Below are 72,089 nucleotides of genomic sequence, written 5' to 3'. Positions count from 1 at the left end.
AACCATGATTTTATCAAATGGAGGAATAGGTTCAAAAGGCTAAATAGCTTAAACCTACTCCTAACTTTCTGTTCCAATATTCATATGATCTTGTGGTGTTATTTCCCATTAGTACTTTAGTCTGCAGGGGAAGGGAGTCAGATGAGACCTATACTTCTTAATGTTTGCCCTTCTGCTTTAAGTGTGTCGGCATGGCAGCATAGTGGCTCAGTGGCTAGCACTACTGTACGACAGTGCTAGAGACCTGGGTTCAATTCCATCCTTGGTTGACTGTCTGTGTGGAGTTTGCACATTCCCCCTGTGTTTGTGTGGGTTTCCTGTCACAGTCCAGAGATGTGCAGGATAGGTGGATTGGCCATGCTAAATTGACCCTTAGTGTTACTTACAGACACTTGCTAACAACAATTACTTGTCTATGATACTGTCATGGGATTTTTCTACTAAACGCAGTCAACTCCTAACCTAAAACTGAAATCCCAAACTCTCATCTTTTGAATATCTGAAATCCCAAATTTATTGTGTTATATCTTGCTGCAAATTTGAAATGTACCTTTAAGGAACATGTTCAGGCTATCATCACCATACCATGGCATGTGATCTATTGGTATAAAGCTCAGTCTCCAACTTACTGAGCTCTGCCCTCTGGCAGCATGACATACTGAGGGATGTGTGTTGCAGTGCATCAAATTGCTCAGCTTGAACACAGACTTGCAAATACCTGAGATTGTAAATATCTGGAGGTGTAATTAAAATTCTTTGAATTCTTCAGTACTGCATGACCCACATCTCATAGTTGTTATCGGAGCAAACTAAATATTACAGTGCAATAATTGCAGATCATCAGTATATCTTGCCACTTCCGTCATAACTCTTGCCTTATTAAACAGCTGAATTCCCAGACTTGATCTCCCAAAATTCCACCTTTTTAAACTGCTGGAATCCCGAAATTGAAATCCCAAAATCTTGTCTTTTTAAACTGCAGAAATCTTGAAATCTCACCGTGTTAAACTGATGAAATCCTAAGCTCGAAATTCCGACATATCGCCGTTTTAAACTGCAGAAATCCTGGACTTGTTGCCTGATGGATCCTCATCACAGTCATTTCAGTGAAGGACGTGCCAGGTTAATTTGTTGCCGCCATCCTTTTATTAGGCTGCGATCTAAAATCCAATGTAATAGAGAAAAATCACCTGTTAGTCTAACAAGAAGAGGCATTTGTCTTAAACAAAATGTAGCTTATTGCACAGCAACAATTAGGTACAAGTTACATTGGTGTGATAAACAATATTCCTATGAGGGAGACCAAGGTGCTATGTCTATATCCTCTGAGGTCCACAGCTGTTCTCCTGCCTGAGCCCATATGAGATTATTCTATTGGCCATAAGCCCTCTCAAACCCTAACATCTTTGTACAGTAGAGACACCAGTTGATCCTGTTGCTGTTGAATGTGTTAACAGTGGTCTTGTTTCTGCTTTTGCTCCTTACCTTGTTTATCAGATGCTCTACTTCAACGCCACCTGCAGCCTCTCTTTAACATGGTATGAGATGCCTTTACGCAGTGCAGGCTGTAACCTTAAATGAGGTAGGGCCTTTTCAAACTTTCACACCCAAGCCACTCAGCTTGCTTAGTACTGAGCTGCAGGCAAATATTATTTAACTAAGCAGGCAGCATGATATTTGTGTGTATCACGATTAACGGGTGTGGCTTGGTCATGCATCACAATATACATTCCTGTTTGTGAGCCTTAACTAATATCTCCACCAGTCATTGCTTTACCAACTCCATATCCCGCAGACTCTCTGTTAGTTCAGAGTCTCTAGTGGATTTTCACCCTCTGGCTACTTAATACCTATGAATGTGTCATGTCTCTGGGCACTTTTTTAACTCTCATCTTGACCTGAGATACTGCATTCTTCTTGCTAGTGTTAAACCTACGGGCCCGGTCGAAATGGAGCAAAATTGCCTCAGCTCAATAACATTTCAATACATTTTTCTTGAATAATTATTTCATTATTTCTACAATTAATACAGCAATCCTTCTCTGTAACCTCTGCTGCAACCGTCTGAAATTGTTGTATTGGTCCAATGCTCACTCTCAATACATCACCCACAATCTTCAACTCACTGTAAGGTGGCTAAACCTTCCTTGTCTCATCCCTGAAATTCCTACCCAGTCTCTCTCGACTTCACTTTCCACCTTTTCAACATTCCTTAGAAACCCGCCAATGGGCCTAGCTTTGGCCATCAGTCTGATTATCTCCTTGTGCAGTTCAGTGTCTCACGTGAACCACCAAAGGAGGCTTGTGTTTTCCATTAAAGTGCTACAAAAGTTTTGTTGTTGGTGCTGAACTGCATCAATGTAAATCTCGAGCTACATCGTGGTTCATTCGAATGTGAATGCAGCTCCTGCACATTCTGCAAATGCAAACAAATGGTGGATGATCCATTCTCTGTGGCCTATTTTGTTGCAAATATCTCCGATAGCCATCATTCGACGGTGTGAATTGTCATTACACGTCACCCTTGCAGTTCCTTTTCCTTTTCCTGCTCTTCCCCTTCTTAATTATTTTAGTTTTTTTTAACTTAGCTCGTGGAGAGAGCAGCAGTGGTGGCATCAGAGTGTTGCAGCAGCTTGAGACCCTGGCCAGGAGCAGACTGCCAGTGGTTGGTGGGCCATGGAATGGAGCAGCCGGTGGGCTGGAGGCCTGAAACAGGGTGCTGGCCAGACCGGGGCCTGGTGTAGTCAGCCTGGCGCAGATGGCGATCAGCAGTTAGCAAGCGTGGCTGGGGTCAGCCCAGTGTAAGGGAGAACGAGACCACTTCTAGAAAATCCCCAGCATGGCTACAGAAGGACTGTAATATTTATCTTCTAACTTTATTTCCCCAATTTATACTATGAAGAACTGTAATGTAGAACTTTCAGCACTTTTCTTTACTTGTTGATTTCTGTACCTGATCTATGTTAGTACCTAAGATTTCTAACTAGGTGCCTTTGTGCCAAAGATGTTGCTGTGTTTGCTGATATTGTAAACTTTTCACTGGCCTTCTGTACTCTTGTAGTTGAGTACACGTGACAATAAAATCTAAATCTAATTCTAGTCCTCAGTCTAATTCTCGGTTTGTCGAATTCATTTGTGGGACCTGGGTGTTGCTGGCATGGCCAACATTTATTCCACGTCCCCAGTTGCCCTCAAGAAGGTGGCATTGAGCTGCAGCGCACACTGCTGCGGTCCGCAGAGCTGGGCATTCCCACAAACCACCCCACACAGGCAACTGTTGGTTGGGAAAGGATCGGAAGACAAGGAGTCAATTATGGGAAAGCCACTTCATAAAACGCCCACGCAGATTGCATGGCCTGGACTCTAGCCCCCACTGACAGGCAGGCAGTATGCCAGCCCCAGAGCATCATCCCACACCCAGGGCATTTTCCCAGAGGCAGAATGGGGGTGTTGGGGCATGGAAAATGGCCGTGTTACTCACATGCAAGTGGCAGTAAGGTCTAGCTCAGAGGCCAATTCCGAACCAGTCAGGGCGCAGGTCCCCAGAGGGGGAAAAGATTAGCTGGTGACTGCTCAGGGACCCAGTGTTTGAGGCAGGTCTAAAGGTTGTCCCTGCCTGTCTAGGATCAGTAACAGCCGCAGGCTGGTCTGTGGAGGCGCTCTACGTCACCCCACACCCATCTGCCCAGACCCCCACCCCTGTGCTGTCCACCATGATGGCCCTGCTACAAAGGCCTTTTTTCACTTCAGGTTTAAAAAGTTGGGGAGAGGGCATCTGCAAGGTGCGTTGTCCCCACCATCTCTCTCTCTCTCTCACTTAACTGGAATGGTATCCTGCTTCTGTTCTTAAGCTGGATGTTGTCCAAATCAGCCCTACAGCTACAAACACCCATTCCAAACTGGACAGAGACCCCACCATCTGGCCATCAATTGGCCAATTTGAGAAAGAAAATAAGGAGGACCTGTTTGGCACAACAGAACAGGCATCTGGCCCCTAGACAGCTGCAAGAAATTCCTGCGTTAAGTCTTAAGTCTACCAAAGAAAAGACCATGACTGTTTGTACCTAATAAGGCTCATTAAAGAGACTTGTTTGAAGCTAATGGCGCAGATGGTCAAAGCATGAAGCTCAGTGCACCCTGTACCCAAAGCTGTAGGCCAGGCACCAAAACCTGCAACAAAGCCATCCTGGCAAACATTTAACATCTGGTTAAAAAGCAGAGGACTGAAGATATTTGAACACCTTGATTGAGTCCAAAAGCCGAGGAGGCAACGGCCTAGTGGTATTATCACTGGGCTATTATTCAGTAGACCCAGAAAATGTGCTGGGGACCTGTGTCTGATTTCCGCCACGGCAGATGGTAGAATTCAATAATTGAATTCAATTGAATTCAATAAATATCTGGAATTAAAAGTCTAATGGTGGCCATAAATGGATTGTTGAAAAAGCCCATATTGTTCACTAATGCCCTAAAGGGAAGGAAACTGCCATCCTTACCTGGTCTGGCCTACATGTGACTCCAGACCCAAAGCATTGTGGTTGACTCTTTTTAACTGCCTTCTGGGCAATTATGGATGGGCAATAAATGCTGCCTGGCCAGCGACACCTCCCATCTTGTAAATGAATAAGGGGTGTGAGGGGGGAAGCATAATTCCAAACTTCCAGAGTCCTGTCATTCTGATTATGTACACCCTTAAAGGAAAAGCCAGTAAAGCTTGTGAATAACGCATACTGGTCCAACTGGTTTTGTATATCTTAGCACAGTGCTCCGTTATAAGCAGTACTTTCATTTCCAAGTAGTATTACTGTGTTTTTTTTCCTTATGGATTCTGGGTAATCCAAGATGATTGACTAATCCAAGATGGAGGATGGGAAAAATTTGCGGCTATAAGAGCTGCTCCTTTTTTGAGATATCTTTTCAGCGTTGGAGCTGATTTTCTTGAATTCCAGGAGCACTAATTACTGTTTTATATGCTGTTGTCTTGTTTTGGGAAAGAAAGATCAAAACAATATCACTTTAAAAAGGAGGAAGACAGAAAAAGGACAGTGACCACATGGGCAGCGATTCAAATGAGAAAGAAAGCTATGCCGCTGTCTAATCCAGCAGTAACCTGCACTGCTCCTGCCATTGTATCAGAGATAATAGGAACTGCAGATGCTGGAGAATCTGAGATAACAAGGTATGGAGCTGGATGAACACAGCAGGCCAAACAGCATCTTATGAGCAGGAAAGCTGACGTTTCGGGCCGAGACCCTTCATGAAGCCTTCATGTTATGTCAGTCACTGCCTTTGCTGCCTGTTTTCAAGTATCTCTGGACATCAGAGTTGTTTACAATGGCAACATTTAAAAGGCATCTGGCTGGGTATATGAATAGGAAGGGTTTAGAGGAATATGGGCCAAATGCTGGCAAAGGGATTAGATTCATTTACTCAGCGTGCATGAGTTGAGTTGAGGGTTCTTCTTCTGTGCTGTATATCTCTATGACTCTGTAACCCTGGGCAATCGCTCTCACTCTGTCATCTCCATCCTCAGCCTGCTGCACTATTCCAATGAGGCTCAATGTGAGTTTAAGGAACTGCAGCTCATCTTCCAGTTAAGCATTTTACAGCCTTCCAGACTCGACATTGAGTTCAACAATTTCAGAATGTAATCTCTTTCCCAGCTTTTTTCGCTTCTTTCCTTGTTTCAGTAATTCTTTCTTCCAGACAGCAGTATTATTTTGTATGCCCCATTTCTGTTCCCTTTAACCTGGAAAACTAACTCCTTTGCCATTCCACCTTTCTTGTATTCCACTGCACCACAGATTTTCCTTTTGTCATTGTCTCTCACCCAATGCTTGCCCCAACAAGTCTAACTTTTACAGCTTCTGAGGGGATGGTCACAGAGCTGAAACATTAGCTCGGTTTCTGTCGCACCACTAAGGCACTGCTGATTATTTCCAGCCTTTTGTGTTTTTACTTAAAACCTAATCTTGGAAAGAAGTCTCGTCGTAGAAATCTGAAGGGAACAAACGTTAGTTAAAAAGCAGCTGCCAGAACTCGCCTCAAAAAAAACTTCGAGATAAGTGGCCAGTTTATAAAAAAGCAATAAATCAGCAATGGGCAGTTTTGCATTAGTAAAGGTGTAAAAGGAATTGGAACCGCAAATTGCCACAATTCAAGCTATAGCCTTCCCAGTGAAGCCTTTTCAGAGACACAGTTCTTCAAAGAACTCTTCATCGGGTCAGCACTGAAACATGACACAAACATTACAGCGGGTAATTACAGGGAGGGCAGAGCTTCTATCTCACTGATCTTTCCAAGAAAAAGCTGTAAAGAAACCACCAGCTTCATTGTCACAATTACAGGTATTATGCCTCTAAAACAGCTCATGTTTAACAGCAGACTATTTGGCAATTGTTCTCACACCAAGCAGTCACCCACATAATTACTTAAGGCATGTATCTATCTGTATGTTAAAGTCTGGCATTTTATATTTTTAATCTCAAACCTCAAGCCCTGTAATACTATAATTTGGCTCACTTCAGTCATGTCCCGTAAACACTTCCTGCAAACCGTTTACTAAGGGGATCAATTATTGCTAATTTGAGGCTCTTCACGCAGGCCATCACCCCCACCAAACCCAAACTTGGCTCTGCTCCTAAGAGTTTCACGGTTACACCCATGAATCTAATCCTGAGTGCCACCTGAACACTCAGCCTGGAGTCCTGGTGGCCATAGGCCCGGAGCCTGGACTCCTGATGGTGTTGGCGAGGCAGTGGCAACAGCAGAGCCAGGGACTCCTGGGGCATTGGCCTTGTTGTTGCTGTTCCCAGAGAGGGATCCATTAGGGAGCCTTCCAGCTCAGCGAGCAAACTTACATCCAGAACGTCAACCTGAGCTACAAATCTTCTCAAAACTCGCTAGGGGTCCCTTAAGGACCAGAACGTCTTGCAGAGAACTTGAGAAGCCCTGAAGCTGTGCTTGAGACCCAAGTTTGAACAGAAGGTGAATTCTTACTCAAGTAATTTCTTTTTATCATTATTGCAACTCAAAGTGTTCCGAACTGTGGCAACAAAACAATTTTCACTGTATCTTCAAGATATATGTGACAATAAATCATTCATAAATAATTCATAACCTTAAAAATTTTTTAGAGGAAGTACTCAGTTAATATAGCAAGTGAGGGAAGATCACCAAATATATAAACACAGGAAGAGAATAAGGCTATTCAGCCCGACAAATTTTTTTCTGCAATTTAGTCAAGATGTTGATTGTTGTCACTCTGCCCTTGGAAGGATGTTTTTAAACTGGAAACGATGCAAAAAAGATTCATAAGGATGTTACCGTGACTGGGGTTTTCAGTTATAAGGATAAGCTGGGACCTTTTTCTCTGGAGCATAGGAGGCTGAGGACTGATCTTACAGCGGTTTGTGAAATCATGGGGGGCATGGACAGGGTGAATAGTCAAGGTCTTTTGCCCACAGGAGAGGAGTCTCAGCTGGAAAATGTAGGTTTGAGGCAAGAGGAGAAAGATTTAAAAGGGAGCTGACGGGCAACTTTTTCATGCAGAGGGTGGTGTGTACATGGAAAGAGCTGCCAGAGGAAGTGGTGGAGGCGATCACAATTGCAACTTTCAAAAGGCAACTGGAAGGTACAAATTGGAAGGGTTTGGAGGGGTTTGGGCCAAATGCAGGCCAATGGGGCTAGTTCAGTTTCGGTAACATGGATGAGTTGGACCAAAGGGTCTGTTTCCAATGTTGTATGACTATATGACTATATATCAACTACCTGCCTTAATTCTATCTCCTTTTATACCTTCACTAACACAAACCTATCCATTGCTGTTTTGAAATTTTCAATTAATCCCTCAAATTTAACAGTATATTTTTCGGGTCAGAGATTTCCACATTTCTACCCTTCTTCATGGGAAGGAATTCCCCCTGATGTCGGCCCTATATGGTCTATTTTTAAGGTTCTGCCCCCTTGTTCTCCACTGCCAGAAGAAACAAGGTCCCTCTCTCTCTTCATACTATCTGATCTTTAAGCACTTCGATGAAGCTAACTCCTTATCTCCTACACTCTGCTTTCATTACCCAATGCCGTCCTTCAGAGATGCAGGGTTTTGGTGTGTCGGTGTGGAAACTTATCACCAATCAGCACATCCTGGGGTTCCAACCATTCTTGGCCACCCAACTATGCAATTTCATCAGAAACTACCAATTGCATTGTGGCTGCCTCTTGAAGCATCATCCAGTTAAAGACAGAGGATGGGACAGGCACGCAGCTGGATCAACCATTAAAAATGAATAGTAGCTTCATCACTGTGGACCTGAAATAGAAGCCAGCCGCGAGTTGGAGTTTTAAGTACTGGGAGCCTGCTAGCCTTTCCCTACAGGGTGGGAGGTCAGACTGATAAAATCCCAACGCTATCCCCGTTATGCCCCCAAGTTTCTCCACATCCAGTTGATCCAGGTATCTCAGTATTCTGTAAGTTTCAATGAAATCCCTCCTCATCCTTCTAAGCTCCATTGAGTACAGACCTAAAGTCCTCAACCATTCCTCATATGACAAGCCCTTCATCTCCGGAATCATTCTTGAAAACCTCATCTGGATCCCTGCTAAAGCCAGCATATGCTTCCCTAGGTATTGGGCCCAAAACTGCTCACAATATTCCAAATGCAGTCTGACCAGAGCCTTGTACAGTCTCAGCAGTACATCTCTGCTTTTGTATTCTAGCCCTCCTAAAATGAATGAATGCTAACTTTACCTTCCCAACTGCTGACTGAACCTGTATGTTAACCTTAAGAGAATGCTGAATGAGGACTCCTAAGCCTCTTTGCACTTCAGATGTCCAAAGCCTTTCCCTGTTAGAAAATAGTCCATATCATAAACTCTTAAGCTGAACAGGTCACCACTGTCGCGCTGCATAGCCAGGGGTACCGTCTTTTGGATGGGATGTTACACCAAGGCCTCGTCTGTCCTCTTAGTTGGGCACAAAAACCATTTGTATTATTTCAATGAAAAGCTGAGGAGCTCCCCCAGGTATCCTGTTCAATAAATATTCAATATGACCAAAAAAGATCAAGATCTCAGGCCACTATTAGGACAGTGTGCATGCAGCCTTGCTCTAAGCAAACTGATTTCAGTGTTTTCCATCACTGCAGTGACTTCAGTTCATACGTTGTGAGGTGCTTTAAGGTACATGAATTAACACTCCTTATCAATTCAGGGGCATGAATGTCACCATTGAGTTGGCACCTATCGACATGTCTGAGCGATTCACTGCAGGTATTCGCAAGTTATGTATCTTAGCCCCACCCCAAGAATCCAATTCTGGATCCTGGTAAGGCAGAAAGTAGCCTGTAATTTTATACAATTACACAGTGTCTGATGCTAATCAACCACAGACGTTCCTCCTCATTTCACTGTCCTGAAAGACTCAGAGCCAATTCCAATGTCAATCCAGCCAGTGAAAATGAAGGGTGTTTAGATTTGTAGTAGATCAATGTCAAAAGAACCAGATGGCACAGTGCAGATGTTGGGAATGGGCTGCATGCAAATTTGTAGTAATTATTAATGCAATAAAAGCCAAGTACAATACCTGCCACATCATAAATCACAGGCATCTTCAACCCACACACAAGCTCTTTATCTACCAGGTCTTTACCTTTTCTTAATCCAGGCCCGATTATAATAATTCCCTCCCTCCTGCCTCAGATTTAATTCTACAACTGCTGCTGGTTCTCCAGTACTTCTTGTCAGATGGTATGATACAAAATAATTCAGCACATGATTCTCCACCCGTCAGGCTACAATGCAAAGATTCTTCTGAGTGGGAGCTATTGAATAACAATGATGGACGCGTCCACTAGCTAGAGAACTGCCATCTCCCACCCACTCCTACTTCCCAGCTCAAAAGGCAATCAGATCAATCCTAGCATCCCTGCTCCCAGGAGTGACTAGCTCCATGCATGCTGGGAATCATACCCAAGGTTACCTGACCTGTCTGGGCTCATTAGGTAGTAAATTGGGAGGAGGCTGGCCAGATGATTGCATTGTGGTAATCTCACTGGAATAGTCTTTCATAGGCACAGTTTAATGCCCTATGATCAACGGTTAAAATCCTATCACAATAACTGGAATTTAAATCCAATGGATAAATATGGAGTTGGAAGCTAGTCTTATTAATGGTGGCTGTGACAGCTCATTGATGGTCATAAGGGCTTTCTCCGGGTGCTCCAGTTTCCTCCCATAGTCCAAAGATGTGCAGCTTAGGTGGGTTGGCCATGCTAAATGGCCCATAGTGTTCAGGGATGTGAAGATTAGGTGGGTTATAGGGGGATGGGTCTGGGTGGGATGCTCCAAGGGTCGGTGTGGACTGGTTGGGCCGAGGGGCTGTTCCCACACTGTGGGAATTCTTTAAAATAAAAAAAATTGATAAGACCCATCCAGTTCACTAATGTCCTTTAGGGAAGGGAATCTGCCATCCTTACCCTGTCTGGGCTAACTGTGACTCCAAACCCACAGCAATGTTGTTGGTCCTTGACTACACTCTGAAATGGCCCAACAAGCCATTCTGTTCAAAGGCAATTTGGCATGTACAATAAATGCCAGCCTTGCCAGTGATGCCTACATCACATGAAAGTATAAATAAAAAGGAACTTTAGACACTAAGACATTAGGCAACAACGTAATTTAAAAGGGATTCTGTGTATCTGTAACCTTGCAAACCACAGTTTATATTTTCAGAAATCATTCGCTGAGGCTTCAGTAGTCCCGCCAGATTGACAAGTTAAAATCTTTTGGCAGATGGCTATGTGAGATGGCTTGAGCCACTCTGTGCCTCAACACCAGAAAGCATTAGTCTTTTTTTAAATAACTGCACAGAGACCGATATCCCATCACCAAGTCACCCTCCATTTACATGCGCACAGTACATGGGCTCTGTCCAGCCAGTGAGGAATGAAGAGACCTTCTGAACCTCCTGCTTGTATCTGCCAGCCAGGGCTCCCTGATTGTCTCAGGGTTAGCAACCCCAATCAAGGATCTTATCAATGAGATCCACCTGGCCATGGTTCCAATCACTATGTCTTTATATTCAGAGAATACGAACTTGTATCACTTTACGCTTTCTTCTGAATCTGTGATCCTGGGAATTCCAATCCTAAGTCATTTTCCAGCTAGTGGTTAAGGGAGAGGGTGAAGGAATGAACTAAAATTGGTAAAAATGGGATACAGCAAACGGAACATGGGCCAGTCAACAGAATCACAGTTTAAGGGTGATGCCTTAAATTCAATTCTATTTTCATTATGCACCATTAAAAGTGTTGTGAGGGTTGCATTGCATAGTCGGCTTGTTTTTAATTTGAGGTTTACTTCTAACATGCAGAAATTAACAATTATACCAAGGTTGCAGTGGAATGCAAGTTGATTGTAACATTTGCTGCAGACAAAGCCAATGTTCCAATCTAGTTTAATAAGAGCAGAAATGAAGTGTACTTGGTGAGTGTAAATGTCCGAATTTGAGTGTTAGGGCATTCAATCTGCTGGTGTGTTTAATCGAGCAAGTGGGAGTAGCTCTGAGGAGCCTGGTCCACAATGACTTTTGGCTAGGGGCAATGCTCCAGAACAAATTGATTACATTAAACTGCCCAACACTGCCCATCTTTTTCTGTGCTTGTGCGATAAAAAATCTAAAATGTGAGAAGCTACTGGCACAATCTGAAAAGGCATTGCTGTAATGATCCATTAAAATTCATAAAACTGGCCTGGTGTGTTATCTGAATGGATTTGTAACATGGGAAAGTTCAAGGTTTGGATATGTCATTACAATGGCCAGCGAAAAGTCCCATGTCCATCACCTGAAATAGTCAGCACTCTTACTCATATTTTCAACATCCTCATCATCCACACCCAGAGCAAAAGACATCTGCTGGCTTCTCAAATGTTGGCAGCTAAGTGATTCACATGTAAGATACATAAAATGAGAATTTGAGTCTCTATTAGTCAAGCAAACAGTGCATCAAAGAGCACGTGAGAGAGTGCAATTATATCCCAGATATGTGGTTCCTAATTATGTGGTGGAGGAGTCGTTTGTATTTGGAGAGAGAAACCCTTTGTTTATGCGTATCCTGGGGAAAACCTCATGAGTTGGGTTGTTAAAGGAAACAAACCAGCTCTTGTACATGCAGATGGAACAAACACTGCTAGTGATATTGGGTAAATGTCAGCTCTCTTTTGATGCTTAGCTGGGAAGGAAGAGGTGACGTTCAATGCACAGCTGGTGAAGTACATCGAATTTCAATCTGAAAAGATGACAAAACACCAGGCAATAAAACATCATGATAAAAGCAAGCTAATTAACATCATCGTCAAGGATTTGTTGGTCAAGCAAATGTTGAAATGAAGATAAAAATAGAACACATCTATTTGTCAGGAGTGAACTCATGCTCACTGTTGAACATCCTCACTTCTGACCTTATGATGGAGGAAAAGTCGTTGATGAAGTGTTTGGACCGAGGATATTAACCTGAGGAATTCCTACAGAGATGGTCTGGGACTGAGGTGGCTCGCCTCCAACAATCATAATCATCTTCCTCCATGCTAAGTATAACTAAGCAGTGGGTTTCAATTTTGTCAGAACTCCTCGATGCCACACTCAGTCAAATGGTGCCTTGATGCAGAGGGCAATCACTCTCACCTCACCTCTGTAATTCAGCTTGTGTCAACTTTTGAACTAAAGATGTGATGAAGCCTGCGGTCAAGTGCTTTTGGTGGAAACCAGACTACTCATTAGTGATCAGATCATTGGGGGATAGATGCCATTTAGAGGTCACAGGGAGAGATACAAGGTGAAGGAAAGCATCTAGCAAATGGAAACAGGAAGTATCGTGAATCAATCTGTCCAGGGATATTCTCTCGTACAGATGGGACATGAACCCAGGTATTCTGACTCAGAGGTCGGGGCACTATTACAGCACCAGAAGGGTCCTAGATGTCATTTAGAGCCTTGTTCATGACATCTTTCAGCGGATAGTTGACAGTTGACTGATGTGATGGTAATTGACCAGACTAGATTTGTCCTGCCCTGTGTGGACAGGGCATAAGTGGCCAAATATGGGGGATGTGATGGCCTCTTGGTATTATCACCCAGTATTGACCAAATGGAATGGTGGGTGTAAGGTATGTTTCTGTGAGCAGGTTAATGCCAGATTGATGTTTGTCCAGTCTGTGAGACAGCTCTCCCGATATTAGCACAAGTTTCCAAATACCAGTGAGAAGGACTTCGCAATGTTCACTGGGCATGGTGGATCTTCATCCTGCCTCGAGCTTAGCACAATGCCCACTGTTCCACCCAGTTTTATTATTTCTCGATTTTGTAGCACTTTGACATAACTGAACAACTCGTTTCAGAGGGACGTTAAGTTTCAATTCCTTTGATGTGGGTCTGGAGTCACAAACAGGCTATAGATGGCAAATTTTCTTCCCTAAAGGATCTTGTGAGCCAATGATTCCACGGTAAATATTACACATATTAGCATTTTATTTAGTCAATTAGATATGAATTCCTCAACATTTGTTGTGGGATTTGAACTCAGATCTTCCAGGTTACTATTCCAAGCCGCTCGAATAGCCAGTAATGTAACTGCTATGTCATTGCACCCTCAGTCTGTGCCTGTGGTAGCTGATGAGAGAACCAACACAAGGTACAAATCTATTTCCCATTCTGACCAACCAAGTCATAGATGCATATGTCCACAACAATATCGGTTACCATAGACCCTTGAAGACATTCCTCAATCTCATATATGTCTTTATGATGACAAGAGAGAGCCTGTTCTTTTCTAATTATTTCAAAGTTTTCATTGACACACAATGTCCACAACATCTGGCAATTATAAAGCAGTTTCAATCCAGTGAATCTTCCGAGTGCTTCACAGGAATGATACCAGATAAAAATTGTCACCAAACCATGTCTGGAGACATAGACTAATGGTGTTTAAGAAGGGGATTCCAGAGCTCAGGCTCTGGATGGCTGAAGGCACAGTCACCAAGATAGTCACTTTAAGCAACCTGTTTGGACGTACTAGACACACCTCCGAGGCAGGTGACACCTGAACTTAAATCTGCTGATATCTCCCAGTCATAGAAAAAGAGGTATGCATAGACCAGACAGAATAAGAATGGCAGGCATTTTGATTGCTCCCCCAAAAACTTAACTATCATATTACCCATTCCTTGCTGATTAATGCATGTTCTATCACTCTCTCCCAAAGAATTTTCTTCGATCTCTTCAGAACATTTTCTCTCGGTCGCTTTGCGTCTGAATTATAATTTATGTGGCTTGCCTTTAAGCCTTGAAGACCTTTACATACTATGAGGTGACCTTTCATTGGGATCCAACAGAGCCTGCACGCAAATAATGTCTGCTCATATGCAGAGGAGAATGTTGGATGTAGCATCATTCCTCATTAATTTCTTTAACCCCTTCTTTGAGAAATTCTGCCATTTAAGCAAGTTTTTTTCCCTTTGTTCATGGGGTGTGAAGAACACCATTTATTTCCTATTTTGATTGTCCTTGATCAAGCGATACCACTGTTAGTGGAGGGAGTTCTAGACTCTTGATCCAGCATTAGTGAAGCAATGCAATTCCAAATTAAGATAATAGAATCCCCACAGTGTGGAAGCAGGTCATTCAGCCCAATGGGTCCACACCGACCCTCCAAAGAACATCCCTCCCAATCCCTAGGACCCTGCATTTCCCATGGCTAATCCACGTAGCCTGCACATTCCTAAATACTGTGGGCAATTTAGCATGGCCAATCCACCCAACCTGCAAATCTTTGGTCTGTGGGGGGAAACCCATGCAGAGACGGGGAGAATGTACAAATTCCGCAAAGACAGTCGCCCAAGGCTGAAATTGAACCTAGCTCCCTGGTCTTGTGAAGCAGCAGTGCTAACCATTATGTAGCCCATGCTGTATGGCTTGCAAATTCTAGACCTGGATGGTGTCAAACTTCTCCAGTGTTGTTGGAGTAACACTCATCTAGGTAAATGGGGAGTATTCCATCACACTCCTGAATTTATTCATAAGATGCGGGCATCACTAGATAGGCCAGTATTTATTTCCTATCCCTAATTGCTCAGAGGGCAGTTAATAGTTAATCACACTACTGTAGGTCTGGAGTCACAGGCAGACCAGACTGAGCGAGGATCGCTTTTCCATCCATAAAGGATATTGGTGAACCAGATGGGTTTTTCCAAATATCAACAATGGTTTCATGATCAGCATTAGGCCCTCCAATCCAGATTTTTATTGAATTTAAATTCCACAATCTGCAATGACATGGTGTGAACCTGGGTCCCCATGACATTACCTAGGTAATTGGATTAACATTTTAACCACTAGATAATACCAACAGGCCATCACCTTCCACAATTGTATCTTGTAGATGGTGGACGCACTTTGAGGGAGACGGGAGAAGCTTTGAAGGGAAAATATTTTCACATCTTTACAGACATGTCTCTTCTTCACAGTTCAAGAACTTCTTTTTTAGAATCTTCTCTGCAAAGCATTGAACAATTTAAAAGACACTGAGACAAATTCTGAGCACTTTGTATGGAAATTCATGCCAATGAGATCGGAATTTGGAAACAAACCAGATGCAGCAATCAGGTACAGTCATGTGAAATCACAATGAACGGAAATGTACTCAAGCCCACATCCAGAACCCGCAATGATTTCACTTCAATCCCTTGCTGCCTGGCGCATTAATCAGAATCCTCATGGGTTATCTTGTCACCCATTCTCCAGAATGATTTCAGCTCAGTCGAGAAGATGAAGTTTTTGAGGAAGCTGACAAGCTGTTTGTCCTCATGAGGGAATGTAGAACACAGTTTAAACGTAAGGGATCTCCCATTCAGCAGAGAAAAGAAGACAAATTTATTTTCTAAGAGGGCCCTAGCTTTTGCAGCTCTCTCCCCCAAAAAGCAGCAGGGGTTTGGTCGTTGAATATATTCAAGGCTGGGTTTGACAGAATTTTGATGGACAGTGGGTTGAGAACAGCCTGGAAGTGCAGTTGAGTAATCAGATCAGCTATTAAATGGTGGAGCATGCACAATGAACCAAATGGTCTGCCACTGCTCCTATTTACAATTATAGAGCAGTATGAGTCATGTAATCTTTGACGTTGAATTCAATGATGGTTGGCAGAAACACATAGCACCATCAGAGTATGAAGTTTCAGGTTCCTGCCAAAGAGCCAGTGTAAATATAGTCGCTGTGAAAACAACACTGCTTTTATATTTCTTGAAGAGGAGTCAATACTTTGATTGCAGAACTTATCCTGCAAAGTCAGTGGAAATATTTTTGCATCTTGCACATTTAAAATTGAAATATTTATAACGCAGACATTTTAAATTATTTAATAAGTTCTGGCCTTTATTGGGCCTTTACAAACATTTCCCCATCATTGCCTCACCATGCTTGTTTAGTGTAACATAACCTACTTGAAAGCTGTCCAAACTGTTTCCTTTGTTTCATGTGTGAGTGTGGGTTTTAAGTGATCAACAGACCATTGTTCCTGATGACAAAACTGTTATGCTGCACAGGCTGAAGCCAAGCTTTTTGGACAGGATTTTCAATAGATTCAGCTTAGCAGAAAGCAGCCCCTTTTTCATAGAGCAGTAAGACTTTGATTTAATCACAATCCCCTGTAAGTGGAGCAAAGTATCCCTCTTGACCTGTATGTAAACCTGCCTTTCAGGATTAAACACTAAGGATATCACTGTAGCAATATCAACAACCAAAATCTTGCTTTAAATGATATCTCTGAAATAAAGAAACACCCCAATGTGCCTCACAGGAGTATTAAACAACATTTGGTTTGATAAAGACCAGTAATTCTTTTTTAATCCATTTGGCATTTTCTAAAAGGATGAAATGACAGAGTTCATGGCTTAAATTTAAAAAGGAGCACACAAAAGTCAATGTAAGTCATAATCATTACAAGTTACACGAAAGAGAATTTTAAAAAAACACAATTACTGAGATCTTACATCAAATATTTTAACTCTACTTTCCTTCCACACCCAATAAATTTATGTCCTCAAAATCTTAATTCAGTTATATATCAAAACTTGAGAGATTAACTTTTGGGAAGGTTGCTGTGTCATTCATTTGCAAAAAGATTGAAATTTCTTGAGGTTGTCACTTGCTTCCTGTAAAATTGTTCCTTCAAATATCTCCCAACCATCCTGAGGTCTCAAACTCCCCATTCAACAGAGGTGGCTCTGGTGTCTTATGTATATCTGCTTCAGGTCAGAACTCTCCTGATTCTGATATTCTTTAAATATGGAGTTGTGAATCTAAATCTCTCTCTTTCTCCCTATCTGCCCTCAGTATGGCTATGCCAAAAATTCAACACAATATTAACAAAGTCAGTCAATTGACGAGAGATTTAACTCTTTATCCATTACCCTGAATTTCAACAGAATTCTGGTGTTTCCTTCACTTCAACTTATTCTAAACTCCTCAACTAAAAATTGCTTGAACTCAGAATCACCCCTAAGAATCTACTCCACTCCATCCTTGAATTATTAAATATTTTTTCTATTGTTCATCACCCAGGCAACCTGGTTCTCTAACCACTTTCTGACTCCAGTGTTTTCTCAAATCAGAATTCCAGTCATATTTCTGAAAAGAACCATCCCATAAATAGCAGCATGTTCCTAGAAGCACACAGGCCATCACAACACTGTGCCACATAAAGATTTTCATTTTGTTTATTCATAAAATTTGAGCATTGCTGGTAAAGCCAACATTTATTGTCTATCCCTGACTTAGCTTGAGAAGTTGATAGTGAGCTATCTCCTTGAACTGCAAACATTCATGAGGTATAGATGTACCCACAGAGATCAGAGATGTTGGGCGGCTGTTTCAGAAAGTTGGCTTAGCCACAGCAAAAGAACAGCAAAGCTATGGTAGTGCACAACTTAGAGGAAAACTTGTATGGAGTGGAGCTTGTGTTTATTGCCTTTCTCCTTCTATGTGGAGATCTCAGGTTCAGAAGGTGCTGTTGAAGAAGCCTTGTCAAGTTGTCAGAGTCTGTCTTTTACATGATGTTAGACACCCATGTGTGGTGGAACAAGCTGATCAAGTGAGTTTCCTTGTCCTAGAAAGTGTTGAGCTCCCTGACTATTATGCCCTGTATATGGTGGAAATATTTTAGGGATGATTCTGGAAAAGTCACTTGTCATAGAGCTCCAAGCATCAGACCTGCTTGGTAGCGACAGTATTTGGATGGATAGTCTAATTAAGTTTTTGGTCAATAGTGACCACCAAGACATGGATCATTGGATATTCAGTGATGATACTGCCATTGAAAGGGAAATAGTGATATTTTCTCTTGTCTTGCATTGTCTAGCACAAATGTTCCTTGTCATTTATCAGGTCAAGTTTGAATATTGTCCTGATCTTACTCATGTGGACACAGATTGCTTCAACACCTGAGGAGTTATGAATAGAGCTGAGCATGGTACAATCACCAGTAAATATCCTTTCCCTGAACTTATGATGGTCATTGATGAAGAGCTGAAGATGATTGGGCCCAGAGCACCATCCTGAGGAACTCCTGCAGGCATATCCTGAAGCTGGGTTGACAGAATTCTAACAACCACAATCAAATTTCATTGTTCTGGATATGATTCTAATTAAAGCAACGTTTTCCTTCTAAATCCCATTGACTATTTTGCTCAGGCTCCTTGAGGCCTCAAGTGAAGGGCAATCACTCCCTTCACTCTGTTGCCCATGTTTGTTTGTAATGAGGTGAGGACCTGAGTAATCCTGGCATAAGATTGCCAGTGAGCAGGTTATTGCAAAGCGATTGCCGTTTATCACTGCCGAAGGCCCCTTTACGATAATCGGGAGTAGATGGATTGGACAGCAATCAGCTGGGATTGGATTTTTCCTTCTTTCTGTCAACATGACATGTCTAAACAACTGTCCACACTGTTGGGTAAATTCTCGTGTTATAGCTGTCCTAGGCTAAAGGCTAGTTCGAGAGCATGTCTTCATTCTAATTTAGCGTTTGTGGTCTATGGTTTTTGCTCTGAGCCTGGTGTGCTTGTTGTAATGTGGAGTGAATCAAATTAGCTGAAGATTGGTCTCTGTGATGCTGGGATCACAGAAATAAAAACAGGAAATTTGAGAAATATGCAACAGCATTTAAGAAGACACAAAGATAATATTTCAGGCCAATGATTCTTCATTAGAACTCAGCCTGCATTTTAAATTGACTAGAAACTTTACTATACACTTCAAAGTGTAGCCTGAATATTTACAGCTTTTACTGCGTTTACTTCAGATTTTTAGCGTCTGTAGTAGTTAACTTAAAGAAGTATTGAAACATGTGGCTGGAAGCTTGGTCATAGTGCTTTGAAATGTGCTGTCAAATAGGACGAAGAGATATCAAGGAGAACAGTGTTAGATCATAAGGCATAGGAGCAGAAGTAGGCCATTTCACCCATTGAGCCTGCTCTGCCATTCAGTGAGACCATGTCTTTGAATGGCCATCCAATTCCTGCCTTTTCCCTAGAATGATTGATTCCCTTACAGATTAAAAATCTGCCTATCTCAGCCTTGAATATACTTAATCACCCAGCCTTGACAACCCGAAAGAATTCATTACCCTCGGAGAGGAAAAAAAATTCCTCCTCATCTCTGTCTTAAACATGTGACCCCTCATTCTGAGATAATTCCCTCTAATCCTAAAGTTACCCGCAAGGGGAAGCAACTTTCCACATCTGCCCACTTGAGTTCTCTAAGAATCTTGCTTGTTTCAATGGGGTGTATGCTCATTCTTCCACACACCAATGAGTAAAGGCCCAATCTGCTCAAACTCTTCTGATAAGACAGTCCCTCCACAGCTGGTATCTTCTTTGTACTTCCTCTTTTGTCTTTATAACTTTCTTTAGATAAGGGGTGGAAAACAGTTCATAGCATTCCAGCTGTGGTCTGAATAGTGCCTTGTATAGTTGTAGCAAAATCTCCTGACTTTTATACACCATTCCCTTTGAACTACAGGGCAAAATTCCATTTGCCTTCTTGAGTGCCCACTGAGCTAGAATGCTAATTTTTGGTGATTCATGGACAAGAATTCCCAGTCCCACTGTGCTTTAGCTTTCTGCAGTCTTTCTCCATTTAAATAAAATTCAGCTCCTCTGTTCTTCCTGCCAAAGCGCATAACCTCGCATTTTTCCTGCATTGTATTCCGTCTGCCAAGTTGCAACCCTCTTGCTTAATGGGGGAAGAAATTCCACAGCTCAGCAATTGATGATTAGGTCACCAATGGAGGGAAGTTAAAAGTGGGGATACACAAGTAGCCAGAATTGGAAGCCACAGATATCATGGAGAGTTCGGCAGCTGAAACTGAGCAACTGGGAGAATGGTTATCCTGACATTGTGAATCATTGTACAGTATCCATTGGATAGAAGGAATCAAATGGGTGATTGCCACAGTGTAAACTAGCAGCCTCTGGAAATGGGATTTATGAACATGTGCTCAGCTTTGCAGGTCAGTCCTCACCAGGTAGTGTTGGACAGTCCTCGCAAGGAATCCATTTATTTTTAAACAAAACCAGAAATTCCTGAAAAATCACAGCACATCTGGCAGCATCTGGGGAGAGGAAGCAGAGTTAACATTTCTAGCCCAGTGACCCTTCCTCAGAAGTCATTTTTGCTGCATTTCTCTCGCAAGTTCTGTTTTTGTTTCTGACTTCCAGCATCGCCATAGAGTCATACAGCACGGAAACAGTCCTTCGGTCCTACCAGTTCATGTTAACCATGTTCCCCAACTAAACTAGTCCCACCGGCCTGTGCTTGGCCGATATCCCTCTAAACCGTTCTTGTTCATGTACATAGCCAAATGTCTTTTAAACATTGTAACTGTACCTGCATCCACCGCTTTCTCTGGCAGTTTATTCCACACTTGAGCAACTCTTTGTGTAAAAATGTTGCCCCTTCATGTACTTTTAAATCTTTCTCCTCTCACCTTAAAAATGTGCCCCCTAGTTTTGAAAGCCCCCACCCTAGGGAAAAGACCCTTGTCATTCACCTTATCTATGCCCCTCGTGATTTTATAATCCTCAGTAAGGTCAAACTCCCAAACTCCAGTGAATAAAGTACCAGCCTTTCCAGTCTATTTTTATATCTTTCAGCCCTCCATTCCTGGCAACATCCCGGTAAATCTTTTCTGAGCCATCTCCAGTTTAATAGTAGCTTTCCGATAACAGGGAAACCAGAACTGGACAGTGCACTCAGGAAAAGGCCTGACCATTGTCTTATACAACCTCAACATGATGTCCCATCTCATATACTCAAATGTCTGAGCAATGAAGGCAAGTGTGCTAAACACCTTCTTAACTACTCCATCTACATGTGATACAAATTTCAAAGAATTATGTACATGAACCCCTTGGGTCTGTCTGTCCTACAACACCATCCAGAACCCTGCCATTAATTGTATAAGTCGTGCCTTTGTCTGTATCACCAAAATGCTATATCTCACATTTATCCAGAGTAAACTCCATCTGCCACTCCTCAGCACATTGACCTAACTGATCAAGATCTCTTTGTAATCTTAGACAACCTTCTTCACTAGTTGACTATACTACTAATCATTTATATAAATGACAAACAAAAGTGGACCCCGTACTGATCCCTGTGGAGCTTGGCTGGTCCCAGGCCTCCAGTTTAAAAAACACACCTCCACCACCACCTTCTGTTTCCTACCATCAAGCCAATTTTGTATCCAGTTGGCAAGCTCACCTTGAATCTCATATGTTCTAACTTTGCTACAAAGATTCTACAATCAATCTAACCTGCACAACCTTAGACTGTAGGAGGAAGCCAGAGCACCTGGAGGAAGCTCATGTGGACACAGGGAGAATGTGCGAATCCCAATCAGGCAGTCACCCGAGGCTGGAATTGAACCCACATATCTGGTGCTCTGAGGCAGCAGTGCTGATCACTGAACCACCCAGTCAGGAGTAGGCTCTTTGTCCAACATGAAAACACTTTGTGAACAGGCGCAGTGATAATCTTCCAAGCATCTGATTTCCAGTTCCAGCTTTCAAACTTCACTCCAATATTGATTACGCTGTGGCTGCAGGAGCAAATACCTTCACGTGGCTCTATGGTTGACATATATTACTTCAGGTCAGAACATCATCAGCTCTCACTTTTAATCATCATAATTGGCTGGTTTTTGCCAGCTGCGATTTTTTTTTACTAAATATAAATATATAATAAAAATGAAGTGAAAGCAATCATCATTCAGCCCATCATGTCTGCTCTGGTCAACCAAATAAGCAAATTCTCCTAATGCCATTGTCAATAACACTGCGCAATCTCCCTTTCAGATAAAAAAAATCCAAGTCAGCCTCCACTACACTCCCATTCTGTACATTCCAGACTGTAAATATTCACTACATAAAAATGATTTTCATCATGTCACTGTTGCTTCCTTCCCCAATTCTCTAAAATTATGCCTTCTGATTCTTGATCGTTCCGCTAACGGGAACAGTTTCTTCCAATCTCCTATGTCCAGGCTCCTCATGATTCTGAACATGTCAACGGAATCTTCTCTTAACATTCTCTTGTCTCGGAGAAACAGTCCCAACTTCTCCAATCCAGCCACGTAAATTAAATTTCTCCTCCTGGAACCATTCTTATGTATACTTTCTAAATCCTCTCTAATGCTTTCACATCCTTCTTAAAGTGTAATGCCCAGAACTGCACCATTAAATGAGACCAAAACAGTGTTCCAAAAAAATTCAACATAACCCCCTTGATTTTAAATCCTTTGCCCCGTTTATTAAAAAATTCATTTGCAGGTTGTGAGCGTTGCTGGCTAGATCAGCATTTATTGCCTAGCTCTAATTACCCAGAGGGCAATTCAGAGTCAACCACATTGCTGTAGATCTGGAGTCACACAGAGGCCGGACCAGATAAGGATGGCATTTTTCTTCCCCAAGGGACACTTGTGAGCCAGATGGGTTTTTCTCCAAACTATCAATAATAGTTTTGTGGCCATTATTGGGCTCTTTATTCCAGGTTCCAAACTGCGCCATCTGCCACATTGGGATTTGAAAACAAAAACAAAGTTGCTCGAAAAGCCCAGCAGGTCTGGCAGCATCTGTGAAGGAAAAAAACAGAGTTAATGATTTGGGTCTGGTGACCCTCCCTCAGAATGGTTAACTCTAGTTTCCCCCCTTCGCAGATGCCGCTAGATTTTTCCAACAGCTTTGCTTTTTACAGCATCAGCAGCTCTTAACATTGGGACTTGAACCCAGGTTCCCCAGAATATTACCTGGGTCTCTGGATTAACAGGCCACTGCAGTACCACTAGGCCAACCACCTCCCCTTAAAAATTGATAAAGCCTAAGATGCTGTAATCTTTATAAACAAATCTCACAACCTTGATTTTTATGACTTGGAGGTTTCTTCACCCAGGCTATACCTGTCAGTGAGATTCATTCATTAAAAAAATGGAACACTTACATTTATACACAACAGTGAGTAGGAAAGAACTCAGCTATATGAAAAAGGCCCGAGTTATGGAAATGCAGATATTTTGGAGACTGTTGGGAGTGCAGGGGCTGACATAAACAGGGGTGAGGAGAAACCATGGAGCAGTTTGAAAACAGTGTTTGAGAGTTGGAAACCTGAGGCTTTGCTGGAACTGTAATCAATATAGTTCATCGAGCACAGTGGTGATGAGTGAACAGAGCCTAATGCAAGTTACAGCACTAAATGTTTTGCTGGCTTTAATTTCCAGAGATAAAAATATGGTCCAGTCAGATGGTTCCTACACGATATCATTTTACATTATTCTTACACAGAGCAAACCCAAAGAAATTTCTGTATCAGAGCAGGAATAACCACGAGCTCAGAGCAACCTGGTTTCAAACAGAAAGACTTTTGCCTGTGGGAAGATGACAGCTTTGTACACAGCTTCCCACTCCTCTGCAATTTGTGGTGCGTTTCTGTAATCTGAGCTGCACATTGCTCATCACTTAGTAGCCTCAGTTTTCAGGAGCTAACCCTAGCAACTTGCTGTCCCTATCCGTCCAATGGCCGATAACAGCAAGCAGGGAGAAAGACGCGAGATCCGGCTGGGGCCTGACTCCTTTCCCGATCACCCCGTTGGCTCGAAATTTGTTCAGGATCTAAAGTGTGCCCTTGAGCAGCAGGACCGGGAACGGGTGAACCACCTCCTCCAGCATCGTGTTAAATGCGTGGATGCCATCATCGAACTTTCCAACGATGACTGGATGAAGGATCCATCTGCCCAACTGGACCCTCTTGTTCTACTTGGTCAGCAATTGTACAATTCATTTGTTCTTCAAGAATGTTGTATTTTACAGTTTTTAACAAGGATAACTGAACAACTCCCTGCTTCCCTTCAGTTATTTTGCTTTCTGGTTGATTGAAAGGCTTAGAATTGTTGTAGCACCCCCTACGGGACATCCAAAGCACTTAATTGCCAATGGAGTGTAGTCATTGTGGTCCTGGGGGAAATGCAACATCCAATTTGCACATAACAACTCCCACAAAAATGCAACCTGATTCTGACCAGTTTATCCGTTTCATGTTGGTTGAGCTATAAAGGGGATTGGGGAAAAATTTCAGTTTGCTCTGAAGTTCTTTACATCAACCCAACAGTCAGCGCCCCCAACAATGCTGCACTTCCACAGTACTGCCATGGAGTGTAGGATAGATGATGTTTCTCAGGTTTCTGCAATGAGATTACAACCTGCAACCTCTGACCCAGATGCATAATTGTCATGAGTCAGTCATGGCTGACCCCGGATGGCTCCCAAACTGTTAATTACCTCACCTTGACTTTATTCACTGCTATCGTATTATTGAAGTGGTCAACTTTATTGAGTCGCTGATAAATATCGGTCAGTTTTCAAAACAGTAATTTGCTTTGAAATCTCTCCACCTCTCCCTCCACTTTCAAGGTGCTCCTTACAACTCAGCTTTTTGAGCATTGTTTTGTTCACTTATCCTAATATCTTTATTTGTGACTTGGCGTGGTGTTTTTTAGATTCTTGTTCGGTACCTTGGAGAGTATTTTACTTAAAGGTGCAATATGAATACACGTTATTATGGTAAATCAAGAAAAAGATACAAAATGATTTACAAACATGAGTTGGGAATGGCTTCCCAGTCAATTCACTGGGACGCAGTGAACAAAGCAGAAATGAGTAACACGCCCCAAATTATTGAGAAGTCCCCAGAAGTGCAGCCAAGATGTTGTTTGCTGAAAAAAAGTGGTTAAGTATGATGAGAAGTCCTCATCTTCTTTTTAATGCCTCACTTGTTCCTTTGTTAACACTAGGTGCGACTATTCAAATACTGTCATGGCCTGTCTCCCAATTTGGCTGCAAGCAATAGGAGTGGAATGCCTGCAGATGTTACCTATATGGGCTTCCAAAAGGCAGATGATTTGGTTGTGAATATAGGACGGACAGGGATAGGGATAGGATAGGGAAAGACAGAGTCCAAAATTAGAGGCCATAGGTTTAAGATGAGGGGGGAAGATTTAAAAGGGAGATAAGGGACAACCTTTTCACACAGAGGGTGGTGCATGTATGGAATGAGCTGCCAGAGGAAGTGGTGGTAGCTGGTACAATTACAACATTTAAGAGGTATCAGGATGGGTACATGGACAGGAAGAGATTAGAGGGATATGGGCTAAATGCTGGCAAACCAGAGTAGATTAATTTGAGATATCTGGTTGGCGCAGACAATTTGCACTTAAGGGTCTGAATGTGTGCCGTATGACTCTATGACTCTACGGCAGAATATGACTGGTGGTGACCTGCGAGGATCAGTATTGAAGATGAGACTCTTCACTGGATTATTAGTGATGGAGATGATGGTAAAGAACACTGTTCAAGCTTGCCAATGACACAAAGATGGGAGCCACTGTGAATGGCAGTGTAGATGGAAACATGAAATCACACAGAGATGTAAATAAATTAACTGAACAGGCAAAAGTGTGGCAAAAGGATTTCAATAGATACAGACATAGATTTTGCATCTGAGAAGGATTTTAAAAAGTACACTTTCTAGATGATAAAATGCTGGAAAGCCAATGGATGCCCAATGAAAAGGCACACTATTATTTATTGAGAGAGAGAGAGAGACTCTCAGAAATGTGCAGCACAGAGGAATCTGGGAGTTGTTGTGAATGATATACAAATGTTTACAATGTAGATACCATCAAGGAATAAGTACACCAATGGAATTGTGGTCTTTATTGGTTGGGCATTGGAGTTTCAAAATGGGGAAGTTTTATTACAACTGTCCAGGATGTTGGTGAAGCTGTACCTGAAGTACTGTGTGTGGTTTTGATCCCTATATTTAAGAAAGGATGCACTGGCATTGGAGACAGTTCAAAAGAGATTCATTTGGCTGATGTCTGGGATGAAGAGGTTGACTCATCAAGAACAGCTGAACAGATTAGGCATTTATTAGAGTTTATAAGGATGAAGGGTAATCTTATTGAAAGATTCTGAAGGGGCTAAACAGGGTAAATGTTGAGAAGATCTTTTTACCAGTGTGGGAGTCTCAAACTAGGGGACTAAGTTGCAGACTAAGGGGATGTCCATTTAACACTGAGATGCAAAGGAATTTCTTCTTCCAGAGGATAATGAATGCCTGGAAATCTCACTACCAGAGAGTTGTGGAGGCTACTTCACTGGAAGTAGATAGCTTGACAGATTTTTGAAACATTGGGGAGCTAAGGGCTATGATGAGGTATTTAGGGCGAGTTGAACCCAGAGGCAGATCAGCCATGATCTTGTTGCATGGCTGGCCAGGCTCCTCATGGCCCTATTTCCTTTGTTCTTATATTGCCAGAGGGTCGTGAGTCTTTCGAACTGTCTTCCTTGAGAAAGTGATGAAAGCAGAGGGCTTGGATATTTTTGATGCAGCAGTAATTAGAGGGGAGGTGGGAGTGCGGATCTGGGATTACAGTCAGCCATGATCATACCGAATGATGGAGCAAGCTTGAGCGGCTGAATGTCTATTCCTGCCCTCAAATTCAGATGTTCACATGCCCAGGCAATACTGGAGAAGCAAGCCCAGAATGAGCTTGACACAGGCCTTCATGCAGTCATTCTTTTCAGCATAGTGGTCAGTTCCATTGACACACTTTCTGGCTCAACTGTGTTAAAGAATCAGATGGCCAGTGTTGACCATTGCAGCACTCAGTTGAAGTCATGAATGTTGTCTGCTGCTGTCAGTGACGTGCCACAGTTCACTCAGGGAATCCAAGCTGCTGTGGGGACATGCAGACTTTCCTGCATGATGTAGTCCAAAGCTACAGAGAGTGATAGTGTGTGTCATCTTGCCATCATGTGGCTGACAATGTATCTCACCTGCTTTTACTGCCTGCCATTGTTATGTGTTGGAAGGATTTGCAGGTTTATTGTCCCCTTGCTTTTTCCACACTTATGGTCACAGGTTTCGTCGCCAGCGAATCTTAGAGTGGGGCCCAGTGTAAGGGCCTCTGACTCAGAGGCAGGAATATTGCACGCTACTCAGAATACCTCGCACACTTGTCCTGGATACCAGCGTACACAATGTTTCCAGGCTGTCACAGCAGCTGGGCGACCTGTTATCCGATAGGATTGGTGAGGCATAAGCTCAGAGGGAGTTGCAGTAGTTGCATCGAATACAAACCGGCTGTTAGTTGTGCAAGGTGCTGCACACATGTTTAGCTGCAGGAGATTTTAGAGAAGGAATTGACACCAGATCAGTTTTGCACATTGATCAACAATACCGCCTGCCTAGTCCACAAACTTATCAAAATGGTGTCAGGAGTGGCACCCATAGGAAAGCTGAGAGCGCGGTTAGGATGGCATTTTAAGAGGGAAAACAGTAACCAGAACACAAGATCGCAGGCATAGAGGAATCAACTTCCACTGCCCACATTTATCTCATGCACCAACATAATAAGGGCTGAAGGTCATGGAAAGGGTCTAATCACATTTTCAAGGGCAACCAGTGATGGTTAGTAAAGGTCAGCCTTTCCACCAATGCCCATATCCAGAGAATGATATTGTTTTAAAAGTAAGGCTGGCTAAACTGCTTGGAGTAAACAAAATAAACAAGTAACCATAATAGTGAAAAAAAGCAGGCAGCCAGGGTGAATGACACACTGAACTGCCCGCTGTTCATGCCCAACTTGGTCTGGTAAAATGTGAAGTATTTGCTACCAACTCATTAAAGATCCTGGTTGAGAATCTCTGCAGCAATAACACTGCTTTAACTTCGAGCCAACAATTCTCTGCTTGTCTCACTATTCCTCTATCCAGGGTCAGAAATTGACAGGCATAAGCATATTTACATAATGTTCTGCTTTCAGCCACTTGTAACACTGGTATCACGGGGCTGCAAATACATTCAAAGCTTGTTGCCAGACAGATTAAGGGAACCTGGGAGTGGCTTGCGTGGAAACAAAATACACAGGCATATGATTAACAGCACAGCTCAAAGTGAGATCTTGTGACCCAGCTCCTCATACCCAGTTTGATGGTACCTAATAAGGTCGGAATGAGATGTAGGTGTCTATAGTCACGCACAGTTCTGGAAGTGTAGAGGCTGCGCAGTTCTGTGCTTCTCATGTACATCGCAGAGTTTTAGCAGAACCTGGGGTAGGAGCTCACTGCCCTTGGATGATGTGAGTCAAACCTGAGCAACTTTACCTCCTTGCACACCCCCAACCCCCAGTGAATCCCTGACCGGCAATGGTCACACACCCATCTGGATGTCCCAAGAGCTGAGGGCATGGTTTATGTTTTAGAGGTCAGGCAGGAAACTTCACCCACATGCACTCAAATATTGCTCAGGAAGCAGCTTCTGAAACTCATGAACTTGGAGTTAGAAAACTCTGCTCCTGAATGCAAAAAATGAGTGTCTGCATTGGAAGGTGTAAAATATGTAACAGAATGCCCGATAGCGAGTATGAGGCATGGCTGACAGTTCTGTAAGATTGGTGGCACACAATTTGGAGTACAAGGCGAGGAAAGCACTGATTGTAGCTGAGGGATGTGAAAATGTCTGCAGTGTTGCAATTTAAATGAGCAGAAGATAAAAAGCGGCTGCCCTACCTGAAAGACTCTGGCAAGATTGTCGAATTTCTTCTGGCGTTGCTGTCAAATCCTGAGCTCAATGCTCTTAGCAATCACTCACACTGAATTGCTTCCTGATGCGGATTTGTGGCAGCAGCTCAGTGTGGGGCACGCAGAAGTCAGCAGCCAGATCATGTGGATGCCCCCTGAGCTGGTCTGCTGTGGAGAGCCGGTGGACAGAGACTGTGATTTTTTTTGACTTTGCTTCTTGTTTTTCTGGCCTATGGTTATATTGTGTACACCTGTAATGTGACTAAGCGGCTATACCCAGGTACCTATATATCTAAGATGGTGCTAAATGACAATATGACAATATGACAATAAATATGACAATGAAGCTAATTCAGTTCAATTCATTAATGTTCAGAGGCTTTCCTGCCCTGCAGCCTCTCTGCCTCTTCACAGCCGCCCAGGAGAAAGTAACCACACTCTCATCCCCCTTACTCAGTCATTTCTTCAATCGCAGGCCTTTCTCTGATATCTCACCCCAGAACATCCCTCCCCTTTAAGGAATACAAAGCAGACAGTGCTGGAGAAACTCAGCAGGCCTGGCAGTGTCTGTTGCAAAGCGAAACAGAGTTCTCTTCACTGGAGAATTCAAACATTGGATTTCTAAAGCAAGGTCGCTTTGAGGATAGCCAATTCAACATGTAGGGCAAAGTACGCCAGTTCTGATGGATAGGGATCTCAGTCAAAAATGATCCTCAATCTGATTTTAAGAAAAGGCCGTTCAACAAGAGGTGCTTTAGACAGCTGTTTGTAACAGCACAATGTCCATTGGAACTGTTTATCCATAAAAGGACACCAAAGGCCCATTTCAGAGTTTCCCTGTACTTAACGATTAAGCTAGGCCATCATCTCACTCATCAGGAATGGTCAGTTGGAATCACCAGTGAGCCACAGAGAAGCAGAGTTCCATGCAGAGAAGTTAATTAAATGCAGGATGTTGAAAGAGGCACCACAGAAGGTGGGCTTGGACAGCCACTGCCCCGGAGCAAAGTTAAGTCTCTTGTTGTGCAGCTAGAAAGTCGGCTGCTTGAAAATGTTATTTGTCAGATGATGCCGTATTTCAGAACTTTATCCCCATTATGTGTGCTGGTATTGTGTCCCAGTGCATTACCCCAGTACAAAATACCTGTCTGTATCCTGGTGTTGTGTCCCAGTGTGGCATCCCAGCACAAAATGCCAATCTGTATCTTGGTATTGTGAGCCAGTGCAGTGCCCCAGTACAAAATACCAATCTGCATCCTGGTACAATGTTCTAGTACAGAATCATAGGAACATAGAAACTAGGTACAGGGGTAGGCTATTCAACCATCTGAGCCTGTCTCACATTTAATGTGATCATGGCTGGTCATCTGCCTAAATGCCATATTCCTGTTTGTATTAATCCCTTCCTTGAATATATTCAGTGACTTGGCCTCCACAACCTTATATGGTAGAGAGTTCCACATGTTCACTACCCTTTGAATGAAGAAGTTTTCCTTGTCTCAAACATAAACGGTCACACCCCATTTTCTGAGACTGTGTGCTCTGGTTTTAGACTCACCAACCAGGAAAATCATCCTTCCTGCATCTAGTCTGTTCAGTTCTGTTACAACTCTATGCATTTCAGTCAGATTCCCTCTCATCCTTCTCAACTCTAGTGAAAACATGGGCCTAGTTGAACCAATCTCTCCTCACAGAATAGCCTTGCCATCCCTGGTATCAGCCAAGTGGAACCTCTGCTGCACTCCCTCTGTGGCAAGTTTTGCCTTTCTTAGCTATGGGGACCAAAACTGCACAAAACATTCCAAGTGTGGTCTCACCAAGGCCCAATATAATTACAGTAAGATAGCCTGCTTCTGACCTCAAATCCTTTTGCGTTGTAGGCTAATATACCATTTGCCCATTTGCCTAATTGCCTGCTGTAGCTGTATGACTACATTCATTGGCCGGCAAACAAAAACATCCGGATCCCCTTGTACATCCACATTTTCTAATATAACACTATTTAAAAATACATGGCCTGTTTCTTTAGACAGTGAACTGTATAAGCTGACATATAGCTATGCGGTACTGCATCTGCCATGTGGTTGCCCACACACGCAACTTGCCCAAATCACCTTGAACCTTCCTTGTATCCCCTTCAGAACTTGCAGACCTGCACAGCTTTATGTCATCAGCAAACTTGGAAATATTGCATTTGGTTCCCTCACCCAGATTATTCATGTATGCCATGAATAGTTGAGGTCAGCACTGATCCTTGCTAGTCGCTGCCTACAACTCAGAAAAAGACACCTTTAGTCCCATTCTCTGTTTCCTGTCTGTCAGCCAAATATCAATCCATGCCATATGCTTTAACTTTGTTGGCTAGACTCTTCTGAAGGACTTTATGAAATGTCTTCTGAAAATCCAAATATATCACATCTGCTGATTCTCCTTTATCTATTCTACTGGGTACTTCCTCAAAAAAAATCTTCAGTAGCTTTGTTAAGTATGATTTACCTTTCATAAACCCATGCTGGCTTTGTTCAATCATATTAATGCTTTCCAAATGTTGTGTTATGATATCTTTTATAACAGACTCTAACAATTTTCCCACTAGGCTAACTGGTTCGTAGTTCCGTGTTTTGTTCTCTCTCTCTTTTTTAAAATAGTGAGGCTACATTTATCCCTCCAATCTGTAGGAACTGATCCAGACTCTGTAGAATTTTAGAACGTGGCCACCAAGGCATCCAATATTTCCTGGGCCACCTCCTTTAATATGGTGAACTAGAGATTATCGGGCACTGTGGATTTGTCAACCTTTATACCCATTGGTTTCTCCAGCAACTATTCTTACTGATATGATTTCCTTCAATTCCTCTCTCTCTCTCTCACTAGATCCTTGATTCCCGAAAGTTTCTGAGAGATGCCCTCCTTTGTGTGGATTGAAGCAGAGTGTGAGTTCAATTCTGCTGCCATTTTTGTTGTTCCCTATTATAATTCCCACAACTTCTGATTGTAACAATCCCAGTGCAGAATCTGAATACAGTATATTGGCACAGTGCCTCAGTACAGAATCCCAGCATTGTATCCTGGCTCTGTATCATAGAACAAAATCCCAGAACTAAATCTCAGTACAGAACCCGAGTAAAAAAAAAATCCCATCACTGTATCACAGTACTGCATCCCAGCACAGAAAAAGTGCTGTATCCAGGATGGTATTCCAATACCTTTGTATTGAATCTTAACATTGCATCTGAGTGCAATATCCTTGAAGTATTCCTAGTACTTTAAGTGAAATTTGGCTTAAAGCCTGACAAGAATGGCAGCTCAAAATCTCTGGCTTTTGGGTAGAATAGAGAAGGGATTAAAACAGAAAGCAGCATGGTATGATTGGTTTGTGAGGAGAGATGAGGTATCAAATTAAGTATCGAATGAGGTAAACAGAAACATAAAAGGGGCAGTAACTGCAAGGTATATACAATTGGCCCTCAAAAGAGTGGCAAAGAGAAGTGAATATGTGTCTGAGCCAAAACTAGAGGGCATAGATTTAAGGTGACAGGGGAAAGATTTAAAAGAGACCCAAGGGGCAACTTTTTCACACGGAGGGTGTTGCGTGTATGGAATGAGTTGGCACAGGAAGTGGTGGAGGCTGGTACAATTACAACATTTAAAAGGTATATGGGTGGGTACATGAATAAGAAGGGTTTTTAGGGATATGGGCCAAATTCTAGCAAATGGGACTAGATTAATTTAGGATATCTGGTCGGCATGGGCGAGTTAGACCAAAGGGTTTGATTCTGTGCTTTACAACTCTATGACTCTATGACTCTAATAGCTAGGGATAAAAAAACTATCAAGTATCAACTGGAATGCAAACAGCATGAAAGATACAGAAGGCACAATGTTCCTGGACTGATTTCAAGAGAACCTTTCCAGCCAGCTGTTACAAACCTAATGAGAAAGGGGACAAATTAGATTTAGCCTTAGGAAATGAAGCTGGGCAGGTTAATGAAGTAGCAGTGGGTGACCCTTTTGGACACAGTGATCATAATAGCTATATTTAGCACCACTATGGGAAGGGACAAAGATGGATCAGGGATAAAAATTGTAAACTGAATGTTGGTAAGCTTTACAAAGCTGGGGAATGATTTGGTACAAGTGAAATTGTTATAGCAATCTGAAGGAAAATCAGCAACTAATTGCACAGTCTAAGCATGTTCCCCTGAAAATAAACCAATGATACTGTCAAACCTAGAAGCCCCAGGCAGCCCCCTATTTAGAAATGTAAGAGTTGAGATAAATTAGAAAAATAGAGCTTCTGTCAATCTCAACATAATGCTTTAGGAAGATTAGGCTCAAGAAATGTATAGGATAAAGTGAGAAAGGAACTTAGGAAAACAAAATGAGGATGTGATAAGATGTTGATTAGAGATAAAGGGAACTGCAGATGCTGGAGAATCCAAGATAACAAAGTGTGAAGCTGGATGAACACAGCAGGCCAAGCAGCATCTTAGGAGCACAAAAGCTGACGTTTCAGGCCTAGACCCTTCATCAGATTTTGTGCTCCTAAGATGCTGCTTGGCCTGTTGTGTTCATCTAGCTTCACACTTTGTTATCTTATATGATAAGATGTTGACAGGTAAAATTGAGGAAAATCCAAGGATACTTTATCAGTACATTAAAGAAAGAGGATGGCTAAGGAAAAGATAGGGGCTATCGGATGTATACATGGTTCTTTATGATGACTTTGTCTTGTCTTCACAGAGGGCTGATGGAAAACTTCTAGTTAAAGATAAAGTCAAACTTACTAGAAAAGTACTAAATACAGTACTAGATAAGATAAACACAATGAGAAGGGAGGGCTGGAAAGATTGATCCTCTTGAAGGTGTAGAACCACAAGGGCTAGATGAATTGTATCCTCAGTTGTTAATGGAAGTCAGGGAGGGAATAGTGACTGCTTTGAAGATCATTTTCCAAACTTCATTCAATACAGGCAGGTACCAGAGACTGGATGTCTGCAAACATTGTACCACTATTGAAAAAGGGTGTGAGGGCTAGGCTCAGTCATTAGAGACTGTCATTCTGACCTCAGTGATGGGCAAATTATTAGAATCAAGACTGAGAGATAGAATGAACTATTCAGAAAGGCACAGATTAATCAGGGATGGTCAGCATGGTTTTGCTAATAGGAGGTCGTGTCTTGCAGACTTAATTGAATCTGGAAGATTGATGAGGTAGAGCAGAAGATATTGTCTACCTGGATTTTAGAAAAGTATTTGACAAGGTCTTATGTAGAGGACTGGTCAAAAAAATTAAAGCCAAGTAGGTACAGGGAAATGTGACAAATTGGATTCAAAATTGGATCAGTGATATAGGACAACGGACAATGTGTGACAATGTCTTTGCAAATGGCAAATGGTTTCTAGTGTTGTTCCACAGGGATCAGCGCTGGATCCCTTACTGTTCGGGTATGTATGTGCTGCGGTGGTAACATCCCTACCTTTGAGCCCAGAGGCCCAGGTTCAAGTCCCAAATGCCTAAAGGTATGTGATAATATTTCTGAACAGGTTGAATAGAAAGTAGTTTAAATTTAGGTATGAGAGGCATGCTATGGAAATTTGCAGAAAACACAAGAATTAGTCATACAGTGAAGAGGATGGCTGTTGAGTGTAAAAAGATAGCAAAGGTTTGGTTGAGTGGATGAAAAAGTGGCAAGTGGAATTCAACCTGGAGAAGTGCAAGATGACACATTTGGCGATAGCAAACGAAGTAAGGGAGTACACAATAAACATAGAACATAGAACATCGAACATTACAGCACAGTACAGGCCCTTCGGCCCTCGATGTTGTGCCGACCTGTCATATCGATCTCAAGCCCATCTAACCTACACTATTCCATGTACGTCCATATGCTTATCCAATGATGACTTAAATGTACCTAAAGTTGGCGAATCTACTAACGTTGCAGGCAAAGCATTCCATTCCCTTACTACTCTCTGAGTAAAGAAACTACTTCTGACATCTGTCCTATATCTTTCACCCCTCAATTTAAAGCTATGCCCCCTCATGCTCACCGTCACCATCCTAGGAAAAAGGCTCTCCCTATCCACCCTATCTAACCCTCTGATGATTTTATATGTTTCAATTAAGTCACCTCTCAACCTTCTTCTCTCTAATGAAAACAGCCTCAAGTCCCTCAGCCTTTCCTCATAAGACCTTCCCTCCATACCAGGCAACATCCTAGTAAATCTCCTCTGCACCCTTTCCAAAGCTTCCACATCCTTCTTATAATGCGGTGACCAGAACTGTATGCAACACTCCAAGTGCGGCTGCACCAGAGTTTTGTACAGCTGTAGCATAACCTCTTGGTTCCGGAACTCGATCCCTCTACTAATAAAAGCTAAAAACACTGTATGCCTTCTTAACAGCCCTGTCAACCTGGGTGGCAACTTTCAAGGATCTGTGTACATGGACACTGAGATCTCTCTGCTCATCTACACTACTAAGAATCTTACCATTAGCCCTGTACTTTGACTTCTGGTTACTCCTACCAAAGTGCATCACCTCACACTTGTCTGCATTAAACTCCATTTGCCACCTCTCAGCCCAGCTCTGCAGCTTATCTATGTCTCTCTGCAACCTACTGCGTCCTTCATCACTATCCACAACTCCACCGACCTTAGTGTCGTCTGCAAATTTACTAACCCATCCTTCTACGCCCTCATCCAGGTCATTTATAAAAATGACAAACAGCAGTGGACCCAACACCGACCCTTGCTGTACACCACTAGTAACTGGTCTCCAGGATGAACATTTCCCATCAACTACCACCCTGTCTTCTTTCAGCAAGCCAATTTCCGATCCAAACTGCTATATCTCCCACAATTCCATTCCTCCGCATTTTGTACAATAGCCTATTGTGGGGAACCTTATCGAACGCCTTGCTGAAATCCATATACACCATATAAACGGAGGGTATTGAGAGAGGAAGAGGAAGTGGGACACTTTGTCGTGCATGCCTACAGGTCCACGGAGGTAGATCAGGTAGTAAAGCCAACCTATGGGAAGTTTTCCTTGATTGGGTGATGTATTGAATACAACAGCAGGGATGTAATGCTGAAACCTATTCAGACGCTGGATGGGTAACAGCCAGATTTTGTGTAAAGTTCTGGTCACCACATTACAACAAGGATGTAATTGACCTCGGAAAAGTGCAGAGAATATTGCTAGGGCTTGAAAATAGCAGTTTTGAGGAAAGATTGGAAGACTAGGGCTTTTATTTCCCCTTTAGAACAGAAGAGGCCGAGGGGATGATTTAATTGTAGCACATTAATTAATGAGGGACCAGGATAGAGTGGACAGGAAATTCTTATTTCCTCTCATGAAGAGGTCAGTTACCGGGAAAACAGATTTGAAGTGATTGGTGTAAGGATGAGAGGGAATATGAGGAGGAACCTTTACATCCGTAAGGAGTGGGTGTCTAGAATTCTAGGCCCAGTTTGGTGGTTGAGGTGGAAACACTGAATTCATTTAAAATGAAGCTAGATCTGCACCAGAAACGTTGTAACCTGCAAGGCTACAGACCAGTTATAGAAATATGGGACAGGAATAGTCTATTTAACTGGCACAGTCATGGTGGGCTGAACGGCCACTTTCTGTGTTATGCTACGGTTCCACTGTTTCCAAATTGTCTTTCCCAATCCTATATCCCGGTACAAAATTTTGATACAATATCACAGTTTTGAATCATAGTAGTATATTCCAGTAGTCTATACTGATGCTCTATCCGGGCACTTTATCCTTGAGCTGTATCTCGGTCCTATGTCCTAGTTTTTTTCTATTCCAGTGCTGCTAGCTGTTGTGTTATCTTGGCACTTTATCTGATATTGTATCCTAATCTAATACCCCGTACAGTATCCCAGAGGTACAGCTGTTTTGTTATTCAATCATTGGACTTTGCTGAGTTGGCTAGATCACCATTTATTACCCATTCTTCACTGACCTTGAGAAGGTGGCACTGAGCGGAATTTCCTATGATGTAATTGTATGCACAATTGAATCAGGGAAGCAGTTCCAGGATATTGTCTCAGAAACAGTGAAGGAACAGCGATATCATTCCAAGTCAGGGAGGTATGTGGCTTGGAGGGGATTTTTCAGTGGTGGTGATGTTTCCATGTATTAGCTTCCCTTGCCCTTCTGGAGGGTACAGGTCACAGATTTGGAAGGAGTTGCCAAAAGAATCTTTTGCAAGTTTCTGTCATGCATCCTACATATGGTGTACACTGCATCCACTGTAGGCCAATTTTAAGAGATGGAATGTCTCTGGCAATGCAGGACACCAAACTTAAGTGCTGCTTTGTACTGAATGGCATCTACCCACGTGTCTATTATTGTAGCGGCATTTGTCCAGGCAATAGAGATGTATTCCATCATAACACTTGTGTTTTGTAGATAGTGGAATGATTTTGGGGAGTTGGAGGTGAGTTAGCACTACAAAAATTCCCAGCCTCTGACTTATCTTTGTAGCCTCAGTATTCACACGGCAGGCCCAGTTCAGGCAATGGCCAAAGTTGGCCCTCTGTGTGTTGATAGGGGGGGATTCATCAATGGTAGTGCCATGGAACAGCAAGGGGAGATTGTTATGTTTTCTCTTGTTGGAGATAGTTATTGCATGGCATTCGTTTTGTGCAAAATGTACTTGCCATTTATCATCTCAAGCCTGATCGCTGGTCTGCTCTTGATGAATGTGATCATGGAGTGTTTCAGTATCAGAGGAGGCCCTATTCTGGAACTGTATCCCAGCGAGAGCTGCATCTACATTGCAGCCTGGACACTGAGTGTCTATTAACTGGGAGGGAGGGGGGCGGACAGTATGTCCTAGCCTGATTGATTCTTCAGCTGACATTCACGCCAGCTTAAACCAGCATAAAATGGCTGGACAGCGGTCAGGGGCCTAAAGGTCAGCCTTGTTGGACAGGTTTAAGACCAATCCCTTCACAGCTGACAAAACACAATTACCCTGTCAAAGCAATTGAAGAGAGGAGCTGTCAACATATGAGCACACGGCAGACAGAACCTTCCAGTAGCCTTCAGTGAAATCCACTTGACTATTATAAATCAGTCAATGAAAACAAGTCATGCACCATCTTGAACTCTGCCAAGAATGAGATTGCTGCTTAACCTTAAGTATTTATAGAGGCACAATGGACAGTGAGATCAGTAATAGCTCAGTAGGGGTATATTTATAGAACAACAATAGCCTGTGTCCTTGTGTATAAAATAAAGCAGCCAGGGCTAAAATAAACTCCAGACACAACTCTCTCCAGGCAATGGATAGAGACACTGTGCAGCGATCGCAGATATTCCTGGACTCTGAACAGAACCAGTACTCTGGGCCCTCTTGTGCCATGAAACGTCGGGGTCCAGAGGCCTTCCACCAGGCACTGGTGCACGGCGACCTGAGGCTTCTCAAGGTCATGGTCAGTGAGTATCGTGAAGATGTCAACATGGTCTTCGAGGTCCGCAGCAAGGAAATGGAGTGGCAGGCAAAACCAGTCGCCCTGGGGGTTTCAGGTAACCACTGGCAGTGACCTCGTTGGTTTTAGTACAACTCGGTGTTGAATTCGCAACATGGAATTTAGCCTAATGGCTTGTAGCCTGAGTGTAATATTGGCACCTGTATATAATATTGGCATTGTGGATTGAGCAGTCACGGTAGCAGTTTTAAAATTCATTAATTGTATGTGAGTGCTTATTGACTGTAATTAATTGGCCATGAGAAGATAATTGGGGCCACCTCCATTGCAGATTGTGTGGCGCAGATACACCCACAGTGCCATCGAGACAAGGGTTTCTGATTTTGGTCCAGTGACAGCGAAGGAACAATATATTCCCACATCAGGATGTTGTGTGCCTTAAATAGACGGTAGTGTTTCCATGTGTCTACTTTTCTTGTCTGCGGAAACTGTGGGCTTAGACAGCACTTGCTGAGTTGCTGCACTACACCTTTTTGTTGGCTTGCACTGCTGATAACGTGCACTGGTGGGGGAGGGACTGAACGTCGAAGGTGGTAGATGGGGTGCCAACTAAGTAGAATACTTTCTGGCGTCAACTTCTTAGGTGTTGTTGGAACCATACTTCTGCGGGTTAATGAGGAATATTCTGTCACATGCCTGGATAACGTCTTCGAGACGGTGGACAGGGTTAGTGGAGTCAGAAGGGGAGGTAGTTGCCAAAGAATTCCAATCTCTGACCTACTCTTGTGAATAATGGAGGATTTAATAATGGCAATGCCATTGAATGCCATGAAGACAGGATTAGAATCGCTCTCGCTAGAGGTGTTCATTATCTGGAAATTGTGTATTATTAATGGCCCTTTTCATTTATTCATCCAAGCCTCAATGTTCAGGTCTTGCTACATTGTCTCCAAAGTACAATCATCAATGAACATCCCAAATTCTGACCTAATGATGGATGAGATAGCATTAATGAAGCAGTTGAAGATAGTTGGTTTTTCAACTCTACTCTGAAGAATTTTTGTATCGCAGGGACTGACCTCATTGACTTCTTTTGTAGTAGATATAATTCTAGTCAGTGAAGAGATTTCCCTTGAATCCCATTGGCTCCAACTTTTCTTGGAGCCATTAAAGCAATTCATTCTTTAGCTTGTTGTTTTCCATTGCTTCGTCCTGAGCTGTTTCACTTGGTGGAATTTGTCAGTGGTGGCTTGCCATTGCCTTCCCCTCTCAGGGGCAGAATGAGGCAGCAGATCCCAAATCTACCACAGCCAAGATGGGAATTGAACCTGTGCTTTTGCCATTATTCTGAACTGCATGCTAGTTATTTAGCCAAATGTTTTAAGGCACCCCAACCCCTCTCTCACAAACTCCACAACCACCATCATCCCCTATTTAAGACATACTGGATCAAATCCTGCTTTCATTTCAGGGGCAGTCACTCGCAAATCACCTTTGGAATTCAACTCCTTTGTCTATTTGAATCAAATCTCTAGTGACATCGAGTCGAGTGTCCCTGCTTGAACTCAAACTGACCATCAGGGGGAGCACTGTTGACAATAGCTTCCATCTGCTGAAGATCAAACACAAATTGATCTGGCAATTGGCCTGTATAGAATAGTCCTGCTAATTATGGACAGGAAACAGATGGGGCAGTTGTTAATACTGTTGATTAGATGATGGTGTTGAAGCTGTACTTGGGAACAGTTGGGTTATAAGTATGACTTAGGCATGCAGCACAATTCTTCAGTGCAACACAGGGAGGTCAGGACACTGTATCCAGTGCTTCAGTAGTTCAGTAAGACATCACTGGATGCCCACACGTGTTCCTGACTTCATGTCAGTATCAATTTAAAGCTTCGATTAGTTGGACAGCACTTAGTTTTGCAAATATCTGCCACCAAGATATTGGAATCTTTTATAGACAGCCATTTTTGCTACCATAGTGTGAGCATGTCTCTTACATTGTGCTTCACTCGGTACAGTAATTCTTATGTTATCTCCCATATCCCATAGATATGTTGGTATTGAAGAATTCAAAAGAATTTTATGACACTTTATCATTACTTTTTTATATGTTTATTATATATAAATATTACATTTCTCAGGCATACAATTGACTGGGTTAGTATTAAGTTATCCGTTATAATAGAGTGCGTATCATGTTTCAAGTGATTTAAGATAATATGGAAAACCATTTCAATAAAATAAATTATTACAACATCATAGCCATCAAACATATACGGAGACAGAGGACTCCTCCAATATTTGTAAACAATCCTACAGATTTCAAGGCATTGGTGAGTCTTGGATCTCAGCCACGTACACAATGCGGCCATCTGGGAAAGAGGTGTTGGAGACTGAGGGGTGAACTTACAGAGGTTTATAAAATAATGAGGCGCATGGATAGAGTGAAAGACCAAGGTCTTTTCCCCAGGGTCTGCTGGTGGACCTCTTCCGTCCTGTCTGTAACTTACACCAAGGCCTCCAGTTGGGTGGCATAGTGGCTTACAGCACTAGGGACCTGGGTTCCATTCCATCCTTGGGTGATTGTGGAGTTTGCACATTCTATTCATGCCTGTTTGGGTTTGCTCTGGCTTCCTCCCACAGACCAAAAGTTATGTAGGTTAGCCATGGAAAATGGAGGGTTATAGATTCAGTGGATGGGTTTGGGTGGGATGCCCTTGGGAGGGTCAATGTGGACTCAATGGGCCAAATGGATACATATGGCATTTATACGCTACACATACTTTACTCTATGGGGATTCCATATAACCATGGAGAACACTCTCTGCAAAGTTGAACCATTTATTCAGCATTCTTCCCACTCATGCTGTCTTCCCATAGCCTCTTCTAGCACTTGCAGCAACAAAAATGCACCTTCCCCGAAAGTGGTGCCAACCTTTCATGATTGTTCCCTTAGTGCTGAGGGATGCAGCCACTCAGCAGCACGCACTTAGCTCTGATGTTCCTCTTGTGGTAATGAGCAGGCAGCACAAACTTTGTGCATCAGAAGAACTGCATCCACAACCTGAGCTACAAATCCACTCAAGAATATCAGAAGAACTGGTTCCCTGTGGTTCTCAATCCTCATAGACCCTCTTTAGCTCTTATCAAGTGTCATGGCCAAGAATTTCCCAAGCAGAGAGTCGAAAATTTAATTCATTGCCACCCTTGATGTCCTCAAAAGAACAATTCAGCTGCAGCTATACAGGTTCAGATAGATTTCCAATACCAGGGCCAAAGGCAAGTTTAGACAGTATCTGAACCCCATCCTGACCCCCATCCTGAACCTTATGCACTTTCACAAGCATAGACTGCAGCAGCCTGACCATCAGCACAAACTTTACCTAAAATTTATCTGCCTGAACCCTGTAGATGCTGAGGGCACTTTTCATGGTCCCCAAGGTGTGGTTGATTAACTGGGTCAGGGGCACAATCCAGGAGTCTCTTGACTTAGTCCTCCCTCCCTCCCAACCCGCCCCCTCCACCCCCAATCACTATGATGTGTAATGGTCAGCTGGTGTCTCCATCTCTTTAGAAAGTCGAATTGTTTGACCGCAGGGAGCACCGGACAGAGTGAAGGACTCAGGAGAAGGGAAGATGTTTGAGCAGAAAAGCTGGAGGGTGGAGGAGAATAATGGTTGTGGGTGAGGCTGAGGGGAAAAGTCATAGGGAGCTCTCTGTAGTAATTGGCAACAGTGCATCAGAACAGAATCATTCCCTTGTAATTTATTTCTCATCATGCTTTGCTTCACAGTGCCGTTAAGTGTAGCGAAGATATTTCCCCATTCAGGATTATAGACTGTAAATTACTTATCGACAAATCTGGTTGAGAATTCAGGAGAAACTCTTTTATCCAGAAGGCGGTGGGCATGTGAAATTTGCAATCATGTGCAAGTGGTGTGGTGGCTCAGTGGTTGGCATTACTGCCTCACAGTGCCAAGGGCCTGGGTTTGATTCTAGTTTCGGGTGACGGTCTGTGTGGAGTTTGCACATTCTCCCTGTGTCTGCATGGGTTTTCTCTGCATGCTCTGGTTTCCTCCCACGGTCCAAAGATGTGCAAGCTAGGTGGATTGGCCACGCTAAGTGGTCCCATAGGGTTCAGGCCTGTGCAGGCTAGGTGGATTGGCCATGGTAAATTGCCCACAGTGTCCAGGGATGTGCCAGCTAGGTGGATTAGCCATGGGAAATACAGGGTTACAAGGATAGGGCAGGTGGCCCTGGGTAGGATTCTCCTTGGAAAGTCAGTATGGACTTGATGGGCAGAATGGCCTACTTCCACACTGTAGGGATTCTATGATTATGAGAAAGAAAGTAACTGACAGCGGGTCAAATGAAGAGACGCAGGATAGTAGAGTGAAGAATGGTTTGTTTTAATCTAGTTAATGCTACAGAATCGCCCGTTTTAGTATAGTTAATGCTGCAGAATGTGTTCTTGCATCATGCTTACAAATCAGACTCGAAGATTTCCGATTCACATCTAAAAAGAAACACAAAGTTCTACAGAATTGAGCTCTGAGGAAGGGTCACCGGACCTGAAACATTAACTCTGATTTCCTCTTCTCAGATGCTGCCAAACCTGCTGAGCTTTTCCAGCAACTTCTGTTGCTGTTCCTGATTTAAGGCATCCACAGTTCTTTTGGTTTTTACAAAATTCTACAGCGTGGTTACATTACCTTCTTTTCCACTGCTCAGTTAGTATTATAACTGTAACGCCCTCAAACATCTTGTCATTGTATAAAAGCTTCTGCACAGGATGCTTCACAGAAGCAATTGTCACTCTTAAATTTGGCACAAAATTTCAGATATAACAGGTGAGACAGGTTTTCTGGAGCATCTCTTAAGGAGGAGAGAGAGCGAGAGAGAGAGAGAGAGAGAGAGAGAGAGGGAGGAAAGAGGGAAGTCTAGGGAGGGAATTCCGGAGCTTAAGGCCTAAGCAAATGAAGTAACTGCATTAAAACCATAACTGGGGTCTCCATGCCTTCAATCGAGGAGCAGGAAAGCTTATTGTAATAAGGTAATAAACATTTATTTGATATTTACACAGCTTACAAGCTAGACTTTTGCAGGATTTTGTGAGAAACTGTCCCTCACAGTTTCCAGCTGCATTTGATCTGACCTCACTGGTGATAAACTCCACCAATTAGCATAAAAGTCATTTATAATGCAACCATGATCACCAACAAGACAGCAAGGACAGCTAGAAGTATGCGCAGATATCTCAAAGGGATTTAGGCCTGGAGATCTGAAGGAGATGACGATGTAGGAAAACATGACAGGATTTGAAAAAAAGTTCAAATTGAAACCTTTTTGGACTGGAATACAACGTAGGCCCGAGGTGATGGGTGAATGGGAATTACTATGCGTATGGACCATGGAGATTTGGATGTGAGGTGGCCATAACCACAGTCTGTAATAATTATAGCCACGCACAGTGTAATTCACTGCTGCACCAAAGTTAAAACTAATATCCAAATTTACCATGTATTCAGGCATATACATTTCAGGAGTGACAGCAGAAACAGTGACCAAGTCTGAGATGACATTGGAAACCCTTTTTCTCATTTTGTCATGGGACGTTGGTGTCTAGCATTTATTGACTGCCCTAGTTGCCCCTGAGAAGGTGGTGGTGAGCTACCTTCTTGAGCCACTGCACTCCATGTACTAAAGTGTGGGCATCAATGATTGCCATCTAGACACCTACCAATAATGCAATGGCATAGTTTAATAGGAAAGGCTATGATTCCATCAACATGGCACTGTGCATTCATTATATAATTGTATCAACCACACATTCCCATCTTTTCTTCTAGTTTAGTGGCTCATTAGATGCTTGCAAAGTATGAAATGGGCTTGGAGACACACAATGACTGGTAATATTTCCAAATCTTCCATTACCACTTTCACATCATAGAAAATCAGATGTTATTAAATCAGTAGCATTTTCATTTGATTGGGACAAATGAAAGACGAAGTTAGGATTAATTGGGCCAAACGATGACATTACCCCTCCCCCCTCTCTTAAATGCAAAGCCTGTGCCTCTCTTCGGTGCTCACTTACTGTTTTGACCAGTATATCTGACCTTGCACCATTCACAAGGGTTGAAGATGGCTCCAAAAGAAATAGAAAATTAGTAAAGATTATCAAGAAAGTAAGAAAACAAAACTCACTCTTCCCAAAGCCGAGAGAGTACCTTCGTCAGACAGTATAATCATTTTTACCTGAGATGTATTTTTTAAAAGAAAATGCTGAAAATAAAAACTATTGCAAGCTACAAAACAAACATTCAACATTTTTTTAAGCTGGCAAGTTACCAAGTGTCTTTTGTGGAATACATTATTTGCTTAGATAGTAAATGGCTGTTTAATGTATGTATCAAATTGAAACTAAAACTGACCTCAGTATAGGGTTTTTGCCATTCTAATTGTTTTTCTTTTAATCTCTGGTATATGCATTTTTCAGGTGCCTATTTTGTTTTTCTTTACCCTTTCATGGGATGTGGGTGTCACTGACAAAGTCAGTATCTGTTGCCTATCCCTAATTTCTCTTGAACTGAGTGACTTGCTGAGCAATTTCAGGTTCAAATTAACGCATTGCTACGGGTTTGGAGTCAGATGTAGACCAAACTGGGCAAGGACGACGGATTCCCTTCCGAAAGGATACTAGTGAGCTGGATGGGATTTTACAATAATCGATGATAGTTTCATGGTCATCCGTCGCTGAGACTAACTTTCAATTCCAGGTTTTATCAACTAAATTTAAATTTCAACAGCTGCCATTTGAACCCAAATCCCCAAAGAACTAGCCTGGGCTTCTGAATTATTAATACATCTCCCCCACCATTGGCTGGGTGGCATTGCACGGATTTGCTTTTGACCCCTGATTTGATATCACTGATGGTGGGAGAAGTTGGAAATCAATTTCCACGGCCACCCAGGGCCTACTCCTGAGGCCTGTGGCCTACTCCTGGTCCAGACGAAATCCTTTTCCAAAAGGAATTGACGTTCAGGTAGAATCATGCTCGAACCTCCGATCTACTTCAAGTGTAAAATAAAGCGCACGGGCAAATGCTAAAATTTCCACTATCAACTTTGTCAAACAGAAATCCTTGTTACATAAATCATGCAAAATTCCAAAGGCAAAACCAGTGAGGGAAGTGGAAATGTCACTCGACGAGGCCTGCCAACGCTCTGGGGTGTAAGTTCATATCATATTGCGGAAGCTGAAGGGCTTGGAAATAAACTATTAAATCTGGAATATGGTGGTGACCATAATGACTATAACTGACTGTTTTTAAAGCCCATCTGGTTCACTATTGTCTGTTTCCAGGAGACAATACCTAGTATTGCTGACATGTGACTCCACACCCACTCAGTCGTTGACTCTATCCTAAGTAGCCGAGAAGGCTATTCAGCTCTCAAGGTAATGCCAGGGCAGGCATCCAAATGTTTCGTCAAGCAGTTAAGTATTGAGGATGGCATTAATGCAGGAGAGGGGGAATCTGGGACTCTGCTGCATCTGAAGGCAGGGACACCTATGGTGATGTCAAAGAAATTGGGGACACACAAGGGGGCAAGATTGAAGGGGAACAGATATCTTGGGTTATCAGAAAATTGACGGAGGAAAGAGGTTTAAAAGAGGACCTACAGTCAAAGTAGTAAAACTATCGCGCTTTGGTGGTATCTTTTCCACTATCTCATACACCGGGTGAATTTTGATATTGTAAATTGTTGACATCTCCCATTGTAAAAATACATCTGTCTACCACAGCCCTCACTACAACATATTTTCGTGTACAGCAAGGAGCCTGTTGTAGTGTTAAATTGCGACATAATTAATTTACTTAAAATTGGCGAATGCCCCAGGGCTGTATATCATAATAATTAAAAAGTGTTCATGATAATGAGCTGGAGGATTATTCGAGGCAGACACTTACACTAATCCTGGTGTGTTTAATTACCATTAGTGCTCACTATCCCATTTTTTATGTGCAAAGCAGCAGATCCTCCCATTCGCAAAGCTGACTGAGTCAAGTGCAGTGTTAGATAGGAACTGCCAGCTGGAAATGAATAAACCTTATAATCAGACTTTGAGGTAGTTTAAAGCTTTTGCAGCTTTGAGACCAGAGACTATTAATTGCCCATTTGAAAGGCAGTGAAAAATCTGGGACTGTCTCACCCAAGGTCGGTTGAGGTTGGGGAGATAGATGGCTGAGTTTTAAGGATTATGGAACCAAGGTGGGTAAATTTAGCAAATGAAATTTAATTAAATCTTCAGAACAGAACAGAAATTCACCAAATGTTCTCAGGCAGCACCTTCCAAACCCACAAACACTTCCATCAAGAAGGACAAGGGCAGCAGGTATATGGGAGCACCAACACCTCCTCGCTCCCTCTCCTAGCTACTCACCATCCTGACTTGGAAATTTGTTTCTGCTCCTTCACTGTCGTTGGGTCAAAATCCTGGGATTCCCTCCCTAATGGCATCGTGGGTCAACCCACAGCAGGTGTATTGCAGCAGCTCAAGAAGGCTGCTCACCACTGCCTTCTCAAGGGCGACTGGGGATGGGCAATAAATGCTAGGCCAGCTGGCAATATCAATATTCCACAAATGAATAAATAAATAATTGAAAGGCAGAGTAGGCTTGAGGAGTTGAATGGCTCACTCCTGGTCCTATGTGCAGATCCTGTGTTACTCATGGCCCATACAATCGTTGCTTCCCAGAATCGATTCCCAACGCGCAGTAACATGCCTAGGATTGGGATTGCTGCTACTAGGATGGGTTTCCTTCTAGTTTGATGCAGCACAGAGCTCTTGGAAGATTATTAAGGCTGCAGAGATAAGGGGAGGTAGGGCCATTGGCAGTGGATGGTGTTAGCCATGAAGGGATTTAAATACAAGGATGAGATTTGTAATATCGTGGAATTTAGGAATTAACCAAACTGATCTTGGTTTGACATTCATTGCCTGAACTCACACATTCACATCCTTGACAACAAGGCGTAGAGCTGGATGAACACAGCAGGCCAAGCAGCATCAGAGGAGCAGGAAGGTAGACATTTTGGGCGTAGAACCTTCTTCAGAAAAAAAATTCACCTCCTTGAGTGAGTTAAATAAAGGGCACCCGACAACTTGAAACGCTGAAAGCATATCTTGTTGTGAGTATCATATAGGCGAAAGTGAAGAATGTGTAAGGTCAGTGGCCACTCCTTTTCATGGGTACTGAACTTTTCACTCTCTCGTAACACTGCAGGTCTCTGGTCTCTGGAGTACAAGCAAGAGCTGACCAGCCCCCTCTGCATTGCTGCAGGGCACGGCTATACTGACTGCCTGCAGTATCTGCTCCAACGAGGGGCCAAGCCCAATATGATTGTGGGGACCAAGAACGCCCTCCATGCAGCCTGTGAGAATGCACACACGGATTGTACGCAGCAGCTGCTAGAACATGGAGCTAACCCCAGACTGCTCACGGAGGACGGACTGTCAGCCCTGCACCTCTGCAACACCGCGCAGACCTTTCGGTGAGGGCAACATGGTGGCAGCCAAGGGGCTGAAAGAAAAATGTTACATTCATATAGCACCTTGCTCTATAATATGGTTTCCCTTGGTGTTTAATAGGCAATTCAATACTTTTGAACTTGTTACTGATGGTTTCTTACAGCAGACTGGTTGAAAGGCTAAGGGCCATTGGGACCCAGAGCAATGTGGTAAATTGGACCTAAAATTGGCTTATTGGCAGGAAACGTAGGATGATGTTCGAATGGTGTTTCTATGACTGGAAGCCTGCGTCCAGTGACATAACCGCAGGGCTTGGTGCTGGGTCCCTTGCTGATTGCAATGTGGTAGGAATGATGTAGACATGGATATTGGAGGTTTGATTCTTAAGTTCACAGATAACACAAAAATTTGTGGTGTAAATATCAGGGAGGAAAGCCTTGGATGAGAAGACAATATAGATGAGCTGATCAAATGGACTAAAAAGTGGCAAATGGAACTTAATCCTGAAAAGTGAAACTTGATACATTTTTGAGAGGACTAACAGGGCAAGGGAGCACATGTTGAATGTAAGGTCCCTAGGAAGAACAAAGAATCAGAGATACCTTGACGTACATCTCTGCATGGGGAGGTGATGGCCTAGTGGCATTATTGCTAGACTGTTCATTCAGATACCATGCTGGACCTGGGTTTGAATCCTGCTATGGCAGATGGTGGAATTTGAATTAAATAAAGCATATGGAATCAGGGGGCCTAATGATGACCATGAATCCATTGTTGACTGTCAGTAAAACCCAACTGGTTCACTAATGTCCTTTAGGGAAGGAAATAGCGATCCTTACCTGGTCTGTCTTACATGGAACTCCAGGCCTATAGTAACATAGTTGACTTTTAAGTGCCATCTGGGCAATAAATGCCAGCCTAGCCAGAAACACCTACATCCTACAAATGAATAAAAAAAGACAAACAGCCCAAAAACCATAGCATACAGGGCCAGTTGCTGGAAACGGGACTTGGATAGATGGCTGTTTGGTGACCAACATGGACACAATGGGCCGAAAGACTCTTAATAAGAAACACAGCATCCAAACTGAACAGGTCCACTCCATCAGCCAACATTGTGATACTGGGTAGAAAATCTGTTGGTTGTGGAGTAAATATTGGCCAAATTATCATAGGCAACTTACTATTTCTGTTCAGACATAGTGCCATGGGATCTTTTACGTGAGAGATAAGGTAGGGCCTCAGTTCAACATCTCACTGGAAAGTTGTCATTTCCAACAGTGCAGCAATTCTTCAGTTCCAGGCTGGAAGTGTTGGCCAAAGATTTGTGCTCTAGGTTTTGGAATTAATCCTAATCTCTTCCATAATTAAAATTGCATAGGTAATGGGATATAAGTCAATGTTTAGTAAGTTGGAAAATTAGTTATCGGAAAATGCGATATTTAGAGACAATGTTACACAGGGTGGACAGGATAGAAATCTTTCACCTGTGGAATGTTGGTTGGGTCAGTCTCGACCCAACGAGTACCTAGTAAATACGGGTCCACAGAAAAATTAATCTCTATAATTCAACATAACATTTTCCCTGATGTGTGAATGACAATAAATCCCTGCAGAAGTTGTATCACCATGGGGTTAATTTTTATTTTCAAAAATAGAGGATCTTAGTTGTCACCTTTCCCTACAATAAGGACTGCCACCGAACATTAAGGGAATAAAGGCAAGTCTTGCATTCGAAAGAACAAATCGATTTGTCCCAATCCCATGCGTTTCCTCCATTATCCTGCACATTTTTCCTTTTCAAACATATATACAATTCTCTCCTGGAAGTTTTTATTAAATTTGCTTCCAAAGTCCTTTTGAGCAATACATTCCAGATGCCAGCGCCTCATTCAATAGATCACCTCCTCACTCTCTGATTCTTTTGCCAATTATCTTAAATATATGTCCATTGTTATTCTGCTCTCAGCTTCTAGTTGAAGGTTGTTAGCAGGACTGCAGTGCTCAGATTGTCAACCTTTCAGAATTGGGCTGGAGCTTACTAGGAGCAGCAAGCAAACATGACAAAAAAGAAGAGGCAATTTAAAAGTTTGTGCACTTTTCCTGCATTTTCTTTGATTGCTTTCATTGATAAAGTTTGAAGAATATTGGACCTAATTTGACTGGCAATCACGGGTTAAACAATTGAATAACAGAGCCTACTCATGCTCCACAAGGTTTATTTCAAAGCTAAGAGAGAATGAAAGTATAACAAAGTGTGGAGCTGGATGAACACAGCAGGCCAAGCAGCATCTCAGGAGCACAAAAGCTGATGTTTCGGGCCTAGGCCCTTCATCAGAGAGCTTAGGTTTTGCTAAAACCAGGCAAGATGCTAGTCAGAACGCACGTGGAATACTGTGGACAGTTTTGGGTCCCTTATCTATGGAAAGATATACTGGCATTGGAGACATCCAAAGAAGATTCGCTAGACTGAAACCAGCTATTAAGAGATAATGGGAACTGCAGATGCTGGAGAATTCCAAGATAATAAAATGTGAGGCTGGATGAACACAGCAGGCCAAGCAGCATCTCAGGAGCTCTGATGAAGGGTCTAGGCCCGAAACGTCAGCTTTTGTGCTCCTGAGATGCTGCTTGGCCTGCTGTGTTCATCCAGCCTCACATTTTATTATCCAGCTATTAAAAGACTGTTTTAAGAGAAGGGGTTGAGTGGATTAGGCCTGTACGTATTAGGCTGCAGACAAATGAGAGGAGACCATATCAAAACATACAAGATTCTTCAGGGAGATGACAGGGGTGATGTGGAAAGGCTGTTTCCCCTCACAGGAGCGTCTCAGGCTCGAGGGCATAATCTCAGAATAAGGGATTGCCCATTTATAACAGAGGTTTTTGGTGGCATACCATGATGGTGGATGTTTCAGGCGGCCAACAGGAGGCGCATGATGGTGGGCCAGTTATAGGTTGGAAGTCATGGTATGAAGCCTCACAGAGCACATTCAACACAAACTAATCAGCTCCCTGGGTGGGTGATTACCCACCAATCCAGCTCATTTTGTGTAAGACATTTACACAAAGGCAGCAAATGGCAGAGATTTTGATCTTGCCAACCCAGGCTAAATATAACAGCTACCTAGAATACACCTCCTCCCACCCACCCTCCTGCAAAAATTCCATCCCCTATTCCCAATTCCTCCGCCTCCGCCGCATCTGCTCCCACAATGAGGCATTTCACTCCCGCACATCCCAGATGTCCAAGTTCTTCAAGGACCGCAACTTTCCCCCCACAGTGGTCGAGAACGCCCTTGACCGCGTCTCCCGCATTTCCCGCAACACATCCCTCACACCCTGCCCCCGCCACAACCGCCCAAAGAGAATCCCCGTCGTTCTCACACACCACCCCACCAACCTCCGGATACAACGCATCATCCTCCGACACTTCCGCCATCTACAATCCAACCCCACCACCCAAGACATTTTTCCATCCCCACCCTTGTCTGCCTTCCAGAGAGACCACTCTCTCCGTGACTCCCTTGTTCGCTCCACACTGCCCTCCAACCCCACCACACCTGGCACCTTCCCCTGCAACCGCAGGAAATGCTACACTTGCCCCCACACCTCCTCTCTCACCCCTATCCCAGGTCCCAAGATGACTTTCCACATTAAGCAGAGGTTCACCTGCACATCTGCCAATGTGGTATACTGCATCCATTGTACCCGGTGTGGCTTCCTCTACATTGGGGAAACCAAGCGGAGGCTTGGGGACCGCTTTGCAGAACACCTCCGCTCGGTTCACAATAAACAACTGCACCTCCCAGTCGCAAACCATTTCCACTCCCCCTCCCATTCTTTAGATGATATGTCCATCATGGGCCTCCTGCAGTGCCACAATGATGCCACCCGAAGGTTGCAGGAACAGCAACTCATATTCCGCTTGGGAACCCAGCAGCCCAATGGTATCAATGTGGACTTCACAAGCTTCAAAATCTCCCCATCCCCCACCGCAACCCAAAACCAGCCCAGTTCGTCCCCTCACCCCACTGCACCACACAACCAGCCCAGCTCTTCCCCTCCACCCACTGCATCCCAAAACCAGTCCAACCTGTCTCTGCTTCCCTAACCTGTTCTTCCTCTCACCCATCCCTTCCTCCCACCCCAAGCCGCACCTCCATCTCCTACCTACTAACCTCATCCCACCTCCTTGACCTGTCCGTCTTCCCTGGACTGACCTATTCCCTCCCTACCTCCCCACCTATACTCTCCTCTCCACCTATCTTCTTTTCTCTCCATCTTTGGTCCGCCTCCCCCTCTCTCCCTATTTATTCCAGAACCCTCACCCCATCCCCCTCTCTGATGAAGGGTCTAGGCCCGAAACGTCAGCTTTTGTGCTCCTGAGATGCTGCTGGGCCTGCTGTGTTCGTCCAGCCTCACAGTTTATTATCTTGGATATAATTTGATTTCACTTCAAAGAAGAGACTAAGGTTCGGAGATTTTCTAGACATGTTCAAACTGATGAGGGGTCCAGATAGGCTGAATAGGGAGAAGTCCTCCAATTGGTGGAAAGAGGCAGTGAGTTAAGGTGCGTGGCAGAAGAAGCAATAGCAAAATGATAAGAAATATTTTCCAAACAAATGAAAGATTTCCTACTTTGTGGGAACTGTTCTACAAATGCCAGAGCTGAGAACCCTCTAACAATCAGCCAGAGTTCGAAATTTCAATCTGGGACTTGCACCAGTTCAGTAGCACAATGGGAGCACACCTTTCATCTGCAGCTAATCCATCAGCAATAACAACTTGCCAATTTCATGCCAATGTCCCAAGAGGCTTCACAGGAGTCTATCAACAAAGGTTTACACTGAACCACACAATGAAAATTAGGACAGATGAACAATAAAATGAATCAACAAGCTAAGTTTTAAGAAGCTTGATGGGTGGTACAATGGTACAGGGGTTAGCCTTGCTATTTCACAGCACCAGGGACACGGGCTCAATTCCAGCCCTAGGTGAAAAGTGAAATTTGCACATTCTCCCCGTGTCTGCGTGGGTTTCCTCCGGGTGCTCCAGTTTCCGCCCACAGCCCAAAATTGTGCACATTGGCCATGCTAAATTGTCCATTGGTGTTCATGGGTATGCAGATTAGGTGGATTCACCATGGGAAATACAGGCTTATGGGGATAGGGTGGGGGTTGGTGGGTCTGGATGGGATGCTCTTCAGGGGTTCGTTGTGGATTTGATGGGCTGAATGGCCTGCTTCCACAGTGGAAGGATTCTACGGAGTGAGAGAAGGGTAGGAAATTCCAGAGCTTGCTGATAATGAAGCAGGGGAGTAATACCATTCTCGGTCTGCCTTCCCTCCATCTAGGTGCGCAAAGCTGCTGCTGAAATACCGTGCAGATGTCAACCAGTTGACCGAGGATTTGGAGAGTCCCTTGCATGTGGTGGCCAGACAGGGCCTGCACAACCACGTCCACCTCTATCTAAGGTACGGGGCCATCGTGAACACCATGAACGTCCACCGGGAATCACCACTCGGGAGCGCCTGCGGCAATGCGTGGAGCCCGGAGAGTCAGGAGGACTACCTCCAAGCGTGCAAGGTCCTCATCACGTACGGCGCCAACGTGAACTCTGTGGATGACGAGAACCGCAGCCCACTGCACAAGGCATCCAAGAATGCCAGCCTCCAGCTGGTGCAGCTGCTGCTGAAGCACAAAGCCGACGTCAATGCCATTGATTACAATGGGTGCTCGCCCCTCGCCAACGTGATCCAGACAGCACCTTTTAAGGAAGAACTCAACCCCCACCGCACTGTCCAAGCCTTACTCAACCATGGCTCCCGCAGGGTATGGCCTGCCGCCTTCCCCAAGGTAAAAGCTGCACGCCATGTACAATGGAACCTGCTCAGGGACAGGTGGCTATGACGTGGAAACTTAAACTAGGATGGCGATTGGAGCCTAAACTAGGAGCCTAATGGCTCTCCCATAACTGCCCCATCGTAGCGTGCCCACCACAGCAATGTAAAATTCTACAACGTCTTTAAGATAATAAAAGAGGCGATCAAATAAACTTTATCGCCGAATTGCGTCAGGAGATGTTGGGTCAGGCGTGCAAACATTTGGTAGAGCACATGGGTTTTAAGGAGCATCACGAAGGAGGAAATCGAGGCAGAGGGATAGAGAGCTTTAGGGAGAGAATTTCTCAGTTAAAGGCCAAGGAAGCTGGAGTCACAGCCACCGATATTGGAATGACTGAAGTAGGAGATTCTCAAGAGGTCAGAATTAGAGGAGCATCTTGGAGGATTATACAGCTGGAAGAGTTTACGAAGATGGGAAAGCATGGGGCAATGGACGGATTAGAAAACAAGGAAGAGAATTTTAAAACTGAGGCATTACCAGAGCAGAAGTCAATAAAGGTCAGCAAGCACAGGGGTGAGGGGTCAACAGAACTTGATGTGAGTTAGGTCAAGGTGATGGTGCATCCATTCCCAATTCATTTGGCTCCACTATTTCATATCGTAGATTTACATCGAAGCTGTTGCACTCCTTAGTGTCTTCTCTGTGTCTCAAACTTTACTTAGCAAAACCTCCCCAGTGACTTGGCCCAGTTATCAGCAGTTGGCTGAGCAAGGCCTGCATTCAAGTGGTTGTGGTGTTTAAATTAAACACTGCTTCACAATATTTTCCTCATTACTCTAAAACACGTTGGTTTATGCAGCAGTCGCCAGCAGCTCATGCCAATGATCACTGCCCATGTTTGGAAGTAACGTGATATTGAATTTCTCTTAAGACACTTTGTCCAAACTCAGTAGATCACAATGGAAGCATTAGACTAGAGTATGGAGGCTGGCCAGGAACACTAATCCTGGCCTCCTTTCCTTCACCTTAACATTAATCGTTAAGATTACTGTAGTGGTCCAACTGTAAAGATAAAGTTGTCATTGTCTGACCAGGCCATAGGGCAGTTCTCTCATTAGAGAGAGGCACCTGATGGCGGTTTAACGTGCAGGTCACCATGCTTCATTCAAAACGAGGTTGAGAAGGACAATTCTTCATGGTAACATCAGCAGGCACAGGATGTGAGACCACACCGTTGACATCTCCCTGTGTAGCAAGCCAGCTGTCCAGTCAACTGTGCTGTTGGCGTTGCAGCTAGTGCTTTGAAAAAGGCCTATCTAACTCAACATCAGCCACTCTACTGAAGCCCTTCTCATGTGATGAGCCATTACTGATTCTGCGACTACACCTCAAAATTAAAGTCATGGCTCAAAGCCAAATGTGCCCACGGTTTGGATTTTGCCATTTCCCAACACGTTGCTCCCTTGGCATGATTTTTCCTGAGGTGGCATCTCAGGAAACTAGGCTGCCAACCAGGAAGAAAGAGACATCAAATGAACTCATTATAACATTGGTAGTGGCATGACCTATTTTCTCAGGTCTACAACATTCCCAACAGCGCTCAGGTCCCACACTGTGTTAGAGCCTCTCCCAAGCAGTTGCATTGGCTGTGACGTTGGGTGGACATTCAAAGATGCTTCTGTGGGGCAATGAGTAAAGAGGAGCCATGGACCACTACAGACATGTTAGTGAGGAAATCCAGCTATCATACTCAGAATGCTGAAAGGGAGCAGGGATGGGAGGGTGATTGGCTCTGTGCTTTGTCATGGTCACAATGAGGTGCGAACGTATCTAAGCATCTAAGGACCTTGTTACTGTAGATGTGTTGGGATGGCGGACGGTATCTAATGAGAACTAGTCTGGAGCAGAGAAAAGAAGCAACATTCATAGCAACACAGACAGTGCCATGGTACTGAAGGAAGTGGTGGGTGCTGTCCTTTCTGGCCAACACTCCTCAGTTTTGCTGGTTAAATTCCTTATGTTGCAGTATATTGTTGGCTCTCACTGCCTCTGGCATGAGCTACAGGTGCAGAGAGAAGGGGGTCTGATGGTGTTCGGGTAGCATCGTTCGATCATGGAGGTCACCATACCTCAGCAAACGACCACCTTAATGTGCTGACAGCCTGCTCCCTCAGGCTTTACGCGTGCTGTATCCACTTTGAAGACAGATGGACACCTTTTCAACAGGCCCCCACCACCACAACCAGCTCCCATCTCCTGACCATACATGGCCACTCCAACTGGGATTGATAGTGTGGAAACTGCCCATTAAATGGTCACCTCACACAGAATGCTGGAGCCCTCCGACCCCCAGTGGGGGTAGAGAACCCAAAGAATTCAACAAGGCCCGGTCCCCATCAGTGGATAATAAAAGAAAATCCAGCATTTCAATCGCACCTTGTACCAGCTAAGGACACCCCAGAGTGCCCCACAGCCAGTTTCGTCATTTGGAAGCACAGTGGCTGGTGTAATTTGAGTACAGCAAGCTCCCACCAACAGCAATGTGATTGTAATCACACATTCTGTTTTTTACAGATCTTGGTTAACACAGGCCCAGACTCCAGGGAGAAATTCATTGCTAGTCTTTGACATATTGCCTCAACTTAACTTCGCATCTGCGAGACAATGATTCCATCGTCAAAGCACTCCTCAGTGCTGCACTGGTGGCACAAACCTGAATTTTCACTCACTCCCCTTCGAAAAGGATTTGAATCCAACTTTTTGCCTCCAAGGCAAGAGGGCTACCCACTCAGCCAGGGATCCTTCGTGCAAGGCTGGAGTCACGTTCAGTGATATTATCTGCTAGCGCCTAATATTCGGCCAATATTCATTACCTTGGTTCACACACAACAGACACAAGCAAAGAGATGAATCTTGGCTGGCATTGACGGGTCTATACAGAGACCTCTTCAGGACAGGAGGAGTGAAAATCTGAGCTGTCCATAATAGCTCAGTACCCTGTATCTCACAGGGCAGCAGTTCACCGAATCTCAGAAATGTTACTGTGTAGAAGGAGGCCATTTGGCCCAATGTACCTCCTGCACCAGTTTGCTAAATGAGCATCATTACCTAGTGTCAATTTCCTGCTTGTTCCCCATACGCTTGCACAATTTTTTATCCAAATGATCATCCAGTGCCCTCTTGAATGCCTCCATCACACATCCAGACTGTATTCCACACCGTAATTACTCGCTGAGGGAAAAAAAAGCTTTTTCTCACTCCATCCTTGCTTCTTTTGCAGGGAATAGAGACGTGTAGAGAAGTTGTGAACCGAAATGTTTGAATTTAACTAAGAAATGGGTGAATCTGTGACTGTTATGTTTCACAAGTCACTTGCAGGATGTTGTTTTGCTCCCTAGGTGCTGAAAAGCTGCGCAGGTTCTCCCAGGACAATTGAGGTTCTGTTTAATTCATATCAACAAATCCAGGTGACTGAAGAATGGATGGAGGCGGTGCCAGAGGAATTCTTCCAGGTAGCAGTTCATGCAGAGCTCCCCAACAGGCTCTGGTGAAATATGATCGAATTGTACAACAGAGGGGAGCACTGTTTCTGTGTTGGTTCTCTCGTGGAGTTGCCCAATTTACTTCATTCAAATATATGCTGGTTTTGCACCTTGAATTAACAGCACAGAAACACTCTGTTTGGCCTCAGCTATTATACCTCCACCCACAACACGCACCCCCATCCTACTTATCCAGCTATTCTTTTCTCCCCTATGTATCAATGTGACATTATATCATCAATGCTACCTACCTCAACTACTCCTGGAATTCCACATTTTCACCACACCCTGAGGAAGGAAATTTTTCCTGAATTTCCAATTGGATTTTTAGCGGTTCTTGGATATCGGTAACCTTCACTTTCAGTATGAGTGGAAGCGGCATCTTTACGTTGGCCAGATTAACCTCCCCCACTTCAAAATTCAAAAGACCTGAACCGACTCACCGCTCAGTCTCCTCTTTTCTGAAGAAAGTTGTTCCAAATTCATTCATGTTTTTTTGACTGATTCCATATTGTAGAATAAAGAAGTGCATTCATGACTAGTGTGCTCTAAGATACCCTATTTATCCCATTCTCTGTTTTTGAATGGAAATATTACACTGGCAGCTTTGCCATTCTGCAGTATTGCTGTACCTCATTCACCATTTAATGAAATGATGAATTCATTGAGGCTAGCCCTTTTCATCCCTCCTATGCATTGTATCCCAACATAGGGGAGTCAGAGTCAATCAGCTCCTACATTACTCTGAACAAAATTCAGTGACACTTCCCATCTCTACCTCTGCCTCAAGCAATATCCTGAATTTCATTTACAAAGAATCGTAGCCATTATTATTTTGTTATTTTGACAATACAAGCCGCATTCATTTCAAACTGAATTCCAAGAATTAAGAGAGAGGGGCAATTGTTATTCCTTGGTCTGGACTTGAAGCCAACTGAAGTCCTCCAAGCTAAAGGACGATATATGATCTTATCAGTGAGAAATCTGTTAATGGTGCTTGGTATATCCTGGATACGAATGTGGTTGAATGGAGTAGGGTCTTCAAACCTGCTCCTGCCTGATCCAGGAGTTGGAATAATTCAAGGTGCCCCAGCAATAGTAGCAGTTTCACTTCAATGAACAGACTATCATCTTGTGTGTCTGTTTAACTCTCATTCCGTATTTGTATGCCTCCAGTTAAATGATGGCAAGAGGTCTATTAGCTGCATGTTTGTCTACTCATCACCTCCTGCTTTTCAGCCCTCAGTCTTGGGCAGCAGTACCAGTATTGTGTAAAAGAGAACTGAGTCTGTAAGCTACAGTAAATGGTCTTTTTAACAACTAGCCCTATATAGTGCCTTCCAAAGACTATGACTTTGTGAATCTGGGCTGAACCATAGGAGTCTCAGAGGAGATCCAGCTCCCTGACATACAGGCCCACTAATGTGCAGTTTCACTCTAGTCTACAAACTAGACTGCCCGCTATGAATAAATTGCCCCATTGCCTGGGTATCTCAGGAGCACAGATGGCTCAGAGTGTTAGCTCTGAGAAAAGAATCCTGACTGGAATTCTACAGACTAACCTGTCATCTGTCAGACAACTGCCAGGCAGCTCCTCCTGCACTGCTGCTGGCAAACAGTATTTTTGAAAATTCATTACAGGATTTGCGTGTCACTGGCATGGTCAGCGTTTATTACCCTTACTTATTGCCCTTGAACAGAATGGCTTGCTCAGTCACTCAGAGAGCAGTTAGGACCACATTGCTGTGGGCCTGGAGTCACGCGTAGGCCAAACCGGATTAGGATAGCTGGTCTGATTGAGTGATGTCACATGTACTGAGATACAGTGAAAAGTATTGGTCTGTGTGTTGTACCCGAAGATTGTACCATTCAAAGTGCATCAGGGTCATAGAACAGAGTGCAGAATACAGTGTTACAGCCACAGAGAAGGCGCAGGTTGAACAGATTGATTTGTACAAAAACAATGATAGCCATCATGCTCACCATTTAGCTAACTTTATGCTCCAAATTTTATGAATATATTTAATTTCAACAAGGTTCTGCCAGGGAGATAAGAACCTATGTCCCCAGAGCACTGGCCTGGAGTTCTGGGTTATAGGTCTGTGCACGACCCTCTCACCTAGGACTGTATTGCGTTTATCCTTTCCTCTGAGCAATATTAGTAATGTTGAACATGTGGGAAACTCCCTTGATTGTATTGTGGTGCAGAGATAGTCTTAGTTTTGGTTTCTGTTTACAAAGGATTTGAGAGTGAACATTAACAATGCTGGTGTTTCTTTTCTCTGCCCTTAGCTTCACCGGCCATTCTATGAGTCCCTCTTTGCTCTTGCCTGCAGCCCTCGCTCCTTGCAACACCTGTGCCGTTTTGCTGCCAGGAAGCTGTTTGGTGACCAGTGCCACGCCCTTATCCCCAGGCTGCCAATGCCAAAATGTTTGCGTGCATACCTACTCCTGGAGCCAGAGGACCTGGTGTGTTAGTGTCGTTCACTCGCATTCTTCCATCGTCCTTTTCACTCCACAACATAGCACCAACCGCAAAGTGTCCAAGGGACTGTTCAGAGTCTCCAACATTGGAACCAGAACAAAAGGGTTAAGTTATAACGACAAGTTTCACAGGCTAGACTTGTATTCCCTTGCGAATATGACAATTATGGGGTGATCTAATTTAGCTGCTTAAGATGATTAAGGGTGTGGATATGTTGATAGAAACTATTGCTCCTGGTCAGTGACTCTAGAACAAATGGCCATAAATATAAAATCAGAACCCAGGAGGGTAAATGCAGTTACGCTATTCAGCAGCCATTGTTGAACTGGCCGGCAGAACACACTTGAGGGGTTGAATGTCTTTCTCCCATTCCTAACTGCAGAAGAAGTCACGAATTCCAGTAGAACAGTTGGAATCACAAAGGCTTGGAAAGCTCTTTGACTTAATGGAAGATGCTTCCACATGCAATTGGCAAGAATCATTTCAAATGGTCCACAAATCATCAGCACCCAGGCATTTCTTTGGTTGTGCATAACTTTAGTTTCACCCCAGTCCTGGCCCTTGCCCCCAGTTCCCTCAACCACCCACCTGCACTTCTCCAGGGGCTAGAATCTCTTGCTCAAGATCAGTCTCTTACCTGCAGGAATGTCATCAGCACCCGCCCAAGTGATTGCCCCTCAAACTGCAGGTTAAAGATAAACATTTCACAGCAACACGGTTGTGTCTTCACCCCGAGATCTAGAGCAAAGTTTGCATTTGTAGATATTTTTAAACAACCAATTCAAGTATGTCCTGACACACCTCTGGCACAGGTGGGATTTGAACGCACATCTCCTAGCCCAGACTTTGGGACACAACCACTCCAGCACAAGGACCCTAAGATGTGCATTTATATAGCACCTTTCACAGGGTTCACAGCTTTCCCAAAATCAGTCACAGCCAATGAAACACAACCGTTATTGCGTTGTTGAAACTGCATCCGCCGGTTTGCTCAGTGTAGGGAGTAGGGCTCTCACAAACTGAAATGTGATAACGATCAGATCATCTGTTTTAGCGACACTGATTGGTCACGACATCAGGGAGAGCACCCGTAATGTTTTTTTTTGAAATCGTGCCGCAGGAACTTTCATGTTCACCCGAGAGAGTTTATGCACCGTATTAATTATCTCATTAGAGAGCTGCACAGCATTTCCTCAGCGCTGCATCGGCTAAGATTATCTCCGTCCGTCTCTGAAATGGCGATTGAACCAGCTACCTGTTGGCTCAAAAACAAATGTTACTCACTGAGTTGGAATCTGACACGACTCCATCACACGGCACCACGCTCAGATACAGTACCATTAACATTAACACAAAGGCTCTCCAATAGAGGTCAATTACGATGATAGTTCAGTAATCAAGACATTGCAGCAGAAGTATTTTCTTCCTCTCGCTGCTTAGTTTCAGGTACTTTTTTATGCAGATGTACAGGTAGCTATGTTCTGTAATCAAGTCTCCCACTGCAGCTGTATGAGTCGGTTTGATGTGATCTCTCAAATGGAAGGTGGAAAATATTTTATCCTTGGGTAATAAACAAAGATGCAACAGATCAAATCACAATGTTGCAGTGACTGTTTGTAATGCCTGTGTGCAACATACATGGCATGCTCAGAGCCGAGAAGATATCAGTATTGAGATTACATTTTCATTTACAATACCAATGTGGGTGTCTGTACTGTCTGATTCCCAAGCAACATAAGATTTTTAACCTAAGTTTTTTTTGTCTCAGTAAATTTAAGAATAAAAGTACAAACTGTTTCCTGTTTCATTTCCAGTGACTATCTTGTTGCTGTCCCTCATCAAAAGGAGAGAGCCTCCCTAATTATAATGTTGGCTGTCGCGCGATGACTTTCTCAGGTTCCTCCCGTTAGTGAGCTCTCCGGTGTACCCAGCTCGAATGTTCCCTGGTGTCCTTGCCCTGCCACGATCTGCCCTGCAGAGGGCAACGAAGCCGCAGGATTTCAAATCGCTCCCAGCTGACGCTTGAAGGATTGCAGGTCGGTGTGGACCAGATCACTGGCGCAATGAAAGAGGTTTCGCAACGTCTACAAAAAAACCACATTGAAATATATCCTCCGTTCTTGTCGCATTGCAACGGCCTGTTTGAATTACCTTGCCCTTAAACCTTTAAATATACTATATAAGCACTTCATTAAAACAAAAACAGGTTTTGCTGGAGATAGTAAGAACTGCCGATGCTGGAGTCTGAGATAGCACAGTGTGGAGCTGGATGAACACAGCAGGCCAGGCAGCATCAGAGGAGCAGGAAAGTTGACATTTCGGGTCGGGACCCTTCTTCAGAAATGGGGAAGGGGTAGGGGGCTGTGAAATAAATAGAGAGAGAGGGGGTTGTTGGATATTTGAAGAACCGACAACGCAAGTTATTATTGTCCATCTCGATATGGATATGGGAATATATAGATATGTTTACTCTGTGTAAACAATGTGAATATATCATTTTAAGTTGGCTTAGTGTTTCGGGTGAGCGGGTGATGTGGCAATGAAAAGTCTGTCAGAGCCAGGACTCATTAATATGGGGTTCAGCTCAAATGTTAATGGAGTGGTGACAACTCGTGTCAGACAGCGGAAAGCTAACGGAATAAGATCCAAAGGATCGTGCTCCAATGTTCATATATTATGTGCATTTTGCTGTTCTGGTGTGAGTACCAAGTGGTACTATACCTGAAACTAAAACAAAAATTGCCAGAGATGCTCTCTCGGCAGCATGTGTGGAGAGAGAGGGAGCAGAACTGAAGTGCCCAGAAGGGTCACAGGACTCGAAAAGTTGTCTTGTTCTCTCTCTACAGATGCTACAGGACCTGCTGAGTTTCTCCAGCAAATTCTGCTCTTGTAAAAAAACAAGTCTGTTGAAAGAAATGTGGGAAAAGTCCCCGGACTCTCGACTGTCTTGGCGTCAGTCTCAGGGAAATCGCAACTTTGTCTCTCAACCGAAAAATACGTCAACCTCCTGTATGTTTCAGCAAGTAGTTTCAAACATTTTTATTTGGCAAAATTAAACTTCTGTGTGGCCACAAGTTTCCAAAACGAGCTTAGTTAAACTGGAAAAGGATGGGGTTGTGGGGGGGTGGGTGGAGTTGGAGGAAGAGGGTAGGGGGCTGGCTGGGGGAATGGTAACATTAACAAGACGATATATTTAATTGGCATGGGGATTTGCAGGATAATGACACGAATCGACGGGCAGTATTATATGAAAAAAGTCATTCTATTTCACCCTCCGCATCTCGTCTTTCTAATAATATTTAACACGCCAAGTAAGAGGCAAAACACTTTGTCGATTTAAAATGCATTAGCATTAATATAAATTCGTGGCATTACACTGAATGCGGCAAATTGCAAATATTTTGAGAGAGAATTTTTGATGAGGGGAAAAATGGCATATTCTCCCTGAACGTGCTCTAATGTTATCATAAATCATTAAGACTCCAGTTCCTATATTGATGCGTTTGGGGTAATGATTTACAATTTCAAAAATGTCTGGTACACTATTTGTCTAATGACTGTGCGATTAAATTCACTTTTTAAATGACCCATGACTCATTTCATGGTAATATGTGAAGTCTATGTGTTTCAATCCGTCATATGTAATTGAATAACACTGCGTTTAGGATGTCTCAGGCTGAATGTAGTGCAGCTTTTAAAAAAGCTAATGCCTAACTTGGGAGTTTGCCACTTTTCCGCCGCTTCAAACTTACATCAATTCCCTAGGCGACATCCGAAGGTGACAGTGCGAAGAAATGACATTTCTTTGTGAGTGGTAGCCACTCTATAACCCAGAGAGGGGATCGGGGGTAGGACTGAATGGCAATGAACCCATCTTGCAATAGTGGCAGAAAGGAGGCGACTGTTTATGAAATCTTTCCGTAAAAATAAATGTTACAAACAAAAGTCAACCTCAAACCTTCCTTCTGTTAAAGGGTTCTGTGCTGCGGTGCTGTCGCTCGCCGGTTTGGGAGCAAGGTTGGTTTGTGATAAGAGAGAGCAGAGACTCTTTCTAAAACTAGCCCCTTGTTTCCTACAAATGACAACCCACATCACGAAATCCCGTTTTAATCTCTGTTTATCCTTCATTTCTGCACATGACATTGTCGAAGCTGTTCCACGTCACCTCAAATGCTCAATTCGCTACCGATATCGATGTATGTTATACAAACGTGACAGCTGATGGTTTCGAATATTTGTGCAAATTTCAATCTTTTATAAATCTGGCGGCCTCAATGAGAAACGAAAGGGGCTTTCTTGCTGTTGTGAAGACAGGCTTTTTTTATTTGTTTTGTTCGGAAAACTATTTGATTCGGCAAAAAGTGGACCGCCACGATTTCAGACTGGATGGTAACGCTTTAATCACTGGAACACGTTGCTGGGCGGTAAAACCTCGCCGATGTCCTGGGAGATCAGTATCCGCGGGTCTAGGACAGACGGTTTTAATGCCTTGAGAAGCTCATTCACGGCAACAGCTACGCCGTAATGTAGCTGAGCCGTGCCTTCCCTACAGTTTTAAAAGTGTGCATTCCCTAGACTGGGAATGGGACTGATGGAGAGATGGCTGATGGTCACATTGGATACCCACACAGACATGGTTAATATTTGACCGATCTGTGAAATTTCTTCCCCCCCCCCCCCCCCAAGCCCCACAATGACTGCGTCAGGTGGAAAACTGACAGACGGATCGATTCTCCACTTCTCGCTTACGGGAGACTTTTTTCGCGGCCTGTTTATTCAACGATTGCCGGCTCTGTGTTTCTACCCAATTCTCAGCCCCGATTCCGTTAAAAACTCAGCCCCAATCACCCACACAGATAAAAAGCCGAGCAATAAATTGTCACGATTTATCACGCCTTTCATATCGGCGCTAGGCAAAAATGCGAAATCCGTTCTGAGACTGAGCTACTAGCTGCTTTTTGGAAATACTGCATTTTGTACTACAGCAGATACGAAATGCTCACTGCATTTTACCAGATAATTCTGGACGTTGACATGGATTTAAGTTAACGCTTTACTCCCCGCTGTAAAGATAAAAGCGGGAGGGCGTTGTCCCGGGGGTCGTGGCGTGGTCTAACAAATGTAATTTGGTGATGTTCTGGAATACATTCTACTTGGTGCGCGTCAAAGTGATATTGAATTCATAGGGTCTGGCAACGACTGGCGTTAACCCTCATAACTCTTTCACTCTCGGACGAATATTTGACAAACATTACTCAGGGTTGTCTTTAAAACTATGAATCTTCTTTTTATAATTTAATGCTTGTTTTGTAAATTGAGCGCGTTGTCACCGCGTCACCCCCTCAAGCACCTGAACTGTGATTGCAGCCGCGGACTAAACTCACCCGAGAGGTTGTTTGGGGCTAAACATCTGCAGAGTTGGGACTGTGCAGAGCCCACATTTGTCCTTCACACCTAACCCCCAGGTTCAACTCTTACTGGCTCCCCATTGGGAGTCGCCCTTTCCAGAGCAGCACCATATAAGCACCATCTTTTTCAGAAACGCGCCTTAGACTCCTTGAGCGAGACCTTTTTGCAGAGTGAATCCAACCCTACGGACGGTGTTAAAGTGTTCTTTTAATTTGTGCTTTGTTTTTTCTTTCTCAGAGTGGGTGCAGTAGGGTTTCGCTTCAGAGCTGGTACCCATGGGATTCTGCACACTGTTCAAATCCCTGGCTGAAAGAGAACTTAAAAGTGCGATTCTCAACTGGTGGCCGAAATCAGTTTGTTCAATGCATCGTAAATGTGTGTGTGTGTGTGTGTTTATTCGGGGAGTGGGGGAACTCCTCCCTCTCTGGTTCCGTCCCGTTTAACCTGGCAATTCTCCATTTTTTTACACAGCTGTTTGTAGAATTTGCATAGCTCTGATGTGCCTAAATAATGAAGAATAGAAAATCAGATAAAGGGTTAAACCCACAATGACAAGGTGTTGATGTAAAGCTTCAAAAGGACAAATGATTTGGTGAGCGCCTGGCCTGTGAGGAGATGAATTGATTATTTTTCTGCCCACCCCTCCTCCAGCTTTTTCCGGCTCACCCACAGCATTTTTTTGTGTAAGGCTACACTCATTCTCCCGCTGACAAATGCTGTACGCGTGGAAATTTGCAAAGGGGCCCTTTCGAAATAGTTCAGAGATAGCCAGGAACCTTTTCCCCAAATCTACCACCTCATTCCAGTACACACGCACACCCCACACACTGTCAAACATAGGAACACTCCAAATCCACACGCGCGCGCACACACACACACACACACACACACACACACACTTTCTCTGTGACCTCCTGCTTGAACCGTTTGCTGGCTCTGCCCGCGTACCGATTGCTGGGTCCAATCGGGGTCAGTTCGGTTTGAAACGGCTCAAGCCCAGCCTCCCAAAGAGCAGGAATTATTTCAATTGTCGGCCTGGAACGCTGGCTCTGTTTTGCCGCCCACTCCGTCCCATTCACTTCCTCAGGGGCTTGTATTTCTTAACATCACCTCACTGAATTGCCCTTAAACTATAATTTCAACAAACAGGTGTACCTTTTGCTCCGCCACCTCTAGCGGGTGGCGATTCATAGAATCGCTACAGTGTGGAAACAGGCCCTTCGGCCAAACAAGTCCACACCGACCCTCACAGCATCCCACCCAAGACTCGTACCACTATCACCCACCTAATCTACGCATCCCTGGGCACTACGGGCAATTTAGCGTGGCCAATCCACCTAGCCTGCACATCTGTGGGAGGAAACTGGAGCACCCGGAGGAAACCCACGCAGACACGGGTTCGGGAGGCGGGGGGATGCGGGGAACGTGCAGTCGCCTGAATATGAAATTGAACCCGGGTCCCTGGTGCTGTGAGACAACAGCGCGAACCACTGAGCCACCGTGCCGCCCCTGAATTCTCCCTGAGAGAGTGACTCCTTACAGTGGAGAGGGCTGTGGTGGATTCAGGATTTGTTTTGGGGGGAAGGGGGACGTGGTGGAGAGAAAAGAAAATGGTCTCTAATTGATTGCACCGATTCATAATGGCCCTGTCAAACAGAGCATGAGCCCATTTATGCGCGTCAGTCCAGCCTTCAGCCAACTGATAGTTCGGTTCGCTCACCTCCAACTTAGTTTTGGTGACACTTCGTTATGAATCCAGATGGGCGAAGAGGAATTGCTCGGCTGGCCAACTGGTGAGAGGGTAGAGATCTATTTCTAAACACTGATCCGCAACTCGCTGCCTCAAAGGCTAACTCTCCAAAGGGCAGTTGGGAAATATTGGGGGTCGAGGGTGTGGTGGAGTGGGGAGACCATTATACAAGCGCTGTTGGGGGAAAGGACGGAGGTTGTGGAATGATTGGTTGGCTTGCTGTAAAGGGCCAGCACGGGAGCGACGGGCCGATTGGCATCCTCTCCTTGCGCTGTCCCAAGCCATGCCCTTTTGTGGAAAGGCCACTGTTTACCCTGGGCAGGGTTGATAAAGACGTACCCCATTGACTAGACGCAAACGCGAAGGCGCGTTGTTCAGAACAAAAAGGGGGAAGGGCAGGGTTTGGGGACATAGACTTTTAAATGTGAAAGCTTCCACCGCTTTGGTGGGGAAAGGGGGACCGGGTAACGTGGCCAAAGGGGCCAAGATTGTGGACAGCGAGATCCTTCCCGGAGCCGAGAGAGGAAAACTGAGATGTCTCAAAACAGCACTTGCACGAATGGCTAGTGACAAAACTATCAACTCTCTGAATCCCACACTTTGATAGCTCCGTTTGACCCATTCTGACGGATCACTCGGTGATCTGAATTACCGCCTGGCTCCACCCCTGTCATTAGAAACCTGCACCAGAATCACACCAGCTGGATCATCAGGAAACTGGACACTTTGAGGGGGTAGGGGCCAGGGCTTCAAATCCTGACAGTCCAGAGGTCAAAGAAGTTTTGAGCCTTTTATTCCTTAAAGTCTGCCTAAAGGCTAACCGCTTCGTGGGAATAAAACACCCGGCGCTATTTGCTTTGGAGAAAAATAAAGAACGATTTTCAAACTTTGTTTCGCTGCCTGTCAATGACTTGCCTATTTAGGTGTATAGATCCAATCTGACAATTCAGTCCAGTCGATTTTTTTTAAATTCCCGAGAGATTGCTTAAAGTGCCTGAGTAGAATTATCAAACAGCGGATGGGGCGGGTGGTCGTTTTCTAAAACTATTTTTTGAAATGTCTTCATTATGCCCAACATTTCTGGGCGTTTAGCAACAATCTCCCCTTTCAATCCGAAAGGCTTTCACAATCGGAGCTGGGGGAAACGATGATCGACCCCAAAACACTGGATTCCGGCAATTCTTGGAGGGGGCGGTGGAGGTGACTCGCTCTCTTTCGCGTGATGGTACATTCCCCCTCTCTCGAGGACTCTCTACTCCTCCTACTCTGTAACACACTACTTTTCCGTGTCTTTTGTTCCAAATCTCGACTTTCTCATTTGCTCGTTTTCTCCATTCTCACTCTCCTAGCCCGCTTTGCTCTGCGTTGTCGCTCAATCTGCTTCGCTGTCTGCAGCTTTCCACTATCTATTCCCACTCTCCTCTCTATCTCTTTATTTTCGTTCAGCCTGTTTTGTTTTAGTCTCTCGATTCGCACCTTTCCCCTTTCTCTCTCCCTCCGCCGTCCACTTTAAAAAGTCTTCTCTGCCTGACACACACAATTTCCTTTCTCTTGCTGTCTTCTCTCACACAGAGAGAAACTCGCGTTCTTCCCTTCACAATCGTGCTGTTTTTATCTTTCTTTGGATTTAACATTGCAAACTCGGGATTCAATGGTGTTAAATCCTTCTGAATGGTTTCAGAGCATTCATTTGGCAATATCTCTGGCGGTTTTATATATATAGATAGATAGATAGATATAGACCCCCTCTCTTTTCTTTTTCTGGCTCTTCAGTGCAGGAGAAATGTACGGTGTCGCCTCGGCCTTGGAAGCCACACGAAACAGTGGCAGAGAGAAAAAGAGCAGCCCTTATCGATGTAATGCTATCACGTTAGTGAATAACTCGTTTACATAATTGCTGGGCACCGATTTCAAAGCTAGCCAGGGGCTGACTTAGAACCACATGGAGTCTATTCTACCCTTCAGTTTAAAAAAATGCAATGAATAAGAAAGTTTAACTCAGTGGTCCGCGTCTCGCAAATTAGTGTGTCTGACGCCCAAACGATACACAACAAGCCCTTTGTAATCCCAATAGCCTGGACACTAAGGCAATTCTTCTCTACCAGAGCCCTGGCTGAATCTCGATTGCCTTGACTTCTGCACCAAACAAAATGAGCAAAATAAAATCTTACCACCCTCCCCCAAAGGCGCTCACAGCACACACGACACAACCGAATGTGATAAAATCCACGACACCCAGAATGTAAATAAATAGTCTGTGGAATCTCCCTGACACCAGCTAACCTGATATTTCACTCCTGGTAGTAGGTGCACGGTGCAGTTATGCGGCCAAATCTTTTCCTGCCACCGTTTCGGGGCTGGAGACGGAGAATTAGACGAGGGCATTACCCCTCCGGGTTACTGCTGATTTGACGGAATGTGGGACCTTTCGTTCATAAGCATTTATGTCAGCACGAACGGCTTGGCATCATCCCCCACCCGGCCCCAGCTCCACAAGTTAATGCAGGGATGTCCAGACGCGTCCAGAAATGTAGAAGCAGTTCCAACTCACACAGAGGTAGAGCTCCCAAGGACTTCTCGATCGATGGTGCCCATTAACAGCGATTTACGGTTATTGGCCGTTCAACTCCACGCTCTGCTCCCAGTCCTGCAAGCTTTCAAAGCAATTTCTGAGCTCTCAGCGTACCTCCGCGTTGCATATTTAATGCAGAAAGATACTTAATAAATAAAGTATATGAAGAGGTCATTTTATAAAACAAAAATATGTTATTGCTACTGATGTAGTTGCACCTAGACAGAGAGGTTTGTCTGCCAGTGAGTGAGTCTGACGCTGATGACTTCCTCCAGCGCTTCCCCCCCAAAATAGCGCCGGATCATGGGCCGCAGACGCTGAGCTCCCGGAGCTGGGAGGGAGTTATAGTTTGTCCCAAAGGTGGATGAGCACTCAGCTTCGAACTACAGATCTTGGCCGTTGAGCAAACCACCATTACCGACCGAGGCATTTTCTAAAGACCGCTAAAAAGTTTGCACAAGTGTTCGCATGCAGCGTTTAAACATAGACCAAATATCATTGTGTAGCATTCCATTGCAAGAAATAGCAGATAATTTTGTGTTCGCATATATGCATATCAATGTAATTGCTCGCAAGGGACAACGAGGAGAAGCTCAAAGGAATGAGTCCAGAGAGAGCTAGCAGAGGCCGGGAAGGCCGAAAGGCCCGCGAAAGGTCAGCGACCTGAAATCTCCACTGTGTTACACTCCACGGAAGCTGGGTGATCTTCTGAGATCTTTTTACTCGTTGGTTCAGAAATGTCCAGCTTCCGCGGTGCAATGTTATCGCGCGTCGCTTGCCTGTGTGCACCATTCGGAGGGTACGCCTGAAATATAAGCAAACACCCCAGTCACTATTTAAACAGCTACAGAAAAAGTTTCCAATGGAATTATGACTTGAGAAGTGGCGGGGGGGGGGGGGGGAGCGGTAGCGCTGGTGAATGTTGCAGGGTCAACAGGGAGATATGGGGGTGGGATAACTGGACATGCTTTGGACGGGCGGAGGCTAACGCAAGGTGTAGGGGAGGATGTTTTGGTGGGAGGGTCCGAGGGATGCGAAGGGACGCCCCGCCCTACCCCTCCTGGCGCCGCCAATCCACGGGGAGGAGGGCGGGCCCACGTGACCCGGGATAGGCTGCAAGTTTGGAAGAAAATGTGAATGAGAGGGAAAAGGCGAGCGGGATTTGAAGCTGGCGCTGTGAGCTGCTCTGTGGCCAGCAGGTAACCTCATTCAAACTGTTTGCGTCCCCTCTCTGCAACCCATCCCCAGCCCAGTTGCCCCAGATCTCCCTTAAACTCACCCCCAAACCCCTGTCTCTGCTTCAGCTCCCATCCCAGGGTCCAAGAGAGTGATGCTCTCCAGAGGAAATCGCCGCCTGGCTCCACCGGCGAGGAATTGAGTTGTAGCAGGAATTGGCAGCAATTTTGCATTCCTCCTTCTCCCGCATTCCCCCTCTCCTTCCCTCCTCCCTTTTCCCACCGCTCTCCTGAGAGCCTCCGAGGCCAGTGCCCGCCTTTGAGGGCTTTTGTATGTGTGCCGAGTCCAGCCCGCTCACTGTAATGCAGAGGCCGCTGGGGACCAGTACCGCCTTCAGCATAGACTCACTGATAGGCACCAACCCCGCTCCCAGCACCGGCCACTTCGTCTACACCGGCTACCCCATGTTCATGCCTTACCGGCCAGTGGTGCTGCCACCGCCGCCGCCTGCAGCTCTAGCCCAGCCGTCTCTGCAACACAGCCTGCACGCCGTGCCCCCAGGCCAATCCCCCCACCCTCACTCTCACCCGGTCAGCAACCTCGCCGGCTCTCTCTCCAACGGTTTCTGCACTAGTCTGGGCCAAGGTATGGCGGTCACTACCCTCATGGCCACTCTGCCGGGCACCGGGGAGGGCAGCCGCAGTTTCCCGTCCAACCAGCACCAGGAGCCGGCGAGGAAATTTCTGCAAGCCGCCCTGGGCAGCGGCCTGGACAAGGCGGAAAGCGGGCGGCAGCAGGACGGGGAGGAAGCTAAGGCGTTCCTGTGCAAGGACAGCTCGGCTATCTCCTTCCCTGCGACGGAGACGGCGCACGCCGTGATCGGTGAGTGAGTGAGAGTGGGCACAGGGTCACCCCACGGATCTGAGATGGGGAGAGGCTGGGGATTGGGGGGGGGATATGTGTGTGTTTGGGGTTGGGGGGACTGGGGCTTGCTCAGGGTCAGGATTCAGCAAACCCACCCTCCCCCTTCCTTCCCTCCCCATGTCTATTTCCTCCCCTCCCCTTGCAAATACCCGATGCCAACGCTATTCTCTTTTTAAAAATTGTCTCTTTAAAGGAACCAAACTTGGG

At 44.2% G+C, this 72,089-nt stretch overlaps 2 protein-coding genes across 3 annotated transcripts in view; both read left to right on the top strand.

Moving 5' to 3' along the window:
- The first annotated feature begins 23,944 nt into the window (after nt 1-23,944).
- On the top strand, nt 23,945-61,813 carry asb18 (ankyrin repeat and SOCS box containing 18). Of its 2 annotated transcripts, none has more exons than XM_048534844.2 (5): nt 23,945-24,358; nt 47,934-48,201; nt 53,535-54,036; nt 57,423-57,536; nt 59,859-61,813. In XM_048534844.2, the coding sequence occupies exons 1-5, from the start codon at nt 24,115-24,117 to the stop codon at nt 60,042-60,044; spliced, it is 1,314 nt and encodes a 437-aa protein (XP_048390801.1). In that variant the 5' UTR covers nt 23,945-24,114; the 3' UTR covers nt 60,045-61,813. The 2 variants fall into 2 exon arrangements, with proteins under 2 accessions (XP_048390801.1, XP_048390800.1); XM_048534843.2 differs by lacking the exon at nt 23,945-24,358 and adding an exon at nt 38,479-38,734.
- A 9,132-nt stretch (nt 61,814-70,945) lies between these two features.
- The window catches only part of gbx2 (gastrulation brain homeobox 2), a 2,849-nt gene continuing 1,705 nt past the window's right edge, over nt 70,946-72,089 (top strand). The window contains exon 1 of the mRNA XM_048535012.2: nt 70,946-71,840. Within this exon, the coding sequence (XP_048390969.1) occupies nt 71,291-71,840 (550 nt within the window). The 5' untranslated portion in view covers nt 70,946-71,290. The remainder of the gene's footprint in view (nt 71,841-72,089) is intronic.

Source organism: Stegostoma tigrinum, chromosome 7, assembly GCF_030684315.1.
Source record: "Stegostoma tigrinum isolate sSteTig4 chromosome 7, sSteTig4.hap1, whole genome shotgun sequence".
In the NCBI taxonomy this organism is placed as follows: domain Eukaryota; kingdom Metazoa; phylum Chordata; class Chondrichthyes; order Orectolobiformes; family Stegostomatidae; genus Stegostoma; species Stegostoma tigrinum.
Note: the sequence above shows the minus strand (reverse complement) of the source record. Positions and strands in the feature narration are given on the sequence as shown.

Excerpts from the sequence above, each read along its gene's own strand:
- asb18 (XM_048534844.2), top strand. The coding sequence starts at position 24,115 with ATGGCCGATAACAGCAAGCAGGGAGAAAGACGCGAGATCCGGCTGGGG. Across the intron at positions 24,359-47,933 it reads GGACCCTCTTGTTCTACTTG|GTCTCTGGTCTCTGGAGTAC; the intron begins GTCAGCAATTGT and ends GTAACACTGCAG. Across the intron at positions 54,037-57,422 it reads GGCCTGCCGCCTTCCCCAAG|GTGCTGAAAAGCTGCGCAGG; the intron begins GTAAAAGCTGCA and ends TTTGCTCCCTAG.